Here is a 59,632-nt window from a genome sequence, read left to right on the forward strand (position 1 = left end):
GAAGGCGACCCTTAAGGCCAGCCTTACGGACGGCAACTGGGTCGACAAGCTGCCCTGGGTGATGCTGGGGTTGCGTGCATCGCCCAAGGAGGATCTGCAGTGCTCTGGCGGAGATGGTTTACGGTCAGCCGCTGAGGGTTCCAGGGATTTCCTCCGCGGCGGCTCCTGGTCGGCGAGGGCCCAGCGGGCTTTCTTGCTGACGCGGCGGAGGCTTTCGCCCGGTACCTACTACTCAGCACGGTACTCGGGGTTCAGGTGCCCACGGATCTACGCCGGCTGGGCACGTTTTATCCGCCACGACGCACACAGAGGTCCCCTGCAGCCTCCTTATGATGGACCTTTCAGGGTCTTGGAGCACGGGGATAAGCACCTGGTGGTCGACCTGGGTGGCAAGGCGGAGCACATCTCGGTCGATCGGGTGAAGGCTGCTCATTTGGACTTGGGCCAACCGGTGGTGCTCGCTAGGCCGAGAAGGGGCCGCCCCCCAGCTTTGACTCCTGTCACGGGTGCTAGACCTGTTGTTCCGGTCCCTCCTCTTACGGGGACCGCACAGGCAGGAGTCGCTTTACCAACTCCAGTTATTAGGAGTCGTTGTGGTCGGCGTGTTGTTCCTCCCCGCCACGCAGATTTTGTTTATGTGTGAATTCTGGGGGGGCTTGTGTGGTGACACGTAATGTAACATAATTCACCTTTAGGAATAGTGTTGCCACACGGACTGATTAAGTGGTAACACAGGGGTTGATGCATGGCATACCTGCTAACTCGCTATGCTAGGCAGTTGTGTTGTTAAGGTTCTCTTCCTGGATGGATATTAAAGATTGGAATTCGATCCTGAATACTCCGCCTCCGACTCCGTATCTCCGGTACTACAGTATATTTTTTCTGATAACCTTAATCTGCTAAGTAACTAACTAATTATTTCAAATCAATGTGGAGCAGTTAACATACGTGGCTATAAGCTACATGCATCAGTAAAGCTTCATAAATAACGTTATTAAGCCGAAACGAGCACTTTTATTACGTGATTAAAAGGAAACACCGGGACGCTCCGTTCATAGTTTGCTGTTCTTTCACTGCCTGTATGTAACATAATATCCACAGTATTTATACGACGATGTTGACTGACGTACACTAGAGGGCGCTATATCATGTATTTGAATAGACAGTCAAGTTAACGTGTAGCTACTTCCGGCCACACAAAAAAAGATAAAGTTACACATGGATAAACAAACTGAAGAAAAACAACGAACTGTACAGCTGTCAAGTGAACAAGAGAAAAGACAATTTAAGTAGTTTATTGTAATTCATTTGAATGACTTAGTGTTTCGCGTAACGTCCATCCAACGAAGAGCTCCGTAAAAGACGTCATTTCCGGCTGCGACTGCTTGCTGTCGGCCTTGTTTTGGAAGTGAACCGGATATTTATGAATCGTTGCTGACAGCTGAGAGACTACTGTCGTGCTTTGCTTTGTTTAACAGACATTTACATATCTGGAGATTAATATTTATGCCTCACGTCATAGTAAGAGGCAAACACCGTTATCCACTCTATTTGTAATCCCATATAGTTATCCCTTATTTTATAGAAGCTGTAAAAAAATGTCTTTGAATCACAAGATTACAACATGAAACTGTCTATTAAACAAATAAAATAAGTGTATGAGTACATACAAATTATGTATATGGTAAGGATAAATGGATGTTCAAAAACATGTTGCCTGTGATTAAAAAGACATTACGACAATTGCAAGATAAATGTCTATTCTTTGATTTGTGTTGCTTGGAAAACAAGGAATGATACTGACTGGATAAAGAAAAACAAACCATTTGTGTTACCGTTTTAACACAGATTTCCATAGTAAAAGACATTTCTAAATACTTAGCGCTATAACATGTTGCTCAATAAAGGCTGACCGACGCATCTGGTTTCAAGAAACCCCGAGTAAACATTGAAATGTCCACTTTCCAAGTAAAAGTCCGTTTCAACTTAGTAATTATAAACTTTTACCACTTTAAGTTAAAGTAGAATTAAGTTATGTCGTGTGTGATGTCTTGAGAGGACGGGATCGTGAGGTGAGGCGTGGGTACACAAATCAAGACAGGCGAAGGTTTCTTTAACTCAGTTTTTGTAATTAGATTCTTAACAAAAAGGTAAACTTAACGCCAACAAAAGTCATTGTACAAAACAAGCATAAGTGCTTCAGTCTTCTCCTGGTTCATTGTCTTTGACATATCAGAACTCTCCTGAGCTCCTCTCCTGTCTTCACCCTCACACCAGCTCCTCGCAGGCTCATCAGCCTCATCCCTTTCAGCTGTGCAGCAGCCTTGGCCCGCCTGCACTGCTGAGTGGGAATTGTAGTCTTTTACACTGGATGTCATGCTGGTTGTAGTCCCTGCTGCAACCACCGGGAAGGAATGTACCTCCCATTAATCACCATTCCTCTTATGACATCACAAGTGGTATGTGCAATTAATTTCCTTAGTTTATTCAGTTAAGAAAATGTAGCTCGGGAGGAATCCGGACAATCACTTGGTTGAACAGAGGGAAAAATAAAAGAAAATAGGAACAGAGAAATCTTAGTCTCTTGTAGGATTTCGGAAGTGTAGTCGTTGATAAGCAGATTACAAGGGAGTTACGATTTGCAAGATTGAGTTGTCCCAACAATTTAACTAGGGCTCTTAGTTTGAAAAGTGTAAACACTAGACTCATTTAAACAGACACCACAGTCCAGCTCAAAATGTTTATTGAGATTAGGAACACATAAGAAACAGTCAGTCACATAAGATATAAAGGTGATGAGGGCAAAGTCATGACCTATAAATGCTTAAATGACATTCAAAACAAAAACTCCACCACAACTCGTTTCCACTCCAGACTCGACCCTGTGACTTTGCACATTTAGCTCTTGCTCATGGTGTGCTTGTCGAACAGGTACTCCGCCATCTTATCCTCGCTGGCGTCCATGCGGGCTAGGTTGGTGATGTAGTCGCCGAGCTTCTTAATGGCCTCCACCTGCTCATTTAGGTAGTGGGTCTCCAGGAAGTCACACATCTGAGAAATCAGGGGAGAGAATTACTACACGCAAAGACATCTCATACATCGTGGTTCAGCCTGGACCCTCTCAGGCAGCCTCTCAGCGCCAACGCAGACTTACATGTGGGTCTCCATTTTGAGAAGCCAGTTTGTGGAGGTCCAGCAGGGACTGGTTGACATTCTTCTCCAGCTGCAGGGCGCACTGCAGGGCCTCCAGCCCGCTTCCCCACTCATCACGGTCTGGTTTCTACAGAGGGGAACAAAGTAAATTATAGCAGACTGAACGGTCACCACATTAAACACAACATTAAGCACAGCGTGCGGCAGTCTCCAGTCTGTACCAACCTTGATGTCCTGGAGGACGATGCGTCCTCCGCGGCTGTTCTGGAAGGCCAGCAGCTTCTCGGCGTGCCCCCTCTCCTCGTCGCTGTTCTCCTTGAAGAAATGTGCGAAGCCTTCGAGGGCCACATCGTCACGGGAGAAGTAAAAGGCCTGTAAGGAGGGGAGAAAACCGGTGATCAGCAGAAGTAACATTTGAAAAAAAGAAAAGAGGTTGTTGTGACAGATAGTAGTTATGCAGCCACATGAGTTATGATTTCAGAAGGTCTAGTCGGTTAGAACACAAGCATTGAGTTGAGAAGCGGGCAAAACACATTTAAAAAGAGCCAAAGCATGATTGAACAAATTGTACTCTATGTGGAGGGTGGGGGATAAGACTCCCCATCTGGCAACCATCAGATAAACTAACAGCATGCTCACACACAAAAATAAAAATGTTTTTTAAGTACACTACCTGTGAGTGTGTATATATTTATTTTACTGAATAAAATAAAAAGTAAACAATAAATACAGATTGTTAGACATCGATACGTACTACTAGATTAAAGTAAGAGCAGGTGTCGTCTCTCACCATGGACGTGTAGGTGTAGGAGGCAAACATCTCCATGTTGATCATCCGGTTGACGGCGGCCTCGGAGTCGCGGTGGTAGTTCTGACGGACCTGAGACTCCATTTTACTGGCGTTTGTTGAGGGGTTTCGGTTCTTTTTTCTTAGTAAATTGGTACAAAAATAAAGCTTCACGGCGACTTTCGGTAGTGTTGAAGTAGACAAGGTTGTGCTGGTTTCCGGAATGGAGGGTGAAGAGGGACGAGAAAAGAAGTTCCGTTCAAACACTGTTGAAGCAAGAACTACTTGTCTGAAATGGAAGACGCTCCTCTCCCTGATATTTATACCGTGTGCAGAGCACATGACCAACGTCACTCTCCGCGTTTCCGCCAATCACTGAGCTCGGATAGCACGCGACAGCTGCTCCCCCCGCCCCCTTCCTCATTCGTGTAAATCCCAGTTTCATATTCCATTAATTAGTCACACTTGCAATTAAAAGTCACTTTTACTATCTCAAAAGACAAAAGAGTGTTTTATAATTTGAATTGAAAATCATATAAAGAATTGGTTGAGTGTGCAATCAAATAGTTTTCCACAAATCACTGCCGCGTGTGTGTGTGTGTGTGAAATACTACAGGCAAATACTGCTGAACTATTGGACATTGAAGTGTGTATTTGTTCCTTGAATGAACAAATGGTAAATATAGCTAAAGTGGTGAAGTTGTATTTCGGAATGTTTTTTTATATTATAAATAAAAGACAAAATCTTGTAATTGTAATATATGATTATGGATCACAAGAGTTCTCAAAGTCAAAGTACACACATGCACACACACATACACACACCCACGCCCCATAAAGTCTGCAGATATTAATCATGTGAGGACCCCTCCCCTCCAATGAGGTGGCACGAACACACACACACACACACACACACACACACACACACACACACACACACACACACACACACACACACACACACACACACACACACACAGACATACATACACGTGCACGCACACACAGACGCACAAGCATCCACACACACAAGCCACCACTAGGAGGTGCTATACACCACCAGCATCCACACCGTCTTGTATTTATACTTCTGCAAATGCATTTTTGAACGCATCCACGATTAAAAAGGAATAAAAATGCATTCAAAAAGACAACGCACTTGAACACGTTTTTAATTTCTTTATGTAAGAAATTAATTTCATTTTTGTTTCTCTTTTATCTTTTGGACCTTGGCGATTCGAGAATCGCCTTCCCACCAGTGGCGGGCCGTCAGGGCCAGCAAGGCCTTCTCTGCTGGCCTAAACATCATCAGAATATATATTTTTTTCTAAATATATTTGCCCACAAATATGTATTCACTTATTTCCCAGAGTAAGAGTTTTTCTCTTAATTTCATAGCGTTCCTCTTGGTTGCGCTGCTGCCAGCGCCAGGTTGAGATTTGGAGGGCTGGTCTTTATCTTAGATCTTTTATCCAATCATATTCAGCCATCGTGTGTTGCCAGGGGGCTAACATCTGTCCTGAGGCCTTCAGAATCAACATTGCGGGCGCTGGTAGCTTCAAGTGAATTGGAATGACGATGTTGTGTCAACCAATCAGCTTTAGAGTTGGCTCCTCTAGGCCTTCGAGAAGGCCCCGGAACCGGCACAGGAGCCAGCTAGCAGGCGGAGTGCTGCACGTCTTTTGATTGGATTACCAATATTGAGAGGCGGGGTCTATGGGCAGGTAGATGCAGAACCTCAGAACTAGGAAACTGAATTTGATAAACGAAATAATTCGCGTACTACTAAGCTGTTTGTTCAACCCACAATGGCGGAAGGAGGAGAAGATATCGATTTGGTCGAGGATATAATTATAAGGCCATTCTCAACGAACTTTAAGACCGACGCCGACGCTACAAAGCCCGTCACAGGCGGGACAGGGGTTCGTCGCCACTTTCAAAGTTCCAACTCTGGCGCTACCGATGGCTCAGGCTCCGTGAAGCTCTGCACACCGGACTGCTGGGGATGCCTGTTGCAAGTGATCGATTTGGTGTTGGGAGCCACACTGGCTTTGCAAACTTGAGTTGTCTAACCGAGGCAGCAACGAGACACCAGAGTACGACTCGGCACCTACAAGCATCGGTGCTTTGACAACTTTTGGGGACACGGAGCGGATCTACAGATCAACGAACAAGCGGCAACGGAGCTGCACAATGAACAGGTGAAGAACAAGAGGGACATATTGAAAAGACTCATTAATTGTGTCATGTGTTTTGGGTAAACAGGAACTTTCATCTTCATCATATTTATATCGATGTATGTGTGTGTATAAATACACACACATACATCGATAGAAATATACATATACATGTACGATACGATTCTCTGAATTCTCAGTGTAACTGAGGGTTTTACGTTACTTAATAACACAAGAAACACGACAACTTTATCTTTTTCCGTCTGCTCCTTCACAATAAAAGCCCACTGGTGAACTAATATCTTACATTAGGTTGTTCAGCTGTAGTAAGACGGCATTGAAGGCCTAGATAGAAAATGCACGGCCCGCCACTGCTTCCCACCCACCCTTTCTGTGAATCTCACAGAGCCCCACACCATGGACGGATTTTTTTTTTACATCGCTAACAAAACAGTCCGTATGGAACAACGATACCGGAGCTGAGCAGACAACATAACGCGAATTATATGACCATGACATGAATGACTTAAGCCTAGCATATACCGGCTATGGCGCATCGTGTCATATCATCATATCAATACAAAGTTAATAACAGCTACTTCACGCAGAGGCTCTGGATTAGGGGCCCCCTGAGCTCATGGGGCCCTGGTGCCGGTAGGCTCGTTCGGTAATCCATCCCTCAGTAGGACTATTGGGGCCCTGTTACTGACATGAATGACTTAAGCCTAGCATATACCGACATACGGCGCATCGTGTCATATCATCATATTCATATCAATACAATGTTAATAACAGCGACGTCACGCAAGGAGGCTCAGGCCCAGGGGCCCCCTGAGCTCATGGGCCCCTGGGCTCACGGGCCCCTGAGCTCATGGGCCCCCTGAGCTCACGGGCCCCCTGAGCTCACGGGCCCCCTGAACTCACGGGCCCCTGAGCTCACGGGCCCCCTGAACTCACGGGCCCCTGAGCTCACGGGCCCCCTGAGCTCACGGGCCCCTGAGCTCACGGGCCCCTGAGCTCACGGGCCCCCTGAGCTCACGGGCCCCTGAGCTCATGGGCCCCCTGAGCTCACGGGCCCCCTGAAATCACGGGCCCCTGGTGCCGGTAGGCTCGTTTGGTAATCCATCCCTCAGTAGGACTATTGGGGCCTTGTTACTGACATGAATGACTTAAGCCCAGCATATACCGGCTACGGCGCATCGTGTCATATCATCATATTCATATCAATACAATGTTAATCACAGCGACGTCACGCGCGGAGGCCCAGGCCCAGGGGCCCCCTGAGCTCATGGGCCCCTGGGCCTGGGCCCGGTAGGCCCGTTGGTTAATCCATCCCTGCCCCACACCACATTACCTCTCTTACCACACGTCGTGATGGGGGTTTCTGCCAATTCACAGAACAAATTCCTGCTGGAAGTCACTGCTATATATAAACTCTGGTTCAGTGCTCCGTGACGTCACTAGCGAGTAGCGACGTCACAGAACCAGAGAGCATTGATGTCATGTGACAATGTTTCCATGGTGACCTCGTCGGTCCGTGTAGGTTTTGTTCGTCTGTTTTTTCGTTTCATTCAAAATACGGAATACGGAAATAACGTGCTTTCTTCGTTTACCGTTTGAAACCAAAAACGGAAAAACACTTGGCGGTCTGGCGTAGCAAAATACAAAAACAAACGGACTTGACTCGCCTGGCGCCTCTGCGTAGAAGAAGCAGCAACAAGTACCCGTTGGCTCACTAGCGCCCCCTGCAGGGCGGCAGAGTATTATCACCTCACCCTGCGCCTTTTCACTGCGGTTTAGTTTCCCATCACCAAAACTAAATATGTCACTTACAAACATTAAACTGTAATGGTTTAAGACCTTAGCCAGACTGTGGATTATCAGGGCAAATAAACATATCTGCAAACATTATATTGGCGACATGCAGAGATACGGCAACCCGCACCAGCCACTTGCAACCCAGCTTGTGATGGATTGCGCAATCAGAGGTGAGGCTCGACTCGTCGCCTCAACTCTCGTTTCATCCTGTGTTTGAACAGGAAATAGGCAAATTCAGCGATTTTGACTATAAAATGTTCGAAATTAGTCATAGATAAAGATCGGTGGACAAATACTAATATCAACTTGATGTTATCATTATTTATTTTTTTAACTTTTTAAAAAGCTCTGCCTCACCTGCCTCCCCTGACCGCACATCCCTGCTATATATATATATATATGTGTGTGTGTGTGTGTGTGTGTACACAGCAAGAATCAACTTGTCACTTAATCGTTGCATTGTTTAATGCAACACAGTTCCTACTATAGATTAATCAAAGTAATGTGTCTGTGCAGAGTTGTTGCTGTTATTACATACTGTATGTTCACCTCATTCTGCTGTTTCTTGAGCGAACACGGCAGAAGCTGCTGACCCACTGTCTCCCAGGTGGTTGCTTACTGCTGCCTTGTGATAATCCATAAATAATCCATAAATGTGTTACCTTCACATTTAGGATGCATGGTTTGTAGTTACAGTTTTTCTCGATTGCTTAAACACATTTTTTGAAAGCATGCCTCGTTTTCTCAAAACTCTAAACACAAATCCCAAAACCACTCACACAAAATGCAAAACGCTTTATATCTCCTGCAAAATGCAACTTTGTTTTCAAATGACAAACACAGCCCATTATATGAGTAGACATTTTAAGCATCGATTGAACACTGATGTGCTCAATGGAAAACACGACTATGAAATGGGAAAACACCAGTATGAAGGCCTTATCAGAAGCATGCCTTTTCAAGTCCAGTGGTACTCTACGCTTTCTCCTGTTGTAAAATATTGTAAATGTATAATGTTTTAACTCAAAATATAAAACAATCCAACAAAAATGTTTCTTTCTTTTTTCTAATTTTTTCACAGAACAAACAATAGCAAATAGACCAGTAGTCAACAAAAAAAGAAAGAAAAGTGTAAATAAAAAAGGACAACAAAAATACTCCTCTGCCTCTCTGGTCTCCTCTACCTTCCATGTTTTCATCCATTCTTCTTCAAATCAGGAGGTCACCTGTGGCCCTTGTATTGCTAAAGCCTTGATTCCAAATTGCACAACAGCCATGGAAATGGAAGTTTTGCCAATTGAATAGCAGTGTGTTCTGTCTGAACACAAGGAGGTTTTGGCATTGATGAAGTGTGCAAAGTAGAGAGGATGGTGTTTAGTGTTTTGAAGAAAGTGTGGCTAACAATTGAAATCTGTGTCTAAAGCAGATAATTGTGCTTATAGTTTCGCGGAAATGGTTTAGGGAGTTGGCACATGAGTTACAGGTTGTGGCAATTGTGTTAGAAGTTCCAGTTTTTGTGTGTAAGCAATCGAGAAAAACTGTATCAGGTCGCCTTAAATGTAATTATTTCTTTTTCATAATTTCTCCTGCTCTTAGTCTGCAGTAGACGGTAAACTGGTTGTTGTACATCCAATATGAAAGGTGATTTCCATTTGTGTCTTTTGGGAAACAACCCAGAATAATGATCAGGTGGACAAATAAAACCTTTTTTTTTCTCTCAACCAAGAACTCAAGTCACCTGCCTTTTTAAGTTTCTCAACTTCCTGTGTATTCTCATATTCCTGGGCAACATATAAAGTTATTCACACATTCATCATGTTTTAAAGATCCGTCAGTTTTTTTTCTAAGAGTGATGCTGGTTCGTCATGAAAGATAATTTTTCCTTTGATTCAACGAATATGGATAATAACCGTAGAAAGTGAACCCACATCATCTCAGGACCTAGAAATATAAATGGGGTTTTGCGTTAATTGTAGGACTGGTGGTTCAATCATTCGAGCAAATGAAACAGATAATAAAACTCATGTATTAGAAGATGTATTACATTTGTTTGTGTACTTCTGGAGGCACAATAACACCCACATAAGGAAAATAAACACAAAAAGCAGTTCATTTCTTGAAGCTCCCACCGTGACCTGGATATTGCTAATTATTAGTCATCACCGTCACATTGTTCAAATGTAATGCATAGTTGGCTGTAGCATCCCTCTCACACACACTCACAGTCAGATTCATAAATGTATAGATGCTGCTGCTGCTGCAGCGCTACCTCGTGGCTAAACAACATGGTTACTCAGACATCATATCTAATGTGGTCGCAAAAGCACAAAGTAAATAGGCTGTAATCCTTGAGCCCAGCATTTGAGAAAAAAACTCAGAGGGACAGCTAAAGCAAAACTGAATGAAGCATCTCAAATCAAAAAGTCCAGGATGTTCTGGACCAAATGTGGGGACGATTGCTCCAACTCTGTAGAAAAAGCAGCAACAAAACAACACTTATGACAAACAATTAAAAGTAGAATTAAAACGACCTATGGGTGTGGCTTATGAGTCGATTCATCTGGTCCAAGAATGATATATTTATTGTTTCCAAGACTTCCGGTTCAAAAGTGAAAGCGGAAAAAAAGAGGAACAAAAGTAATGTAATTGTGTCAAAACACTTCATTTGCAATTTTTTAACAAAGACCACATATTGGGGATGATTAATGATTATAATATAGATTCAGGGTGCTGGTGTTCTCTCCATTGCATGCTGTGGTTCTTTGTGCCTGAAATGAGAGAGAGAGAGAGAGAGAGAGAGAGAGAGAGGATCCATGAACACGTGATCATTGTAATCATGCAGGCGTGCTGATATAATCCATCTCTCTTAAACGTCGTGCCTTTTAAAATAAATATTGGGGAGCTCCCAGTATGCGGATGGAGTCATCCCCCACTGAGCCCTGGTTCGGAAACACCTTCACCCGACCGTACCTGTGGTCCAGGAACTTAATGCGACCATCGGATGTGAGGTGGACCAGGTCCAGCCCGGCAGTGTGGGCCCACGACACCCAGCCCAGGCCACTTCTTAAGTTGCATGGGAGGAGCACAGAGGAGCCGAGCGGAGGGCCGGCGTCACAAGAGTTCTCAAAGTCTGGCTCTTCTTCACGGGACGAGACGAACACAAGAACAAGATCACATTGTTAAGTCGGTTATATTAAACAATACAAACTCTACCTTCCTATTACTGTAGATATTCAAAAGTGTGATTTTCTAGACATCTTCCAATTAATTAATGGTGTAAATGTATCTGGACAATAATTATAACGACAAATTAAACATGAAAGCTAAAGAATGTAAAAAGTATTACTTCTTAAAGACACAGAATTTTATAAAAAATCCTGAAATCTACGATTTGCCCACAGTTTCTTGCAAACTGGGGCGGGGTGGGATATAGTTTATATATCGTGAACAATATTTCAATATACTACATACATTATACTCCACTTTTGTATAAATAAGTTGATTACCAAGCTTTTAAAAGGAAATTCTAAGCACAAGATTTCTAAAATCAAATAATGTTAATTGAGTGAACAAATGGTAAATATAGCTAAAGTGCTGAAGTTATATTTTCGGAATGTTTTTTTATATTATTAATAAAAGACAACATCTTGTAATTGTAATATATGATTATGGATCACAAGTGTTCTCAAAGTCAAAGTACACACATGCACATACACCCGCACACACACATACAATTCAATTCAATTCAGTTTATTTGTATAGCCCAATTTCACAAATTACAAATTTGTCTCGGAGTGCTTTACGATCTGTACACATAGACATCCCTGCCCCAAAACCTCACATCGGACCAGGAAAAACTCCCAAATAACCCTTCAGGGGGAAAAAAAAGGGAAGAAACCTGCAGGAGAGCAACAGAGGAGAATCCCTCTCCAGAATGGACAGGTGCAATAGATGTAATGTGTACAGAAGGACAGATTTAGAGTTAAAATACATTCAATGAATATGACAGAGTGTATGAATAGTTCATAGTAGGCATATTCCACGATGGAGACCTCCACGATCCATTAACTCGCGCACTCCAAAGTCCACATGAGGAAGTCTCTCTCCAGAGCAACCCTATATCACAAAAATTACGTTCCCCCAGACCTAAAATGCAATTTGCAGTTACATTTGACTGAAACGTATTTCTCTCCAAATTACGTTTGACTGAAACGTATTTCTCTCCAGATTACGTTTGTATTTGACGTATAATAATTACAAATTCGTCTCTGATCAACGTATCTTTGCCGTTTGTTATCCCTCTTTTCTACAATGCTGTTATGAATTGTAAAAAGCGTCCTCTAGTCTTATTTATTATTATGTTATATGTTGTTTCGCCTGCGTATTATGACAGCAATAAGCGTTGTAACGGATCATATGAATTGGCGTGAAGACTTACTGCTGGTGACTCTCCTTTATTTTCTTTCTTTAGGTGACAATACATTAATTAAAACTCGTAAACTATCACCACCTTAACAGAGTTAGTCCCATACGGGTCAAATCAACTATTAAACTTGTTATAAAATGCGCATCTGTCCGTAATCTATACCATAAAGTTCGCATTTTAACCTAAAAAAAGTGCGCTTCCTTTTAACCTTTCAAAATAAAAGTCCGATTTGTCTGTTAAGCGGAAGTAGTATAAAACGTCTATATTTATTCAAACAATACAATATAAAAGGCATACATCAAAATCAATAAGGAAAATGCTAAACAGTCAAACAACTCAAAACTATAAACCCTTCATGGGATTATTTACAGGCGTGTTTACTTCTCATCAAACAAAAAGAGCAGGTACCCGGAAAAATCGGGGAAATAATTTGGGAATTGTTAATAAAACATGATTTACCCTTCAACTTCCACTGATATGCATGCAAACTAATACATCGTTTCACACACACACACACACACACACACACACACACACACACACACACACACACACACACACACACACACACACACATACTGACAGAAACACATAGACACTCACATACGTACACACACACAGGCAGAGACACACACATACTCACACACAGACACACACTTTCATACGCACACACTCTTACACACACACACACACACACACACTCAACACACACACACACAGAATGACACAGACACACACACACACAGACACACACTCTCACACACAGACACACACTCAGACACACATACAGACACTCACATACATACAAACACAGGCAGAATCACACACACACGCACACACACACCCACACACACACAAATACACATGCACACACATGCATACTCTGCAGACTGACCCTTGACCTCCCAATTGTCTCTCAGATATAACCCTGCTGCTTTATATTTAATATATTATATTTACCTAAATATAAGACTTTGAGGTCGTGGGGGGAATCCCCTCCAAAACTTTCACAAGAGAAAATTGTCACCGTGCCAATAACCCATATAGATCCTTAAAACCAGTCTTTTAGTAAATTTTTCATACTTTCAATCAATTTAAAGATCTGGATTCTTTTCAGATTCAAAGAAGGGCATCTGATCAGATACATTTGACATATTTAAAAAAAATGTTAAAAAAAATATAGATTAATATTAAATTAACTAACAAAACAATAGTGCAAAGATGAAAATAGGCTCCTATGACAAAAAGGAATACGGTTGTTGTTGTTGTCACGGATGTGAGGTAGTCATCCGGAAATCCGGAGCTTTTCCGGAGAAATATTCTGACCTCAAATGACTTATATAATAAAAATGCAACGCTTATCTTGCTCGCTGCGGGATGCCAAAGTTACCGATTTCTGAATGGCGGCTTCAGACGTCAATAATAGGTCCGTCGACCAATCACCGGCGCTGTGCGCGAGGCTGTGGGTGTCACCAAACGGCCTGTGGGCGCGAGGTGGGTGTCGAAGTTTCTCGGTTGCTGATTGGCGCGCCGACGTCACAGGGTTGTGTTTGATAACATTGAGGATCCAGAACAGAAACAGCAGGACGAGACGAGGGCGCGGCGATCTTCAAACAGTTATTTGCCAGGGCTTTTTAGAGAACTAGCAGAGGACTGAAGCGTGCTAAGGTTACTAACACAGCAAAGGTACGGGGTTTAGTCAACAAACCACCGGAAGGTAAACGGGATTGTCCCGGTAATGTTGTGTGAACTTCTAGCTAATGCTCGTCAGCTAGCTAGTCAGCTAAAGCTAACTATCGTCGCGGTAGTTAGCTAGCTAGTTCGCTTTAGTCCTGTCGCTAGTTAACCTAGCGAACGTAAGTCAACGTTAACGCTGCCGAAACAAAAAGCTCACAACTTTAAACGTTTGTCCAATAACTATTTGTTATTAATGATGATTGTAAGTATTCTTATTGAAACCACGTTTGTTTATATGTATCTGTATGGTGTTGTCTTGTTAGCTCAAGCAGCTTCATGGCTGAAGAGTTGCATCATTCATGTCACGTCAAAGTTAATCTTGAAATGCATCCTGAGGTTATCACGCAACTAAAACTTGTTGTGAGTGTTGTTGCATGCAAAAGTTGTGCGCTGATTGTTTACATTGTTATATACTTTTTTTAAATTTCCGACCGATTGTATTTAAATGTAATGTTTACATCAGCAGTGTTTGTAATACATTAATTATGCACCTTTTAAGTCAAGGTTTTGTATCATATTAGCCGGTTGTTTAGAGATTAGAGAAACTAAAGTTTTTGCCTCATGTTTTCTAGTTTGAAGAATAGTTGGAAATAGCTGACACACTTTTAGACGTTCTGGTATTGTGTGGCCCATTTGACGTTTTTTTTGTAATGTTCATTAGAATTCTGCATATTTTCTAAATAACTGTCTCCCCCCCCCCCTCCCCTCCCCATTGTCTTCGGACAGCAAATCCCTCTACCTCTGCATCCAGGGCTTCTCCAGTGTTTGTGATATCGAGGTGATGTCAGCAGCCTGTCTCGGGCGCCTGGCAAGGTCCAGTGGTCCCCTTGTGGGATGTAGTGGTCTTTTAAAGATGGCTGTAGTCCCACTCCCATTCCAGCAGGTCAGCCACCCCCAGTTCCCAATCTTCCAGAGACAACTTTACAGCCCTTCAGGAAAACTGCACAGCAACACACGCTTTGATTCAGACAGCAGTGGACGGCCCACTACTTGGGATTCATTTGGCATCTGGGATGATCGTATTGATGAGCCTATTCACCTGCCTTCCAGTATTCGCTACGGCACGCCCATTCCCAAAGTCAACTTAAGCCGGGTAGGCTGTTCCTCGCTCATCGGTCAACGTAAGGAGAATGAAGACCGCTTCCAGGTCTCCCAAATGACTGAAAGCATCCTTTATTTTGCTGTGTTTGATGGGCACGGCGGGCCAGAAGCAGCTGACTTTTGTGAAAAATACATGGAGAAATTCATCAAGTAAGGAGTTTGTTATCAGATATCTATACCATGGAAACATTTACTGATTAATAACTTGAATGTGTGAAATTGCTTGATGGCAACAAAACAACTCACTCGTTATTGTTTCTGATATTCGGATGTTGTAACAATTTAGTATTTTGGTCGTTGTTTCAGGGACCTTGTGGCGAAGGAGTCCAATCTGGAAGTAGTTTTAACGAAGACCTTCCTTGAAATAGACAAAGCTCTTGCAAGGGACTTGCACTTCTTTCCGAAAGGTAGGTTGGTGTCCTTTCATGTTACATGCACATATATATATGTGTGTGTGTGTGTATAAATATATACATGCACACATACGTACGTACGTACGTACATACATACATATACACACACACACAACAAGTATGCATGCACTGTAATGACACTTTTTCTTTTCTTTTCAAAACCGTACTTACTTATCCGACTTGAGCTTTGAAACCTTGGATTTTACAACTGTCATGTTGTCACCCGAGCACTTTGGTTAGAGGTCTGTCATTTAACCCAAAGTTACTCAATAACTGATGGAACAATGGAAGAAGCTGCACATGCTTAATTGCTTCACTACATATTTACCCAAACTGAAAGGCAACAAATAAAAGGAAAAACCTGAGAACATGTGCCGATCATATACTACAAAGTGAAGCCAACATACCTGGATATGGGAACTGCCACCTTGCACTGTTGAAGTCATTTAGAACAAGAGGTCTCGCTTGTCAGCACGAGCACCTTGTAGTTGCTGTGTCAGAACAAATTAACATGAACATTGGTGTGATAAGAACTACCTTAAATGACAGCAACCATATATGGGTGTGTCTTTATTTAGAATTCTAATTATTTTTTGGTTCATGTCCCATCTACTAACATAGAGGGGGTGGATTTATGATCTTTACTGCATCACCAGGGGATGATCCAGATGTTTTAGCTGTCATGTCGTCAGTCTGTGGTGTGGATACACATAATGTGGACCTTTCCATAAGAGAGCATGTGCGGTCACTGATTTTCTTTTTGCTTGATGAGTATAAAAACTGATCTCAACCATATGTTATAGTCTTCAGTCACCGGATCTCAACACAGTTTAACACCAGTGTGAGATTGTCGATTAGTAGTGAACTTCACCAACACCAGAAACACCACATGAGAGAATATATTTCGATAACATTTACATACAGATCTTTCAGAAGAGGTCCTGGGACTTTTTATTCTATACAAACGAATGCTGAAACTATTCTAAATGTCTTGTTGTGGTCCCGACACTTTATATAGTCACCATAAGTTGTTTTTCCTTTTATTTGCCACTCATCTGTTGATATTTTGTCAATCTGCAAAGTTTGTGTTTATTGGCATTAATGGTGATATAAGGAATACTTTAGGCGCCACTGATCAAGAAATGAATACAAAACATTTCTCTCAATATGCCACGCGGCCTACATGTTTGCCCTGTCCGATTAGGTTGACTTTTCTCCAACAGAATTATGTCTGATTATGGTTATCTGTTAATGGACAAGCTAGTATACCTTATTAATGTGGCCATACATCGGCCACGCTGTGTGAAATGTCCCAATATGCCTGTGTGTGTGTGCATGTTATCTACGGCAGCTGCTGACCCAGCTAAGAGCTGGAGGCCCTTGGCACCAATGTGGATGACGAGAGGCTAGATATTGAAGGAGAGTCCAGCGGGTCCTAAATCCTGGACTACTGGAAGGTTCCCTATCTTTCTCTCACTCTCCTCTTTCTGTCTCTCTTCCCATTCTTCTCTCACCAAGTGTATGCATAGCTTCTTGTGAGAGAGTGCTTCAGTTTGACAAGTTGTATGAGTTGTATGTTGCCACTGACCGATCTAGACCATGAGATGCAGCATGTTTAAAGTGCAGATTAGACTAAAACACACGTCTTAAAACCATTTATTTCTCTGGAGAAAGAAAAGGCCCAATGCAGACTTTTGTCTATAAATGCCAGTGGATAAATCCACGTAATGACATTTGATGCCGTTTTATCAAATGTGTCCACCCTTAAGAAACTAAAGTTTAGCGTTTGTGTAGTTAAGTATTGTACATACACAAAGTTGACTGGAAGTTGCAGAGTTAGATGTTAAATCGACATCTAACTGTCGGCCTGCAATAATAAGAATAGTTAAAAATTGTCATTTTTCCCGTGTTATTTTTTATATCACTTGCCTTTTGACAGATAAGTGGGGATTTTTCACATTCGTAGCTACATAAATGCATGCACAAAACAGTAAAACAAACTACCCCTCGGGAAGTAAAAAGAAAGTAGATTTCTTTTTTAGTTGTGTGTGTGTGTGTGGTTTTTGAAGCTCAGTGTTTTGTCAGTTAACACTGATTGTGTTGGGTTTTAGACTTAAATCTAATACTGCTGCAAAATTAGCTGTGGACCTCAACTGTGTGCTGAAACAGTCCAACCTGCATGACTTCCTCTATTGTTTACTGCTGTGATCTCTAGTTTCCTGTAAATCCACTATATGACCTCCACCCCTGTGTTCGTGTTTTACTGTGTGGATGCGAGAGTGAGAGAAACACTTTGTGGTTGTTGTGAACAGTGACTTTTAGTGTGGACTTTTTATTGCTCGATCCAGCTCTGATGTTTCCTTTTATGTCTCCAGTACCCGGGATGAATCCAGGAACCACCGCCACTGTGGCGCTGCTGAGGGACGGCATCGAGCTGGTGGTGGGCAGTGTGGGCGATAGCCGCGCCATGCTGTGCCGCAAGGGCAAGGCCCTAAAACTCACTGTCGACCACACCCCCGATAGGAAGGACGAGAAAGAGAGGTACAAAGATGTTGTGGGTGATGCCACGTTTTGTCAGTTCAGCCACAGAACATCAGCGTGAGATAGAGATATCAGACCAACAGTAAAGTATTAGAGCTTTATTTTGTTCGTATTATCTATTAATTGTTTGAATCAAAAGCGCAGTGCTGATGAAGTTGTATCTTCAGTAATGAGAAGGATGTGTTTACTTTTATTGTAAAAACTGTCAACTGAAGCAATTATTGATGTACCTTTCTCCCTCTGCACTGCCTCAAGGGTCAAGAAAAGTGGCGGTTTCATCACCTGGAACAGTCTGGGGCAGCCAAACGTCAACGGCAGGTTGGCAATGACGCGCAGCATTGGAGACTTTGACCTGAAGAGCACAGGGGTCATTGCTGAGCCCGAAACCAAGAGAGTGTCGGTAGGTTTTATAAAAGTGGATTTCGTCTGCATTTTGTGTGAGCACTTTAGAGATGGTCCAGTGGCAAATTCAGCTTCTCGACACATTATTGCTAATATTGGAGGTACAATAACATAATTACAACAATTATTTGTTATTGTTACGATCTGCATCTCTTCACATGAGCACATTTGACCTCCATCTTAAATGTGACGACATACATATTACAATGAATATTGCACATCTGGATACACTTGTACCCTTCAATCCCGTCAATCTAAATAACCACCAATATACAATTTCACATCTGTCTCAATGTATAAACATGTCTCTAAAGACATGGCCTAATTGGGTATAATTTTTAGGATATTATCTGTCCTCTGGTTCACCCCTACGTTTGAGTTTTTTTTTCCTTTACAAACTGCAGCAATAATTTTGTAGCACTGAGGAGTCGTTTCCAAGAGGTGGAAAGGTTTCTAAATATTGCCTGGCCTTTCCTCAGTTGCACCACGCCCACGACTCGTTCCTGGCGCTGACCACCGACGGCGTTAACTTCATCATGAACAGTCAGGAGATCTGCAATGTCATCAACCAGTGCCACGACCCCAAGGAGGCCGCTCAGAGAATATCTGACCAGGTAGGACGTTCATACTTTGCTTTTAATATGAAACCTCCGCAATTTATTTAAAGTCGGAGCTCCTTGTGATTCCTTATGCCGAGTACAAAAGGAGTTGCTTATTATTTACCACCAGGTGTCGCACTTTGACTCCATTCTCAAATGAGAATAGCTGGTGGGCTTAGGCCGGAGTTCAACCCTCCTAGCTGGTTACTTTCCCCCACTTCCTTATGGAAAGCCCTGCTTACTGTTCACAGCCTGCCCGTACTAGTTGGAGATATCTTTAGATTAAAACAATGCACTTTATTGCTTAAAGTCATAACAAACTAGCAATACCAGTCACAACAACAAACATCTCTTACTGCACCACCATTCAAAGCAGGCTAAAACCGGGTCTGCTGAAATTCGATTTCCTTCATGTTGTTTTATTTTCTCATTTAGTCTCTTCAGTACGGCTCAGAGGACAACAGCACAATTATCGTGGTGCCCTTTGGCGCTTGGGGGAAGCACAAGAGCTCGGACACGAGTTTCTCCTTCAGCAGAAGTGTCGTGTCCAGCGGCCGCTGGGCGTAGTCATCAGGACGGTGGACGTAAAGGTCGTGGTCTGTGACCTCATTACTTTGTGCAATCCAATCGAAAAACAGTGCCCTTGTGAAAGCATGAAAGAGTGGTTTGCCCAAACAATAATACCTAAGTGTTACAATATGTTGTTATTAGAATGATATGTGTTAGTGGATTCATGATGTGCACTAAATTACAAAATATCCTCTTAGCCAATCACCTTATAGGTGCTAAAAAGACAGGTAGGGCTGGTCCGAACAGTTCGAAGCTTCATTCATAATATTAAAATTCTAAAACATCAATTGCATGCGGCACAGCTTTTTGTTTGTTTTAATAGAAGTTATCACAGGTAGAGGTGTGCCAGTGACAAAACAGTTTTTTCATTTAAATTATTAATAACATGCATGAATATTGCGTGCTGTATTCTATACTCAACCTTCTCTTCCTCTCTATGTGGCTCTCTCTCTCTCTAGTGCACACACACATGCTGCGAGGCTGTGGCACATTTTCCATTGTCATGTATTTATGTTGAAGAAACTGACAAGTTACCTTCATAAACAAAAGAATAACATGTAAAGAATAACTTGATAAATCTGTGTTCAAATTTAGGATTTTATTTTATTTTTAAACGTTTGGTTATGTCATAATATGACAACATTTGAAGCTTCATACAAAAAAAGATATTCGGTACAGCCCGTCAGTCTGCCATTCAGATCATTTATTTTCTATTTGACTACTGCCCAAATTTTCATGGTAAATTAACTTTGATAAGTTGCAATTTCAAAAAGAGTGCGTCGAGATTTTACCGTCGTTTAAAGCCTTCAGTCTTTAGGGCGACACACAGACGAGTGGGGAAATCCAATAATTAAACCGCGTTGTAAAGGAATGTATGTTGCGTTTAAGGGCATCTATTGGCAGAAATTAATTGATTATTATTGATATTAATAAGCGCGTTTTCTTTATACAGCGTGTATAATCCTTTAAAGCCAAGTGTCGTTGTGAAACCAAATCAAACACTGGCTCCAACTCGGTCACCGTAGGCCGACACGGTTGGCAAACCGGAGAAGTTTCAGTTGACCGCTAGAAGTCGCCACTGCACCTTTTTTAAAGGTACATGGAAACGTCACGAATTCTGAAGGAACTAAGCACCGTAACAAAAATAAGTCAGGTCACGGGTTGACGGACTCTGTGTCAATTCAGTTTCCTTATCGGTCATTTGGGTCAAAGCACCGAAGTATTCTCTTCTAAACACATCTCCACGTCTAAAGACTTTCACGTAAACAATGCACTTATTGGTTTCTAGGTACTTCCACGCTATTTAAGCACCAAAAGCGACGTTAATGTCTAATTGCACAGTCTTGAAGGTTTGGGAGAGATCAACCCTGAATGTTCTATGATTTAGTGAATTAGCTTTTTAAATGAACAGCGTTTGTGTGGCCGCTCCAATATGTTCATGTTTCTTGCTGTACACGGTCGTATGAGTGTTACTATCTGTGCTGATTTGAAACGGGTTCTGTAAGAGCACTAAGAAGTGTTCAGAGTAAAGAAATGTACAGTGTATGTTTTGTAAATAAATCTATTTATGTATCTGGAAAACTGCTGGTTCTCGTTGCGGAACAACTCCTCTTCAGAAAGTCTCATGTCACGAACACAGGACTTTACTTTACAGGTGTTTATTTTGTGTAAACCTACATCGTGTTGATTGTAACTTGTTTACCATCAGTAATGACTTCTTTACATCATTAATGTGTCACTCGGAGAGATCGGAGCAAACGTAATGCAACGCTAAAAAAGTGTTCATCTCAGAGCCATGTGTGACGATGTGGGAGTTTGCTTCATTGCCTCCATGACTAAGAAATATCAATCGGACCCTGCAGGGTAGAGAAGTAACTGCACCGTGTCAGTAGTCTTGGTGGACCTTGTGTGCGTAGATACAGTGGCAGACTTAAACCGTCAGATCGACTCGACTGCTTCTGTTGATTTTTTGTTTCGTGGTTGTTCAAACTAGAGAAATGCAACACTTCATATTCATCATTATTGTTCAATCTGTGAGGTTTTCCAATGTTGTGTATCAGTTCTATCCTCAGACAACATTTCTAGATGTTTTGTAAATACAGGTTTTTTCTTTTTCCCCCCGCATATTCACATATTGAATGAAACCGTGAGATTTGCTCACTGCCTTTTTTAAATACAATCATTGTAACTGGACCTGCATGGGACCTAAATGTGACCCAACAACACTCGGTTATTACTGTATTTCTGGTCTGAATGGCTGTTGTCCCTTCAATAAAATACATAACCTCAAGAATTATTTGACTTCTTGTCCATTTCATCCATGAAGATTCAAGAAATGTTTCATTGTCACTTTTATAGCCACATGGAGCCTAACTGACACATCACGTGTTGGACGAAGTTTTCAAAAACATGTACCTACGTAGAAATACTCCACTCCAAGTGAAGGGCACACATTTTATCCAGGACGCAATGTGCTGCTCTGAAAATTCTAATTAAAAATCTAATTCTAGCTTTTAATATTTTTTATTTAATAAATTGTGCATCTATATTTGGCTTTCTAAAGAAACCAATATTTTTTCTTCTATTTTTTAAACTTTATATACTAGTTCAGTGTGGCTCATAGAGCTGCCACACTGACCGTTTTCCTGCAGGCTTATTATTATTCTTGCGCCAGAAATTTTGGTCGAGCGCACAGGTCGCAGCGTTGTCCGCATATGCATCAAACATACATCAAAATGTGCAGCTTGATCGGGAATCGTGTGCATTTAAGTCTGAAAGAGATTCACTCGGCCAATTATCGTAAAAACGCGAGAAATAGCTAAAAATTCGCAACGCCTATAGGAAAAATACCTTTCACAGAGAGAGGAAGGAAGGCAAGGAAGCTAGGCAAGGAGGAAGCAAGGAAAGGAGGCACGGAAGGTAGGAAAGGAAGGTAGAGGAAGGAAAGGAGGAATAAAACGTAGGAAGGAAAAGAGGAAAGGAAGGGAGGAAAGGAAGGACAAGAAGGTAAGAAGCCACACCATCAAAATTTCTTGTGAAATGTTCTAGTTTCTTTTTACATTTGTGTATATCTTGTTACATATGGATTTGTGAGCTTTATACATTATACAACTTTTATTTCCATCTTTTCAAGGCAAGCCAACTTTCCTCAGAAAATAGCAACGTCTTTTTTCTTATGCTGCGTTTCCACTGACCTTTATTAACTGTCAAGGATTTCACTGTTTTGAATTAAATCGAGATCCATCTGCTAGACATACAAATAATCAGCCTGATCAATGCACTCCGGTGTATAGCCTATTGTGTTTTATTAAATCAAATACCAGGTCTGGCAATGCCATCGAGACTAACAATCATTCTAGCATTTGTTGCAGAGTTGTTTAGGGCCAAGTAGAACCACTTCAGGTTTGTCTTTGAGGTTCATCAGGAAGTTCAGGTCCCTCTCCATTGTTATTCAAATCATCCTGGACATGAGGGGATGTGCAAGTCAGGTGTAAGAAAGTTCAATTCCAGCGTATCCTATTGGCTCACAGTGCTGTCAATCTTGTCTTTCTTTGTACTAATCAATTCCATTGGCGCTAACGATTCCAAAGAGGTGACTTTTTTAAATCGGCCCTTCCCCCTCTGAGATCTCTCCATATTCCTCAGCAGCAAGTGAGAAGGAGCCTATCATTACGCACAAGGACGCATGAGCACAGCACCACTTTGTTTTATCTTTCTTTTACCTTTGGTTCACTGGTGTAAATCCAAAGACTGCTGAATTTGGATGTATTGAACACCATAAGTAATATACAAGTGAAATATATGGTTTGGTACGTGAGTGAACTCAAATGGCACAGATGGTGCTCAAATGTGGCCAAATGTCCATTTTAAAGACCTCGCCTAAATTCTCTTGACTAAAACTCTAACTTTTTTCTGCTTCACTTTTTCAAAGTCAAACTTTGCATGGAGACTGTTCACATATTGTGCATCTGGGTTAGTTTAGACTTTGCTCTTCATCCTTCCAAGAGATAATCATCCTGAAACTTCTATTTTTGCTGTGTTTCATTTACATTATTTACTTTTAACCAGTAACATATCTACTAATATTTACACATCTGAACAAAAGCTCACATGTGTTGCATTTATTATAACACCAACATTATTCAAATAGCCTTTGTGGTTGCAGAGATAGATCCTTTTTAGTTTACGTTATTTCGAGCCGAAACCTAAAAAATAGGTTGGGTAAAAATGTTTTCCTCAAAACATGATTGGAGTTAAATATATGATTCATCAACACTTGGGTATCATCTGCATAACAATTAAGGTGTTTGGAGTGTGTTCTAGTAATATTGTTACATAAATGAAGCGTAACTAAGGTGAAAATGAAGTCGAGTAAAGGACCTTGTGGAACTCGTGACTAAATTTAGTATATATGGAGGATTCATAGTTAACATGTAAGAACTGGGATTGATGCATGGAGCCCAATGTTGTCAAATGCAGCACTAACATCAAACAACGCGAATACAAGCTTCAGTCCCCATTGTCTTCGCTGTGGTAAACAAAGGGTTAAACTGCTGTTAAGCTCAGTGAGGTCTCAGCTGAGTGGGCTGGATGGTGAGACACCTGCTGTCCTGAGCTGACTCGTGAACCTGCACAGTCTCTCCACACCAGCAGACTCCTCAGTCTCACAGCTCGGTAAGTTACTGCAACTGAACTTTTCCTTTCTTTGCAACAGCATCAGGATGACGAGTTATGGTTTTACATTTTCATTCTGTAAGAATTAGTTGCTCGGTCTAATTGAAGATGGAGAAAGAGGGAATAGTTACTCATAAAAAATGGCTGTTATAAAGTAGAGTTCCAACAAATCAATTAAGTAATGGACATAAACGTAATCAACTATGTTGATCATCGATTGATTATTGAATTAAGTTTTTACTGCAGAAATGTCAGTTTTTAGCTTCTCAAATAGAGATTTACTGCATTTAAGTGTTTGATATTCTATTAAACTGACATGCAATTTTTTGACTTGAGTAACTGATTCTACATTTCTTCACTATTTTGTGACATTTCATAGGCCAAACAATCAATTGGTTAGTTTAGAAAATAATATTTAATTATCAGATTATAAATTAGTTTCTGCTCTGGTTATAAGAGCTTTTAATGCTTTAAATCCACAATGACTTCTATGAAAGTGAAGTAGTGTGAGAATCATTCAATATTGATATTGTGTCGTGTGTATTTTTTTGTTTGTTATTATTTTTAGAAAATAAAGAACACAAGGCTTACAGTTGCAGTATTATTTGCCTGAAGCAGTAGTAATCATTAAGGAGTGGAAAAAAATGCCAGTAGGGGTTTTGGGGGAACCAAGCAGGCCGGAAGCGAGGTGGCCTCAGCTCTCAAGGACTGACCGATCCAAGACGTTTACGAAAGGTGAGCAGAATGCAAAATGTTTTGCATTGGTGGTTTCGGTCTGTGAGAGTTGAAGTCTGTGACGAAGGTATTCTCAGGATGCCCTGTAACCGTAGAATAAAGACGGCACTCGTAAATCATTTATTAAACCCCATTAGTATAAATTGTAATATGCTTTTAATTCTGATTTGACTGTGGCAGAATTGTTGATCAAACAAATGAATACATTAGTTGTTTGATAGCACTTAAAGAATACAGAAGGAATTGGAAAGAGGTTAGGTCGTGTTCACGAAGCGTGAATCCGGAAGCATGTGTATATGCATGTATACGTGCTATATTTTTGTGTATGCGTGGAATTCCTCAAAAGGAGGTGGTGTGATAGAAAATCCTACAGGTGAGGAAAGCATATTTGAAAACACACTGTTCCAAGGGTTTACACTCTACGAACGTCACTTACGGCGACTACTAGTCAATGGCAGAATATGCTGTTTTTCAAGGCGGTTAGACCTGATTATAAATGCAAGCTTGATTATAGAAAGTTAGATAAAAAATCATCAAGATTGCAGGGCTTTTTTAGAACGACCCTGATTAGGGGACATACAATGGTCTTCTACTTCAATAAAGCCCACTCCATCTCCATTCCAGCATGGAAGCCATGAACCATCAAATATAACTGAGGAAGGACTGAAACCGGTGCAACCAACGACCCAAAATGAGAACGGAACAACTCTGACGCAGGGTCACGGAATAACCGTGGGATAGCGTGCAATCGTTATCTCGGAAAGAATGACATCATCACCTGAACGTTGCGCATTTGTGATTACAAAATGAGGTGCGGTGGGCAAGGCGTGAAAACCATAGCCGGTGTGCAATGTCAAAGCATGACCCATGGAAATCGTTGAAGTCTTCTCGTAAGCATATGCAGCGGCTGCCAATCCCTTGTAACATGGAGGCATGGAATCGAGTTGCGTGCTAAAATAAGTGATTGTTTGCTTGTGCTCACCTCTCTGCTGCGTCAGGACTGCATTACCTAACTCGTGTTTTTCGGCAACATACAGTTGACAAGGTTTCGTGTCGTCCTGGATTTGTCAAAGCAGGCGCACCGATAAGATCAGCTTTTAATAATAATAATAATACATTTTATTTATAAGGCGCCGTTCAAGGCACTCAAGGTCGCCGTACAATACATTAAAACAGTTACAGTTAAGACAACCGGAGAGCAGCTAAACGTGCCAGCGTTCACTCCCGGAAGTGACGTAAAGGATGAAAGATTACAGCACAACATGAGGATAGAGAGAAGAGGAGAAACAACCGACAGACTACGCTCCTCGGAGTACAGTATGGGAGCAGGAAAACACACACCTCAGCAAATAAGCACATACATTTAAACATTACTTGTGTGGTATATTGGATCGAGCACTCGGTGCTCGATTGTGTTTGACTGTCACTACTACGAAGTTCTGTGATAGTTTGTTCATGCCTGGCAGTTGAAAGATTAGCCCGCCAGTAAAGGATCTAACTTGTGCTCCATCCTCGTATCCGTGCATTTGTATAAGTATATAACTATAACAGTAACTATACATACAGCATAAAGCCACAACAACTTGCAATGGGAAACAGGCGAAGGCGTGGAATGGGGGGTGAGGGTAGTAAAAAGGGTGGAGACAGCCTTGAAAAGGTCCCGGACATAGTCAACAGTCCACAGGTGTCTGTGGAGAGGGGGAAGGGAATGAAAGAGATTCTCTCTTCAGCGAACTTCAGGGGAGTTATTGTTCCAGCGATGACCTTGGCTAAGGTCGTCCTGGTCGAGGGAGCCGAAAGCAGATACGATTGGGATTGTTTGGTCTTGTAGTAGCTGCATTCAATTTCCGCAACCACTATCCATCCATTTTCCTCCCATTTTCCAATAGGTTTTCAAATCGATCCAATTTCATTTGCAGAGCCATGAGCTTCTCCACGATGTTATCATTGGCGGTTTAAAGCCACAGTCTGAGTGCCAAAAACTCTACCCATCACATCAATCATGTCGGGCAGCCTTAGGGGGCTTTTAACAGCTGTCACCGTTTCATTAACTCTCCGATAAGCCAGGGCAGCGCCAAATCCAAACAGCAGAAATTCTGTAATCATAGTTTCGAATAGGTAGATGTCTTCAACGTCCTCCACGGAAAGGGCCGCTAGGCACACGACACGCCCCTGCTCCCACGCGTCCATCGTGTAACCAGCTGCGAATGTCAGGCAGGTTCCCCCAAACCCAAGCTTCTCGAAGATGGTGTCAATTGCGTTGAGAGACCAGTTGATCAAATCCATGGTTTTTAGTTCGAAGAGCAATGCAGAGAGAGTCTCTCAAGTATAGGACAAGACAAGACATTACGATCGGAGCCAAGCAGGGAAGGTCAGGGGGAGGAGAGGGAGAGAAAATGTGACCGCCTTCGGAGAAAGCCAAACGAGAAGTCTGGTTTTAAGTGCACCAATGCCTCTTCTGCAATGTCTGACCATTGCAAGAAGGCAGATTTAATCCGATTTTGAAGAGGTTGAGGCTTGAGAGCATGATCTGAAATCCACAGACGGCTGTAAACCCGCCATTCGCAAAAATGACAACATTTGTTTAATCGTGATGGGACGCGGAGCTTTGGAAATTACCGCCAGATGTTCTGCTGCAATGGATCGTGTTGGACCTTGTGATTCTCGTTTAAGATATTTAACCTTTGTTTGACAGAGCTGGAGTTTACTCCTGCTGGCTTTTTGTGTCCCCTTGGCCATATGTCCAAGAACTGCCATGGAGTCTGCTTCACACTGCTCTTTTGATTATGAGCCAATAAGTCTCTCATCGACATACTGAATGACCGTGAATGGAACATCGAGTGACAATAAGTCAGACGCCAATAGGCAGTTAAACATTGATGGCGATACGCAATAGCCTTGTGGCAAATGCGTGTCCTGTGTGACGACCCCTCCCTTCCATTAGGGCTCTGGGTCCTGTTTGTTTTGTGTTTGATCTTTTAGCTGATGAGCCTGGAGGCTGCTATAGGCAACACCTGAAGACAGAGGCCGTTCCCTTGATTGCCTGGTAGTTACACCCAGACCTTCTGGGTAGTTATGTGTTCACTGTCTGTTTCTGTTGTGTTGTCTGTCACTCACCTTGTCTCTCGTCTCCTCCCTCCTCGTGTACCGCCCTCCTGTGTGATTGCAAGCCCCGCCCTAATTGTTTCCACCTGTGCCTCGTTCACCTGTGCATTTAGTCTGTCAACCCCTTGTTCTGTGCCAGTTTGTCTCTAAATGTTTGCCAATTAAAGACTTTGGTTTTTAATCTGACTACCACTTCGTAAGGTCCTTTGGTGTGAACTTGCTCCTCTTCTTCTTGCTTCTTCTGAGCTGCATGATATCGGTTGGGATAATGCACGATATGACTCTGGCGCTCCGGCCATGACTTTTCTGCGAATCCTACAACGTCTAGGATTTCCTCTTGAATTTTCTTTGGCATTGGTAGAATGAGTTTGTCCATGAAGAACGTTATGGACATAGAAGAGTTGTCCCAATCAGTGAGGGTGGGTTTCTTCCACTTTGCCTGAAGCTCTTGTATGAAGTCGATGATAGGAGTTTCCAGGGACCATTCATACAGGTTAATTTTGTTTGGTTCTGCTGCGGTGGGATTCAGGTCTTTGATGGCTTGTCACAAAACTGGGCGATATTTGTTGAGGGTTGTGAACATTGTCTGTCAAAGCCATTCTCATATTGGCTGTAAATATCAGCTACAACAGCTTCGTTCAGTTGATAACAGAGAATTACTTTGACATCTCCCACCGCGATAGTAAATCCTTCAGTGTGTTCTTCAAACGTGGTGACCCAGGCTTGACCCCTTCCCCCCCCCCCCCCCCCCTTAACATTCTAGGTAGAGCTTTGGCAATGGTGGTCATGTCAGTATAGGACCAGAGGGAATAGGAGGTTGTTTGGAGTTAAAACATTTTTCCTAAAAACATGCTTGGAGTTTAATATATAATTCATCAATTGATTATGGTGATGTCTTATATATGCATGCATCTTCTCAATGTCTCCACTCTTTAGATACTGTCTACCATGGAGCATTGAGGTTCATAACTAATCTTAAGGCTCTGACTCACCATTGCTCCCTGTATGCGAGGGTTGGTTGGACTCCTCTGTCCATCCGTAGACAAAATCATTGGCATGTCCTTATTTATAAGGCTATTCTACATGTACTTCCATCGTATCTTTGTACTCTAATTCAGCTGAAAAACCCTGGAAGCTACCATCTTCGCTCTGTGACCTCTGCTCAAGGCCTCCTCTTGCTCTCCGTCCCTCACGTCCGTTTGGAATTGGGAAAAAGAGGTTTTAAGTTTGCTGCTCCTGCGGCTTGGAATTTGCTGCAGACAGACCTGGGTCTCCGGGAACCGGTCTCCTTAGGTGTTTTTAAAAATAGATTGAAAAGATTGGAGGGAAATTCATCTAGCTGTAGATGTTTTATATGACGGAGGTATGTGCTCCTGTGTAAGCTGGGTTGTGTTGACTTGAGTCTTAGTTTTGGTTTTATTCATGCTGTGATTTTGTTTTTCGTGTTTAAAAAAAAATATTGTCTGTCACTGTTTTATGTTGTATTGTATGGAACTTTGTGTGACGTGCTGCTGCTGCAGTCTTGGCCAGGACACTCTTGTAAAGGACATTTTTAATCTCAATGAGGCATTTCCTGGTTAAATAAATGTAAAATAAAATAAAAAAAATCAACACTTGGGTATCATCTGCATAACATTTAAGGTGTTTGGAGTGTGTTCTAGAAATAGTGTTACATAAATGAAGCATAGGGTGAAAATTAAGTTGAGTAAATTACCTTGTGGAACTCTGTGACAAACCTTGGTATATATAAAGGATTCATAGTTAACATGTGGGAACTGGAATTGATGCGTAAACCCCTGGACGCTGTGGTAAACAAAGGGTTAAACTGCTGTTAAAGGGTACCTGTAGCCCAAAACAACAACGTGCTACATCCATTAGGCGCATCAAATAAATCATATTTTCCCCGCCGCTATTGTCAACAAGTCACGCATAGCCCGAGGCTTTAAATTTCTTTGTCAACATTCCGAGTCCGTGAACGCTTCAGTGCGCAGACATATTGCCAGTTATTTACTCATGTCAAAGGTCACTATGACGTAGAGTCGTTGAAAGGAATTCAGCCGATCCGGAGCCACTTCTACACGCGTTGCCTCCATGGTGCGCGGCCTACTGAGACCGCTATATAAAGTATGGGCTTCTTAGTCTATGCTAAAGGATCATCATAATCATGGGCGATAGTATGCAGGCAAATGTTAGGCCTCTAAACATGGAGAATAAAAGTGAATATATTCAGAATATTAGTAATATAATCACCAACTCTGGTGATCGCAAATTAGCCCACATGAAACAACTGGCAAACTTACCGATTTGACAGTTTCTCCTCGGCAGGCCCCGAACATGTCGGGCCGATCATTGCATCAATGAAAGACATCTCCAGCGCTGGCTTATGCGCGATGTAGCTATCAAGCTCACGCTTTGTGTGAAGCAGATGAGGTCTAATGACACTATATCATCGGACATAAGTTTGTGTTCTTTACAACAAATGCACTCTATCTGTTTTTTGTGGCACATTTCCCACAACTGCACCAAACGTCCGCCGACTTGCGTGCACGGTCCGCACGGTGAAGCATCTGTACCGCGGTCCTTCGCATCAACTTCATCAGAATCATCGCTATCGCTGTCACAATTAACTAAATGGGGATAGTCTGCTTTTAATGGTTCATACAAGTATCCAGTTGCTGAATCTGACAATCTTTCATCGTCCATATTTCGCCCGTTTTCTTTATTATTATCAAGTTCTCAGCATTTGTTTGCGAGCGCTCGACGTTGTTTACATTGGTTTCTGAACACATCCGCTGTGGTTGGCTGTCGATCTATCAACGATGTGACGTCACACCACCGGCGCCATATTCAAGCACCAGTGCAATGAAGCTTGTCGGAGTTGAGGGACTTTGAACAGCCTAAACTACGTATTGTTATTGAATACTGGACCATCAGTGCATGAATAACCTTTAGAAACACATTATCTTTTGATCCGGCTACATATTCGCGATCTCAACAGGTACCCTTTAAGCTCGGTGAGGTCTCAGCTGAGTGGGCTGGATGGTGAGACACCTGCTGTCCTGAGCTGACTCGTGAACCTGCACAGTCTCTCCACACCAGCAGACTCCTCAGTCTCACAGCTCGGTAAGTTACTGCAACTGAACTTTTCCTTTCTTTGCAACAGCATCAGGATGACGAGTTATGGTTTTACATTTTGATTCTGTATGAATTAGTTGCTCGGTCTAATTGAAGATGGAGAAAGAGGGAATAGCTACTTAAAAACAATGACTGTTATAAAGTAGAGTTCTAACAAATCAATTAGTTAATGGACATAAACGTAATCAACTATTTTGATCATCAATTGATTTTTGAATGAAGTTTTCATCCAGAAATGGCAGTTTTTAGCTTCTCAAATAGAGATTTACTGCATGGAAGTGTTTGATATTAAACTGACATGCAATCTTTTGACTTGAGTAACTGGATTCTACATTTCTTCACTATTGTGTGACATTTCATAGGCCAATCTATAAATTGGTTAGTTTAGAAAATAATATTTTGTTATCGGGTAATAAATTACTTTCTGTTATAAGAACTTTTAGTGCTTTAAATCCACTGATATTAAAGTTATAAGAAAGTCAAGTAGTGTAAGAATCTTTAAGTATTGATATTGTGTCCTGTGTATCTTTTGATGGTTATTGATAATATGTATTTCGAAAATAACGAACACAAGGCTTGCAGTTGCAATATTACTTGCCTGAAGCAGTAGCAGTCATCAAGGAGTGAAAAACAATGTGCCTGAAACAAAAAAATGATGGGGTGCTTATGATATATAATGTTCTCAATTTTTTTTTTTAAATACGACTACAGTGGCAATTTAAATAAAAAAATATATAAACATAAGACATCCTTAAAACAATTCCATTAAAGGAACATTGTACAGGCATACATATGAGTGGCTCAACATCACTGCTTCAATCTGTGTTATTCATTTGATGATGCATTTGTTTGAAATTATTGTTACAACCATAATGTGCACTGATTGATCTGATTTTTTTTTCTAGAATAACTTTCCCTTTAAAGTGATACCAACGGTAACACTTTAAGTAGATGTGTGTGAGCATGTGCACATTTTAAACTCACACAATACCCTTTGGAAAAAAAAGAACTAAAAAAACTAGTTTGGTGCTAAAACATTTGTAACTAGAACGGGCACTCGGTAGAGCGCATACCTTCGCATATCAAAAGATTGGGCATTGAATTATGAACATTTTGGCATTAGTTGCATGCCAATTGGATACAAATTTACCGCGCTATGGTAAAAAGAAGACGTTGACCTTTTCATGACCTTGACCTTTGACCCGATCGATCCCAAAATCTAATCAAATGGTCCCCGGATAATAACCAATCATCCCACCAAATTGCATGCGATTCGGTTTAATACTTTTTTAGTTTTGCGAGTAACACGCATACAAATACATAAATAAACTAGAATGGGCACTCGGTAGAGCGCATACCTTCGCATATCACAAGATTGGGCATTGAATTATGAACATTTTGGCATTAGTTGCATGCCAATTGGATAACAATTGACCGTGCTATGGTAAAAAGAAGATTTTGACCTATCCATGACCTTGACCTTTGACCCGATTGATCCCAAAATCTAATCAAATGGTCCCCGGATAATAACCAATCATCCCACCAAATTTCATGCGATTCAAGAAGATGTTGACCTTTTCATGACCTTGACCTTTGACCCGATCGATCCCAAAATCTAATCAAATGGTCCCCGGATAATAACCAATCATCCCACCAAATTGCATGCGATTCAAGAAGATGTTGACCTTTTCATGACCTTGACCTTTGACCCGATCGATCCCAAAATCTAATCAAATGGTCCCCGGATAATAACCAATCATCCCACCAAATTTCATGCGATTCGGTTTAAAACTTTTTTTGTTATGCGAATAACACGCATACAAATAAATAAATATATAAATAAATAAATACACGGCAATCAAAACATAACCTTCCGCATTTTCAATGCGAAGGTAATAAATACACGGCGATCAAAACATAACCTTCCGCATTTTCAATGCAAAGGTAATAAATCATGGAAGCTGGGTGTGGAGTTTTAGCATTATTTACCGATTGAAAACGTGCCATAACCAGCAGTGTGTGTGTGCACATGGAATTGCCCCGGGAATTTATTTGAGCTTCAGTGTTACTGTAAGCCCCCAAGATCCTTACACATCACATTTTTTGGTCAATTTAACAGCATTCATATATACATGTGAGATTTGGTGCGTGCGGTGCATTCCTTACTCGCTCTATTGTTTCATAAGACATTTGCTGTACAGGATGATGGAGAAGGGTTGTCACATCAACATTGCCATGACAGAAGATGTCGACGCCAACGGGATGGCCCGGTCAAAGGACGTCCCAGACGTGGACCCGAAGACGCTGACGTGTGGCTCCACCGTGAGCTTCCACAACATCCAGTACAAAGTTCTGCTGAGGAGCGGCTTCTTCTGCAAAAGGAAAACAAGTCACAGGGAAATACTGTTCGACCTCAAGTCAGTTTGTACAAATTCTAAACTCTCTTTCTTTACCTTTTATTCTTTTTTTCTTTTCCATCTGTCTCTTTATGTCCTCTTCTTTATTTTTTCTTCCCATTCACACACTAACATGGTGCAAAACAAGACCCAAATGGTCATAGAGATCCAAAGGTTTTTTCTCTGTGGTGCATTGAACAGTTGTTGCTTTCTCTAATAATTAGGACATTATTAGACCAAGCAATTTCTTTGGAAACAGGACAAAAAGATTAATTATCGCAGACATTTTTAATTTAGGAGGCAAAAAACGAGAAGTTTTTTTATTGCAAGTCAACATGACTATTGTGTCTTAATCCAAAGTAGAATAATAGTGAATAGACTCATTGGTTCCTTTCTGATGGTATTAAATACAACTGACATTTCTCATGGAAGAATGACTCATTTCACACAAGTTGTTCGGCCTTTTCCCGCCTCTGGGTTAATTAAATGAAATTAAGCATGGTTTCTTGCATATAATCTCTCTGGTGCACTAAAGAGCCGTCTGCCAGGGAAACGAATTAAACACTTTCACGTGATCCACTGTCTGGATTTTATTCAAGTCTTATCATTCCATTTTATATCGCTAACTCTTTCTAAAGTCAAAGAATTTGCTTTTTACATGACCAAATACATTTTTAGTTTTGTTAATATGCAGCTTTTAAGACATGTTTTTTGACATCTGTCAAAACAGCAACATATTTTCCTGGATATTATTTTATTTGGGATCAGGGAGGACAGTTTATTTAGAAATAGCGCAATGATGAAAGTGATTAAAGGGTTTTATCACATGTCCAAGAATCCCTTTCTTTCTTTTTTTAACTCCTCTCAGTCCTTTATTATACAAATTAAAGAATTAAGTGAATATCTTGGGTTATGAATGCAAACAATTTTAATATGCCGTGATCTTTGCATTTCAATTGATGCATCCATGTTGAATTGCTTACAGAGAGTTGTGTGTCATTGTCTTGCAGTGGAATTTTAAGACCTGGCCTCAACGCTATTCTTGGACCTACTGGAAGTGGAAAATCTTCGTGAGTATCACATTGATCTCCAATAAAAAACACATTGAAAATAGTCACGTGTATTTGTTGTATTTTTAAATATTGCTTTGGGTTGTTTTTGTTGAAAGATTCTTGGATATTCTGGCTGCGAGAAAGGATCCTTCAGGTCTCACAGGAGAAGTACTCATTGACAACGCACCACAGCCTCCAAACTTCAAGTCCCTCGCTGGCTATGTGGTTCAGGTGCATCTCAATTGTTTTAATTACTTAAACCTGCATGAACAGATTTATTTGTGTGGCCGGCTGACGTGCACTCTCTGGTTTGGTCCTCACTAACTCCTGAGTCGAATATCTTCAGCTGCTAAATGGTCCGTTATGTTTGACAGCTTGTTGTTAACTTGTCTGGTGTTGATGCTGAGCAGGAAGAGGACAGTATGTGTATTAGAGCTTTTTCACTCAAAACGGCAGCCTTGAATCTAAACAGTAAAGGGCTGTAAAATCAAAACAAAGAGCTGAAAGACACAAAAAGCTGCATGAAGCTGAGGGGAACTGCAGAGTTGGGTGATCGAGCCTTTGTTGATATACAAATAATGATGATAGCAGCTTTAAACACAGAGGTCGCTAGTTTCTAAACACTGTTAGATCATCAAGTCTCTGCATTACTCTGTGGAAATGTCGTAATACTATCGGCCCTGTCTCTGACCTTTGACCTCAAGCTCTTGTCACCTCTTAACAGGAAGATGTAGTCATGGGCATCCTGACTGTGAGGGAGAATCTGCGTTTTTCTGCAGCACTGCGGCTGCCGAGCTCCGTGCTTCAGAGTGAAAAGGAGGCGCGAGTCAATCACCTCATTGAAGAACTGGGTCTCACCAAGGTCGCGGACTCCAAGGTGAAGATTCACACAGTCACCTATCTTCTTATCTAAGACATCTGGTGAGAGCTATGACAGATGTATGCGGCTGTTTGTCTTCAGGTGGGCACACCGTTGACGCGGGGGATCTCAGGAGGAGAGAAGAAGAGGACGAACATCGCCATGGAGCTGATTACTGATCCCTCCGTTCTGTTTCTGGATGAACCGACTACAGGACTGGATGCCAGCACCGCTAACTCTGTGCTGCTGTTGCTGAAAAGGTCGTAAAGAAGCTTCTCTGCCATTCTTCTGATTGTACTGTGGTTTATATTCAGAGTCTCCAGCTTTGTCTGTTCCCCTAAATTAAACCTGTATCCAATACAGTGTAATTTAAAACTGAAAACACTTTAAAACACTTTCTGAAAATAAAACTAAATGATATGTACATGTGTGCCACATAAACTGAATTTCTGGTTTCAATGCATTTTTTGTATATACATTTTCAAGGTCAATAAGGCCAATATTATGTTTTTATCAAGTTTGCATTTAGTGCCTACTGTTCTAAAAAGTTTTTTTAATTTGACATAATTTTTTTTAATGAAATAATGAGCGCCGACTTTGGACAAATTAACAACTAGGTGACAATGTTAGGAAGACTATGCAACTATGACCCATCAAATTATTTTAAAAAACATCTCTAATTATTAAATCAATTCACTGTTTGCTTATTTAATCTACGATAAATTGTTTATTATTGAAAGAGGTAACGCCTGCACACCGACTATATCAAACATACTTCTAATTATAAACATTGTACATCGTCCTATAGAATCAACGTCACATACTTAAAAAAATATTCTGTGAAATTAGAGGAAGAAAAGAGAATAAATCTTTTTAAAAAACCTTTAAAAAAAAACATTGCTCGATCAAATCCCAATAAGAAAAATGTCAATAAAAAGCAAATTTCTTGTATTCATCAAAGTTATTTCACAGAGCAACGGTATATTATGTGGCACGTGTTAGTGACTTTTACAGTCTTAAATTATAATGAATTAATTGATACAGTAAAAATGAGGCAATAGTTTTTTGTTGTTTTGTTTTTGCAATGAGAAGGAATCTTTATTGTATTTATTATTAATATATGTTTTACTATGTGGCTTTTCAGAATGGCCAGTCGTGGAAGAACCATCATTATGTCCATCCACCAACCCCGGTACTCCATCTACATACTGTTTGACACTGTGACTCTGCTGGTCACTGGTAAAATTGTTTATCATGGACCAGGGCCCAACGCGTTGGACTACTTTGCCAACATCGGTGAGGATGTGGAAACGGTTATCACCACATAAGATACCGTCGTACATCTTCATGCTGTCCCTGCTGTTTTTAATGTCACCTGGAAATAAATATAGATGGTTGTGCTGCACAAATTAATTTTAGATCGTAATCATTGTGATCTCTCTTCCAGGCTACCACTGTGAGCCCCACAACAACCCGGCTGACTTCTTTCTCGATATATGTAATGGAGACTTCAACAGCACAGCCATTAACAAAGGCCATGGCACTAGAGGTAGTGTCCTTTTAAAAATAATATTGTCTAGAAGATGTCCGAAGCAAAAACTGTCTGTCTGCATCGTAGGATGGATTTTTAAATAATAAAAAAAAATTGTCCAAATAAAAGATAGAATAGGAATTTGACATAATTGTCCTTACTTTAAGCCTGTGTTTTACTTCTTTTAAAAAGCCTTTATTTACTATTTAGAAAGCATTCTTATGCCATTTTTTGATATCTGATGAGTGTTTTTATTTGAGTTATATATTTAGCACCTTTCACCAAGTTCTTTGTGAGTGTTTATGAAAGGCATTAAGGCCAGATATAAAATAAACACAAGAAATACAAATACACATATATTAGATATCGAAATATCAAAATTAGAAGATAGAAATAAACTAAAATTGAATAAAACAGACGAAACAGAGCATGACAAATTACAGATCACAGCGGAACACCATTTGTAAATGCTAAAACGCTGGTGATAATAAAAACCTCTCTGTTTTATTTTTGTATTATTTGCAAGAGGAAGAGCAACGTGTTTTACTCACACATCATTAAACTCTTTTATAGTCTAAATATTCATCCAGTTCACAATGAAGGTCTACACCATGCTTATTATTTTTTTATCCAATGCTAACTACAGACCGATCTCTAACCTCCCCTTCCTCTCCAAGATCCTTGAGAAAGTGGTCGCAAATCAGTTGTGCGACTTTCTACATCATAATAGTTTATTTGAGAAATTTCAATCAGGATTTAGAAAACCCACAGCACGAGACGGCACTGTGAAAAAATTACAAATGACTCTTAATGGCAGCAGATAAAGGACTCCTCTGTCCTGGTCTTGTTAGACCTTAGTGCTGCATTCGACACATTGACCATGACATCCTGTTGCAGTCGATTGGCATTTCAGGCACGGCACTAATTTGGTTTAAATCCTTTATCAGATCGATCTCAGTTTGTATTTGTAAACGATGACGCCGATAACACCCAACGTTAATCACGAGTTTCCACAAGTTCTTGTGCTTGGAAATTTTATTTATTTATACATGCTTCCTTTGGGCAATATTATCAGAAACAAACATATAAACTTTCATTGTTATGCAGATTGACACTCAATATATTTATCGAGAAACCAGAGGAGAGCAAAAACAACTCTGTAAAATTCATAACTTAAAAAAAAAACATCAACTTCTTGATGTTAAACCCAGACAAACCAAGTAGTTTTTTGGCCCTGAGCACCTCAGAGATGTGGATTCTGTAGACGGCATTGCCCTGGCATCAACACCACTGTAAGATCTCTGGGCGTTATCTTTTGATCGACTTGTCCTTAACTCCACCGCAAAAAAAATCAAGACTGGATCTTCATCTCATCGTAATATTTCAAAATCTCAAAAGATGCAGAAAAAATTTGTTCACTGTTTTTTACTGACTGACTGGATTACAACAACTCCTTAGGCTGCTGCTCTAATAAGTCTCTCCCTCCCCTGAGTTGAGAAAGAATGCTGCAGCTCAGCAAAACTAAGAAAAGAGAAAGAATCACTCCCTGCACACACTGCTGCTAGCACTCTCCCAGTAAAAAAAAAATCAAATCAAAATTCTTCTTTTCTTCTGATACCTTGATTGGTGATGATATTCCATTCTTTCTTAGCTTGTCATTGTCTTGTGTCACTAAGAGCAGACCTACTTGACTAAATGCGGCTTGACTTTGTTCCTAGAGTCTTAAAAAGTAGAATGGGAGCCAGAGCTTTTATATTATCAGCTCTTTTTATGGAACCAGCTTCAATTTCAGTCCGCAGACACAGCACAGTCACCTCGTTTAAGAGTAGACTTAAGACCTTCCTCTTGAGTTAGGTTTATAGTTGTTGCTGAATCAGGTTTGCTGGTCCAGCCCCCCTTTGATGGCTTGCTATAGGCTTATACGGGCCGGGCGGAGTACCTATTTCTTTTCTTTTTTTTCTCCTTTCTCTTCCTTTTCTCCTTCATACGCAATTGCTCTGCTTTCTCCCGCTAGTCCCCTTTTTTTTTCTCTCATGGGGGTCATGGGACCCTATCATACGACATCGATCTATCTGATGGATGGATCTGGGGATCATATGCCTGTCCTGCCGATGACTACATCCACTGTCCTGTTGAGACTCGCCATCTGCCTGATGGATCGTGGAGGTTCCATCGGAATATGCCTACTATGAACTATTCATACACTCTGTCATATTCATTGAATGTATTTTAACTCTAAATCTGTCCTTCTGTACACATTACATCTATTGCATCTGTCCATCCTGGAGAGGGATCCTCCTCTGTTGCTCTCCTCCAGGTTTCTTCCTTTTTTCCCCTGAAGGGTTATTTGGATGTCTATGTGTACAGATTGTAAAGCACTCCGAGACAAATTTGTAATTTGTGAAATTGGGCTATACAAATAAACTGAATTGAATTGAATTCATGGGATCTTTAGTGTCTAGAAGAGTCTTTCTAGTTCTTACATCTGTCACGTTCCTCCTGTGCATGGCCAGATTTGGACTTTCAGGAGCTCATCGACTCCAGGCAGATGATCGAAGAGAACCTGGTGAAGGAGTACAGGAACAGCAGCTACTCCAGCAACACGAGAGCTGAGCTGGAGCGCATCGTCAAGGAGAAGAAGTGTATCTCAGATTCAACATCCGACACCGTCACCTACAACACCTCCTTCTTCCACCAGCTACGTTGGGTTTTCACGAGAACCTTCCAAAGCCTCATACTGAACCCACAGGTGTCTTTGTCCCAGGTATACATCCCTATTACTCACCTCATCATCAATATAGGAATATGATGAACTTGAAGCCATCTGTTGTTTTATTATTATTGCAATGGACATATTGTCATATAAATTATAAAATAAATAACAGAGCACATCTTTAATAAATTATTCTTCACTTCTCAAACTTGCTGACTTTTGCCCAGAATCTTGTAGGAAGATTCTTTGTTAACCTTTTGACAGATTTAAGGTCGCGGTTTCCCCGTTTACCGCCAAGCACACTGGCTGCTAGCTGTAGTTTCATATTTACACATTTATTCTCCTCTGAATTTCTTCTGGTGGCAGCAGCTGCATCTGCAAGTGTTTAAACAATGACATCTCCATGACAAGTGTGATAATATATGCTCCAAATGGAGAAAAAAAACTATGCAGAATACTTAATTCTCTTATTTGTATTGATCTGAGATTTAAAACTCCGTGGATTTTTTACATCACGTCTCAAGTGAGTTAAATAAGCTTTGACGGATGCATTTTTAATAAACATCTCAGTTTTCAGATTTAAGGTTAAAGGTTTAAACATGAGGTTGTGCCACTATCACTGTTACTTTGTTCTTACACCCCAAAGAGTTAAAATATCCGAAAAATAATCTGTCAGTGCTGTTATCATCTTCAACAGGATGCATAGACAGCACTTTGGAGGGGTTGAGACTTAATGCTCTCATTAGTCACCCCATGGCGGCAAAATGCCGTCAGAAGTCTCCTCACTTTAAGAATTGTTAACAGCTACTTGGCCCTAAATAAATCAAAATAATCCTACAAGAGAGGCTCTAGGTGGCGTGGGTGCGATAATCGGCTTTGGTGACTGTTGCGACCCGACTCTTGCCTCTTTGGGCTAGGATCTGAACTGATATCATATCTGGACAAAGCCCCTTGGCCCTGGTCGGGGACTCATCACATGATGCCTTCATGAGCTATCACTCCACTGCCCCGCTTTCACATGAGGGGCTGCGGGGAATGAGGTGAAAAAGCTTCAACCTTATTAGTTTATCCCTTCACCCTGGGAACCACTTAGTCCCATCATAATCTGTAAATTTGTTAGGCTTAAAACTTGTGTCGCTTTAACTTTTCTCACTCTTCAACATTGTCCTCCCCCACCACCAGTTCTGGTTCCAGCGCCGTGGAGGATGATTTCATGATTAGCTTGTTCTTTGCAAAGTGTTGTACGGTGACCTGAATGACGGCCACAAGCCAAAACCGTTTTTCACACAGTAAATTTGTTCTTCCCAGCATTGATAGGGTTTTGACCCCGGTTGCTAATTTAAAAAAGCAGATCTTTCAAGTTTGTCACTAATGCTTCCATTCAAATTATGTGGATTTCTTTGTGCAGATTATGGTCAGCATTTTCCTCGCCCTCTTTGTTGGACTCCTTTTCTCCAATGCCAAAAATGATGCGAGTGGTCTGCAGAACAGGTGAGAAACCTGCGGAAATACTGCACGTGTCCTCTCAAATCCTCTGTTTTCATCCATCCAAATATATTTACTGCACAGAAGTCCATGGCTACCAATGAGGATGGTGAGGTCATGGCCTCCGTATCTTTTCTGGTGATTGGTAATCTGGTAATTACACTATGAAAAACTATCACAACGCGTCATTCAATATATTTTTGGGACGCGGCTTTTTTGAGGCATTTAAAACATTTGAAGAGACTTTTTTTGTTTTTTTAGAAAGGGGGACTTGGAAACCATGACTTTAGTCATTTTATAATAATGGAATAATACGTTATAATAGCTAACCATAAAAAAACACGCCCAAAAATCACTCACTCAACTGTCAGGTAGCAAAATCAATGGGTTAACCAAGACTGTTGAAGGTTGACGAAAGACACATTAGAGAAACTTTCCACAAGCACAAGGTCTCACAATCATTGGCATAGACCTCTTCCATGAACATGATATCATTTAAAAACTGTATTTATACACTGCAACTGGTCTGAGTTGTTTTGAAGTCAGTCATTTACTGTTAATAAAGAAGTGTTAAAAGTAGAGTTCCTGCATGGCTAATCCTCTTACCGTGTTTTATTGGGCACAACCTGGTACTCAAAAACTCAGTGAAGCACATTGTAGATCTCAATAGTCTCCCTCTTTTTTTCTGTGTATGGTTCAGTGAAATATAAGGACCTAATGTCATTGGTTCAGTGAAATATAAGGACCTAATGTCATTATATTTCATGGTCAATGCTTAAGCAGTATAGCTGACACCAGTGTACACGGCTTAAATGTCTCAAGTTATTCAGACCTCCCTCCTTTTGTGCAGGGACAAAGTGGAGTCAGTCCCCCTTTAACAATATTAATTCTAATAATTTAAATATAAAGGTAACAGGAGGGTGAAACATTGAATCGGCATCAAATGACCTTAAGTCCCTGCATGTACATGTGGAGTCAATTCTTGTCGGTGTAATAGGAAACTATTTCATTTACAAAGCATGTTTCATTAGAGTTAAACTTAAAATAAACTATTTAGATGTTATGGTACCTACTTATTCAAGTAGTCCATTTTCTGGACCCCAGTAAATAGTTCAGCCCATAACCTGCTGTAGAACCAACATGTGTTACTTTTATATGTACACTTTGAAGACATAGATAGATATAGCAAGACATGAAATATTGATTAAACCAAGCGAACAGGCTGCTGGCTGTAGTTTCATATTTACCTTTCAGATATTAGAATGTCCTACAGTTTTAAGGATGCGTTGATTGATCAGCCACCAGTTGTTATTGACATAAAAAAATAATTTGATCGATGGTCTCTATAGAGGCCAATCCGATTTTTTATGAAAACGTTTTCAATACAAATGTTCCTGCTTTCTTGCCTGCTCTTTCATTCCCTCTGGACACACACACACACACACACACACACACACACACACACACACACACACACACACACACACACACACACACGCAGACCAGCCTAAAAGGGCAGGTAAAGGTGAAGGACTAAGGCTTGCAGTAATAACAAGACAAAGACGTGGACGCTATGACAGGAGGGCACACCACACGATCTGGATGGTCACTTATTCTCGAGAATCCATGAAGGGGATTGTGAACAAGGTGTGTGTGGCGATCAGGGGGCGGAAACAGACTGTGGACAGCTGCTGGACAGGGAGGGAATGGCAGGTTCTGAAATGACATAAAGTTAAGTATATTAGACTTGTGAGTCACGAATAAACATAACTTGATATCATTTCATCTGACACTCACACACTGGCTACTGGGTAGTAAATGAGCTCCAGCTTTCATTTTGTTTGTCTGGAAAATACCAGTTGTTATTTACCAAACTTCAATCCCTTTCTTTGTTTTCCTTTGTCATTCGCTTTGTATTCGATAATACATATCATCGGTGTGCTCTTTCTCACTGTGAACATCTGGAACCAGCACCTGTGGTATTTGTGGAATATGATATGGAATGTTGCAATAATGCCGAAGAGAGACTCAATGATCAGGTTTTGTTTCTCTGTTCTAACAGGGTGGGCGTCTTCTTCTTCATCACAATCAACCAGTGCTTCAACACCTTGGCTTCAGCTGAGCTCTTCATCACCGAGAGGAAGCTGTTTGTGTATGTAATAGAGGTTGAGGGTGGGGGGGGGGGGGGGGGGTACTCAGTGTGTTCCTGTCTTAAATACAAGGCAGACTTTAGATTTTTAATTAGATATTTATTATTTTTGATAGTCTTTCCAGAAAGCAGTTTACCACTCTATGAATAATACTTCAAAGTATTCCCAAGTACTCCCCACAAAAGTTATCTCTCTAATATGTAACACAACCCTGTGAGCTACGGGGGGGGGGGAACTCTTCCAAATAATCCAGCCACGTAACTATCCATTCATAAAATTAAATTGCACACTTTGGGATCCTCCTTCCCTCAGGAAAACATGCCAACATTAATGGTTTGTACGAGAGGCATTTTAAAATACAACAGAAGTAATCCCGGCCCGTCACAAACCACAGAGCAGAACACCTGCAATGGTAATTAAATATAACATATTCCAACGGTCTAATCCACGGCCGGGGTATCGGACAGATTAATCATCTGTCAATTTAATCGTGCTCCAATCTATAGTTATAATATCAGCCTTTCAAAATCCACTACTGGTCGCCCTCTAGTTTGTAATCAAGTCAAGAAGTCGTGCAGGACACTGACATCATGATGTCATCTATGTGGATAATTAAAAAAAATACATTTGGAATAAGTGTGTCGTGCTAGAATTGTATTCCTTTGTGTGTGTGTGTGTGTGTGTGTGTGTGTGTGTGTTCTTGTGACAGGCATGAGTACATCAGCGGCTACTACAGAGTGTCGGTCTACTTCATCTCTCTGATCCTGGCTGACTTCGCTCTGCACACCATCACCTCGGTTGTCCTCTGCGTTATTGTCTACTTTATTATTGGTAAGATTGACAGATGCATGAACTAATTAATGTGTGGAAGTGTATAGCACTGGATTGAATACTGAATTTGAATGCTCAGTGTTTCAGTCTAGACAGTAGAGGAGTGCTCTCAGTGGAGAGCAGAGCTCCAGGTGCTTCTCCCTCTTCACTCCCAAAGGAAGAAGAGTGGAATTTCACTCAGTTTTCACTCCTTTACAGCCAAACTGGCAACAAAGGCAACAAAAACAAGGATTTATTCATCTTGTATCATGCCTCACTTTTGATTGGAACATATAAGGTGGGAAATTAAGCTGCAGATGCTCCAGTTCAAAATAAAACCAAACTTGAATATGGATGTCAGTTTTTGAACCACGCCAATAGCTCAAATGTGGCCTCAGGCTTGTCTTTTTGCACAGTTTATTGCCGGAAATGCCTTTTGCCACTAAGACAGTTGTTCATCATTTGCAGCCGCTAGCGACTCGTAAAAAAGTTAGTAATGGTAGAAAATATATAATATAATATATAAAAAGTGTGAGGTCCTTGAGCATCGTCGTAAATGAGCACAGGAAATATCATGCTGATTAGTCCAGGAGTAGCAGACACGACAGAATGCATGATCTCCCCACAGTTTACACTTGGCGAAGATAATAATGTGTGTGTGCGTGCGTGCACCCTCAGGGCTCAAATCCACAGCTGCAGCCTTTTTCATCTTCACGCTGACCGTGACTCTGGTGTGCTACACGGCCACAGCCCTGACGATGGCCATCTCAGCCGACCAGAGCTTCGTGGCTCTCGCCAACGTCTAAATAACCATCACCATTATCTTTATGATGGTGAGAGACACAGCTGCATAGGGACAACTCAGATATGCACACACATTGGTTTCAAGAACAATGACTGGCTTGAGCTTTTCCGTTAGTGATGTCAAAATGTTGAGTTTGTGTTGTGTTTTCAGATCTTCACCGGTCTGCTGGTGAATTTACCCAGCTTGCCGGTCTGGCTGTCTTGGTTGCGATACTTAAGCATTCCTCGCTACTGCTTTGAAGTAAGTCACGATTAAATGTTTTGACAAGAAGACCTGCAATAAAATAATTGTGAGAACTAAATGTTTATAGTTCAAGAGAAATAAATTATTACAACCAAAAAAATACATGTGTTTAATACAGATTTGATCTTCACCAGGTATGAAGGTTTATACTGTGTCTCCTGGTGAAACAGGATTTGGTCCCAAATTGAGCTAATAATTATGTGAGCACACACAATATACAATGTTTAAAAATAACAAGTTCTACATTTAATAAATATGAATGCAAGCTAGATATTAATTGTCTAAGCCAACACCAAAATCATTAGTGACTAAAAGCTGAAAAAGATTTGTTGCCCGCCATTATTTTTTAAATTTATTTATGTATTTATTATTTTCAGCAACAACAATTATTTGGACAATAACATATAACAATCAGCAACAATCAACACAGTGCAATAATTGAAACATATTAAATGTACAGAGGAATACAAAATATAAAACAGAATGCCCAGACTAAAAGGTAACAGTAAGTTTAAAAATTGTAATGTAAGTTTAAGTAACTCAAAGTCCACTTACTGGCTTCTTACCGAGCTCTCAGTCCGAGTCACTGGTTCCTTCTTTGCTGATAAAGATGTGAGATGCAGTAGCTCTCTGTCTTGTTACTTATTGGTCAATATTAAATGCTGATACTGATACACCTGCATTAAACTGATATCAGCCTATAGATTGGCCCTGATTTATCAGGCTTTAATAATGTGATCCCTTCTTTCTCCCTGTTCACAAAGCCTACCTGATGATGATGTAATATTGTAATACTGATAACAATTATGATCTGTGCATATGCTACACTATAGCCTCGTTATATTTATAGATACATTTTATTGCCAAGTAGGCTTTGATGTACACGCGTTGGAGTTTTGGTGCACAACAAACATAGAAAGAGTTAAACAAAAACTAAAAACGATTTTGCCCAAGACACATTTTTTTGGACAATGATAATTAGTAACGCTATGACCTCATTCCTCCATTGATCAACACAGACCAGCATGCCGTCTCAGTCTAGTGTCTAATCTACTGTATTGACTAAGACCTGCTAAGCATTTTATTGATTACGTTGTCTATGTTTAGGCCTTGGAGATTAATGAGTTTGTGGGTTTGAAATTCTGTGACGAGGCTGTGATCCAAAGCAGCAACATGTCCCATGTAGTGACCAACAGCAGTATGACGTCCGGCGGCCAGATGTGAGTAGACCTGCATGCTTTATGATCTGCTTGTATCTTACTGGTTTACACCAAAGGGGAAAAATTAAGACTCCTCCAGTCGAGCTAGTTCACCGTGTTTCGTGTTAAAAGTGAACATTGTTCCAGTCATAGGCATCATGCCAGTGGACACACATTTCTTAAATCTGCTTGAATATTGATATATACCGTGCAAGTGACCACTTGGGATTGTTCTTTCAGCTGTACAGGAGAGCAGTATCTGGAGCACATGGGAATAGAGTACAGCACCTGGGGATTGTGGCAGAATCATGTGGCGCTGATCACTCTGATGTTCATATTCCTCATCATCGCTTATCTGAAACTCCGCTACATCAAGAAATTTACTTAAATGTGTGATTATGCATCTTTTATTTTTGGCTTCAATGAACCAGGCCAATAGCTGTTCACTGAGCACTTCACCTGTAAAATAATAGTATACCATTATTTGCTTTTGTGCAGTTAGATCTAGATAACTGAAACCACTGTCATATCTAGATACCAGAGTATTGATCTTCTCATCGAACTCAAAGTGAATAAGCAATTTTTTCCCAAAACATCTCTTTTTTGTGTGTGTTTATGTTTAACATTTATATAGTGTCATATCCCATACGGCTAAAAGAAAAACCTGCAAACTGGTGAAGGGCCAAGCTGGCTGCTGGGTCTCAGGTGGGAACACTCTCCTGTGAAAATGTCATTCATGACTTCAGCTGGTTGGCACATGCAGGGATGTGATGAGGCCAAACAGTTGCACTCATATTGACTCTCATCAGGGGTATTCTCACATCCACTGTGGACACTGACAATGGCCGGTCCGTGACTCTTTGTTGAGGAGATCAAAGTCAGCTTAAAAGGTGTTGAGTTATCTGTGTGGCCTCCCACACGGGGTGCGGCTACTGCTTTTGTAACCTGCCACATTCTGGATCGCCTGTCACATATATTTAGTGTTGCTGGTCCTGAGGTCTCTCTTGACGCCTCCGCTTTGCCTCTTTGGTGCCAGTTTTAAATCTTGCTCCAGGGCGATGCTTTCTGCTTTATTCTTCACGCTTCATTGTCACCTGATGAAAAAGCAGCTTTTTGGGGATAGAGCCCTCTTCTCTCCTCTCCAGCCATTCAGGCTTTCTTGTTGGGGACTGATTTGAGTGTCTTTGTGATCACCACATCATTAACACACTTGCTGATATATGATGTCACTGTGGATGTATAGTCCTGAACATTGATGTTGTTCTCCTGGCTGATCCCTGAGATGTCTGTACAGTCTTAATGGCTTAATCTGTCAACAATGAAACTGGTTTTTTTTCCTGATGGTTTGGTTGGTTTAATCCGCTGGGAGAAGGTGGGCAGCAGAAGCAAGAACACATGGTCTGGTGATCCAAGTCGGAGCAGGGGAGTGCTTTTTAGCTGCCGGGAATATTTGTACCAGCACAGTCCAGGAGGATGTTTCCTCTTTTGGAGACGTGAAAATGCTGGTGGAATTTAGGTCAAACAGATCGGAGCTTTGTTTGGTTAGAATCAACTGCTATAATAAAATATACCACCCATTTATATTACAATACAGCTTTTTGAAAACATGCATACAAATGTTCATGTAACTTTGTTCTATCTGTGTTTTTTTCTCAGTGCAGTGTGTTTTAAGGTTGACCTACAGTTTTTCTGTTGAGTGTTTGTGATTGTTGGTTGAGTTTTGGGTCATGATCATAAGAAGAATACTTTTACAGAGCAGTGATTTCCTAATAATTTCCAAAAAGGTTCCAGAAAATAACTATATAATTTGGCAGTATTATTCAATTTTTGTGTACAGTTCAAATCAGTTGATTCCGATTAACTGCAAGTTTAACCTTACGTATTTAAGTCTGTGCACGCCAGGTCAGCAGAACATACACAACATACTGGAACCAGCTGAGTGAACTGGCCACTAAGAGTTCTAAAGCTGTGCTGAATACTTTAAAGCTGTGCATAGAGCCACGGCTTTATAACTCCTTCAAAAGCTTTAGTGAGTGTTTATGCAATACTGGAACCTATCTGAGTGACCTGGCCTCTGAGAGTACTGCCAATGCCCTGTTCGGACCGGGGCATATAGGTGGAGGCTAGGTGGAGATGAGGTGTGTGCATGGGGATGTTTACCAGTATCCCATAGTGTTAGTGGAAATTAGACACAGTGGGGGAAAAAGCATAATGTGAATGTTGCGGTTAGCTCCCGCCTTACGCACCTCGTAATATTGGGAACAGATTGGCTGGGATTTGATAAGTTAATGGCTGCGGGGGTGCGTTCAGGGCCGACGGGGTCATGTGGTATGTGTGCTGTGCTCAGCGGTGATGCGAGGTTGTCCGACACTGCAGACGGGGAGGGGGAACCGGCGGAGACTCCCGTGGAGACGCCACCGGCTCTTCCATTCCACGGAAGATTTTCCACCCGAGCAGTCTCTGGATGATGACAGCTTTAGAACTCCGACAAGAGCTTTAGTGTGTGTTGCTGCAATACTGGAACCTATCTGAGGGAGCTGGCCACTGAGAGTTATAAAGAAACATTTGTTTTCTTTTCTTTCCCAATTAGTTTCAGATTGATAGAGAATTATCCATTTAAGTGTTACTGAATACTTTAAACTTTTAGTCCAGTATATTTGCACATCACCAGGTCACATTTTGAATAGATAGCTCCGGTGTGCATTTGCAGTCATATTTTAATTGTTGCATTACTTAGTTCTCGGTATCTTCAGGCATAAATTAGTTTATACAAGAAAGGAAATGTGATCATAATTCAAGAATAAGTACATTACCATTTAATAAACATTCAATGTAGTCTAAAGAAAATCAACAAACAATATTGATTTGGCATTGCTTCCTGATCCTTAATATATAAAGCATGTGGTATAAATTATGTTAAAAGTTTTGAAAAGTAAGATAATGTTTTATAAAATGTGGTTAATGAATCACAATTGTGGTTGTTTTCTTGTCACTTAAGAGGAATCATAAATGCAAGAAATAAAAGAAACATATATTTTAATAACACTTTATTTGGCGTAACAGATTTAAAAAAGAAATAGATTGTAAAAAATGTAAGGCACAGACAAAAAATAGTAAATGCATGGGTTTCCCATGAACACTAAATGCACTCCAAATCGAAGTTTGTTTTAAGTTACAATATGTATCATAAAATGATAAGCTATTTAATTTGAAGCTTAAGTGATGTACAGAGGATAAGTAAATATGACAGAATGTGGCATACTTGAACCTACTGTGTATTAAGATTATAAAAAAAATAATCAGCAAAATTAACAGAAATGCATTTTTGGTATTTGTGTAAATGTGTCGATGAAGTAATCAAATGTGTGGATACAGTAATCAAAAGCAGGTGAGCATATTTCTCATTGAATACTAAAAGCATACGCTGTGTATTCACACAAGTACGGTTGCATGCTGGTGTATTATATCCACTACTGTATCTAATACTGTGATGTCACACTGTACTGTGAATCCGTTGTTATTCTTCAACCTCTTTCAACATTGAAATGTTTCCTCTCATCATCCTGTTAAAGTTATACTTGATAATAGCTTTAGTGAATACATTTTGATGCATCACAGAAGAACCTCTCTCACTTTCAGTGCAATTAAGTATTTGAGGTGAAGTGCATTTGATTTTGTCACCTCCTTTGTAATACCTCATGACATATTATCTTGGTTACTTGTACTGCTGCAGGGATTTTTCCAGTGCAGAGGTTTTTTTTTGCCAGAGTGGAGTATTCTTCCCCGGACCCCATCCTCACACATGGCTGCTCCCGTTCGTGCTCATGTCGAGGCCGTCGGTGGACAGGGAGGAGGGCGGGCGGGGCCGGGGGCCGACGGGAGTGGCAGACTGTGGGTGGCTGACCTGTGAGACCACATCGTCGGACTCGCAGCGCTCCAGCTCCTCCCTCACTAGCCTCTCCATCAGCTCACTGTGGACGTCTGTGTCCCGTCCCAGACGCTCATCCTGACGGACAACAGCAGATGAAGTTGTACGGCTTGTTTACAAGCACATAAGAAACCACGGTGCACTGTTGTAAACGTAGATTACTGTAGATCTGCATATCTAATGATGGAACACTGCTTATTTATGTTAATTGAATTTATTATGTCAAATGTATGAATATTCAGCTTTCTCCAAAAGTAATCTAGCTGATGAAATCAGGTTTTCCTTTTCGGGTCATTGCAGAAAGGTCTCTGTAACCCAGTTCCTTAAACCTGCAACGGATATATTTGGCCACAAGAGGGCAGCAGAAACAAGCTGTAAACAAACCCCTGACGTCACTTTTTAAGTTGATATTGCAAACTACTAATCAGTTGCCCATTAACAGATCCAGCAGATATGGAGCAACATAATTAATGTAATTAGAGTCTTATTACTGGCCGCCTTATGTTTTCAAATCCAAAACTCTATTTCACTCCCTCTCCCTCACTCTGTGTCTCCACAACGTCTCACCTCCATGACTCCGTCCAGCAATCTGCCCAGCACATCTCTCCTTCTGAGTACGGCTCTCTCCATAGTTTCCAACTTCACGATCACAGCATCTATTTTGGACACGATGCTGCCGATTGAGTGCTCCATTCTGTCCACACGTCTCACCAGCCTGGGAAACAGAGAGACGCAAGTCCCTTTTAAATACACATTAAATGTGTCGTACTACGATAGTCATATACATTTATTATTAATAGAAAATTAATCCATTATATAGTTTGACTACCATGGATGCATTTACAAGTTTATATTTGTAAAGTATAGGTTATTACATGTCTTGCTCAGTAGGAATCCTTCTTGAAATGTGTTTATGTTTAAAAAGGAAACAAAATATTATCGACTGATATATTATTATCAGACTTTTGAAATTCAAATATCAATATTGGTAAAAATCTAGTATTGGTAGGGCTTTGAAGATAACCCCATGTGTTTACAAACTGATGCCATTATTTCTATTATTCATCAGTACAAGTTCTGCATTCATTCATCATCAACATGCATGTAAGTTATATTAATATATAATAATAAAAGCTCCATACACTTGAAACTCTTCATAGGAGACGCCCCCTGAGCTGCTGCCGCGGTGACGAGAGCTGTGGCCGCTATCCTCATCATCGTCTTCCTCCGAGTCCTCCTGTGTACGGGGAAAGCTCCGCCCACTGCTGGGTCGAGTCAGCGAATTGCGTTCCAGATCCAAGTCCTCCTGGCAAGCGAGCAGAGACACACTGAACATCTGCAGTGTTGTTTTGGCGTAAAAAATACCACGTGCATGCAGGTGTGTTGCGTTTACTCCCCGCGTTGCTGTTGGCGTCATCACTCACTCGCTCTTTCTCCAGGTCGTCTCTCATCTGCTGGTGTTCATGCTCCGTCAGCTCCTGGTCGCCGTCGTGATCATACTTGGCAAAGATTGCCTGGATCTCTGCGTCCGTGTGGCCCTTTCTGAGGAAAGAAAGCAATCGAAACAATCTCAGGACATGTAGCATTGAAATAATATCAGAATAGTTCATAGCTTTTAAGTGTTATTTGAAGTTGTCTTTACCCTTTAAGATCCTGGCGGAGTTCATTAAAGTTTAGTTTCCCCCCGGCCTGACGCAAACTGTCGGAGATGTCGTCTACTGCCGTCTTCTTGAGTCTCAACTTCATTAAAGCTTTGTTACAGCCCTGAGAGAGAAGAATCCTTCATTAGCTTCTAGAGCAGTTACTTCATTGCCAAGGCTGCTCCGGTTGATTTAACGGACTTCATCTGACTCGCCAAAAAGAATGCTACATGTAGTTCAATACCTTCTTAAGGAGATCAGTCATTTCCATCTCAGACCTCTGCTGGGACATGTCGGCCTTCACCTCAGAGTATGTGTCATTGATGATGGCAAGGAACATGTTCTATACAGAAAGGATGAGAATGGGTGTTTTTGTGTTTGTGAGGGGGTTTATGTAAACAAAATTAACAAACTTTATCACAACAAGTATCGACACCCTACTCACCATGAGAATAAAGAAGATGAAGAAGACAAAGGTTGTATAGTAGATGGGTCCAAGCACTGGATTTGCTTCCTCTATTTCTGAGAACTCAAAGTCTCCCAGAATGATACGGAACTGGGTAAATCTACACAACCAGAAAGAACATTTTAAGAAAACAGTAGTTGTTTCAGATGGTTTTGTTCATGTGTGGAGTTGACGCTGAATTACATACATGCTGGCTTGGAAAGTGCTGAAATCGTTGACTTGGGTTCCAAACACCAGGTAGGCTAGTTGAGCATACGCCAGGAAGATGATGAAGAACATGATGGCAAAACCCACGAGGTCCTTGGCACAGCGAGACATAGTGCCGGACAGCTGGCTCATGGTCTTATTGAAGTTGATGAACTTAAAAAGCTGCAAGAATGTGAGAAATTATTATCCGGTGGGACAGTATGTGGGTTCTTCCGCTGTGGTGGTTTACGTCTGATTATGAACCAAAGGGAAAAGATTTGTACCTTGATCCAGGAAAAAAAGACAATGACTGCGGCCATGTTGTTGAACTGGATCTGCAGGTTGGCTAAAGGCTCAAAACTGGGGTGAGCAGTGTGGTTCTCCAACAGGCCTTTCAGACGGTTGCCAACCATGGCGGTTCTGGTTATGTTCATAATGATGGCAACGACACTCAACTGAAGAAAGAGCAGACAGAGAAGCCAACACACTCAGTCAGTCTGGTTACAAATGATTACAAATGATTTGAATAACGATGATACACACCATGACAATGAGAACATCCAGGCAGTTCCACAGGCTCTTGAAGTAATGCAAGCGGTGGATGCGGATCTCCAGCACTTCCTCCACCATGTAGTAGAGGATGAAGAGACAGAACGCCACCTCACACAGACCCACAAAGTAGTCCCAGCCGGACACATAGCGTATCAGACGCACTGTTTGGAACTGCCAAGAGGTCACCACCCCACCAGTAGCAGGAAACTCCACCAACAACCTGACAAATGCATACATTTAACAAATAAAGTACAGGTGTCAATCAAGATTGTCAACAAAATTAAATAGATTATAAAGGCTATTGAATAAATGTTTTGTCAACTGACAGCCATTCTGATAATTAATGAGTTATTTAAGTTGGTTATCAAGCAGAAATACCAAACATTCACTAAAGTTTGATACTTTTTCTGTTTCATATTCTCTTAAATTTGATATCTTTGGATTTAAAAATGTTTGTCAGACAGAAGAAACAATGTGAAGACAACAACGGATGTAGATGTAAATTAGATGAAAAATAAATGAAAATATAGCAACTGATTCATGTGTATCAAGGAGGGAGGAAGATAACCACGATGATTTTTTCAACTATTTAAAATGTTTCTCCTGTAAATGTTCAGCAGCAAGCACACTTCATTTTTCTCCTCACAACGTGGCCCTTTGTCCAAATGTTAGATGAAAGATGAGATGCCTTTTTGAAGAATGTTTAGCTTCTGATGAAACCATTTCAGAACTACCGGGTGTCATTGTTCTGTCATTATTGTACTGCAGGTTCTTTGTATTCCATATCAGATCAATACATCTGAAACCTAGAGACAACATTGTAAATAGATATGAGATTGAAGAGTCTTACCTGGCGATGCAGAAAAGGTTGATGTTCCCATTGTAGACAGAGAAGTCGAGGAACACCGCTCTGGTGCCTCTGTCCAACCACAGCTGGTCTTTGAGAAACTGCAGTTGGGTTGCTGACTCCTCTTTAGTTCGGGACAGGTCTTGGTAGTACCCTCCACCTCTATATTTAGATATCTGGCCCACATAACCACTCCCGTTCATGTCACTCTCTGCCGTATGCACCCACCTAAGAGACAATCGAAAGAAAAGATGTCGCATGCAGACACGTGTAAGTGTAATACATTCGATACAGATCTAGCCTCCTTTTAAAACTGATAAAATAATGTAATTGAACGGTATGAAATTAAATGCATAGACTTACGCGGTTCCATTCTTGGGGCCAAAGGAGGTCGTCTGCTCGTTGGTTGGGGTGTACATGTTGAAGCAGTCCAGCACCTCGTCTCTCAGATCTTCGTGGACGGAGCAGGATTCGTTTCGGACTTTGACCTGCCGGAGCCGTGGCACTCCGAGGAGGAGGTTCTCGTAGTAGATGAGACTCTGATTCTCTGGCAGACTCTTGTTGTTGTACCACACCTCCCAGTACATGCCATTGAGGAAAGGTCCCTCTGTGAACTGTAAGTGTAGAATAGACAGAATTACAACACAGGGGAGACGATAGATACCCTGATGGTCGATTATTGTGATTGTTTATCACCAGAAATGCCTGGTAGCATCAACCTTTCCACAGTACACACTGTGAAGTTTTTTCTTTTTTTTTTAAATCAAGAAACAAATGTGTTTTGTAGATAGCTCCGCTTCTGAGAGTTCACAGTTTTTTCATGTAAACACAATATGCAATAATTTTGCATACATGAAAAAACACCAACTGTGAACTGTCAGAAGTGGATCTAATACAAGACGCATTTGTTTCATGATAGCTATAATCTGACTACAGACAGACTTTACTAATGTGCATGAAGGTTATAAGTGCTGCACTTCTTTTCCGACACTGGAGCAATGTTTCTTTTACTTCTGATAGGATTTTTCTGTGAGATCGGCATGTTTGCTCACATTAAAAAGCACCAATGTGCTCTATTTGATGGCGTTATTTAACATTATGCTCTGAATGTCTAAGGAAAAAAAGTATTAAGACATTTTTGGAAATTCCCTAATTCATTTTCTTGCATAAACTGAAATAAGAGTGAACAGCTTGTCTGGTTCTGACTGAAAGTAACACAATCCCCCTACCAACAATCCCCCTACTGAAGCTCGCTAATTGACTGGTGCCGTTAAGTAGAACTGGGCCAGTTTTCCCGTTTACCGTCTTTCTGTTAAATTCAGCTTAGCAGCTGCTGCTTGTAGCCTTGTGTTTAAAAGACTGATAACAGAGTACTTTGCAAATTATCATCTAACTCACAGCAAGAAAGCAAATATGTGTATTTTCTAAAACGTCTAACTGCTCCTTTAAAATCTTGCATCTGACCTTCTGACTTACATGTGCAGAGACTTCTTTTCTCCAGATGTAACACAATGATACAAGATGATATCTAAAGTAAAAGATGTCTTAGTTTACAAAAAAGAAATGAATTTTCCATTTTACCTTCCAGAAGTCCTCCATGGTTGAGAGGCTTCTAAAAGAGGAAGGGTCCCCGGCAGACAGCGGTGTGTCCAAGAACAGCTGAGACATGACTTTGGTATAGTAGTACATATTGGCACTCACCATCCCATAGGTCACTGCAGAGTGAAGCACAATACAACATAACCATTATGGAAAGTGATATTCCTTTTAGCACCAGCTACATTACAAGCCCTTGTTATATTGGAGAATGACGAATGAACAGAGAGGGAATCTTTCTGTGTATATCAAGGTGCAGTTTACATCTGGTATGTAATTCAAAGACTAGAATGAGGTCAGACTTCATTTTGTTTCACCTATGCATTCCTATTCCTTGTAGTATTCAGTAGATGTACGGAGCAGCTCTGGAAACTATGTTTAATAAGCAAAGTCTGCTTGGCACAATGTGCCTGTATCCAGTCGGCCAATAAATCATTTCCTGATCCACCCAAAACCAAAGTTTGGCATTTTTCATCGCAGCAAATAAAGTAGAGAAATGTTACCACACGTTTGAAATTTGGGATTTCCATCAACTTTTTTACCATCCCAAAATACACCTATCAAATGTATGCTGTTGTTGAAATACAACCCTGGGACGAGTGTCAGAGTTCCATTTTTCCAGCTGCCAAAACCATCAAGCTGACACTGTGAGCTTGGAAAATAACTTTTCAGCTCCAAGAAAGGTGCCCACGGCGGCATATTTTAAAGTGCTTTCTCTGAGCCACTTGGATCAACTGTCAATTCACTTTTGAAATTCACTTCGTATTTTCCACAATGTTCCACATATTTTTTAGCATAATCTTGAAACAATGTCTCCCTCTGAAGCCAGTGTGTGTATGCTGTATAATATTAATTGTTACAGCATACTTTTTTTCAGTTACTATACAACCATACTGTCTTGAACAGGAAATGATGTAATGGACACAGAGACATACTGGTTACAATATTGTGTATTGTTACCTGAGATCTTCCTGGAGCTGTCGCATCACCATGACCAATTTATTATTAAAATGTTTTGCCACTTAAAAAAAGCAAGCTGATTGTTCTGAAGAACATGCCAACCAACATTGTTCATAAATCTCACATCCTTTTACGGGCTTTTCGGGTGTTTACTTACAGATACAAATGGTGATGAGGAACGTGATATATGTAATCATCTCCCTCAGCACGTTCCTGAGGTACCTCTCTCTACTGCTGTCACTGTCCTCCATCAGCTCTGTGCCCCACAGAACTGCCAAGGAAAAAACAGAGATTCAACAGGACTTTAGCATTAAGGGAGACACAATTACATAAATATTGACTTAAAACCTACAATATGTTCTTACTGAGAACTTCTCAGATATGGAGTTTGAGAGAGCAGAAGTCCATGCTTATGATTTATGAAGAGATTGCGAGAAGCAAAGAATTATATTCTTCAGGGACACTTTAATAGAAAGAGCTTATGTTTGTTGTTAAATGTTGTATTTATAATTCTTTTGTTATCTCACATTACTATAATTTAGTTTGACCTACGTTATTCTAGTCACGAGACTGTGTGTTTCACATAAGCTCTCCGTTTGGTTTGATGGCTGCATTTTAATTACTTCATTCATCAATTATAATATACACTATTCTGTGAAGTTTAAGAAGCATAAAGTATGAGTGACTCACTTCTGATCCTTTGGAGTATCTGCTTCATACAGCTGCGGTGGTCGTGGCTGTCCTGTTGCCGGGCGTCCACAGTCGGGGTCGGGTAGAGTCCTCCTCGGGGGACCTGGGTGCTGCTGCCCGCGCCGGTGTAGTTGCCCAGGCCGCTGCTGCAGCTGCTGCTGGAGGCCGTGGACACCGACCTCCTCCCGGGGCTCGCCGGAGGCCAGTCGGCTTCCATAATCTCCTCCTCGGCCTCAAAGCCCGGGTTGTCCCGGCTCCACGCTTGTCTCGACGGTGGGGACGGGGTGCCTGTGACTCCTCCGAGACCCAGGTCTTGGTGCTGGATGTTCTCCATCTCTATCCCCTCGCCCGAGTCGAGTGTGTGCGGCGACATGGCAGTCTGGCTCTGCGGCGGCGGCTGCGGTTTGACTCGGGAGGAACTCATGGTCCAGAAAAAAGTGAACCGTTATGCAAAAATACGAAAAACTTCAGATAAATGTTTCCGGCTGGAACATTTTCGGGCAGTCGCTTCAGATGTAATGAACGTTAAACGCCTAAAAACACACACACACACACACACACACACACACACGCAGGACAGATTGAGAAAGTTTAGACAAATAACTAACCGAGATAACGTCACACGGTTTTGTAAAAGTCACAACCTAGACATTTAAAAATGCTCCTAACAGCCAGAGAGAGTAAGATAATAGTGTTCACTCTCAACAACCCGTCAAGAAAACTTTCCGATCTTCAATTCCGTCTAAAAAACGATGTCATCCGTTAGGAAGCGATGCCTTTAAAGCGTTTAAAGTTGTTCCCTACTCAGCTATTACACGTTATGACCTAATGAGTTATTTACATGACGCCGATGGTCGCATTAGAATGCCGTTTTCATGTGGAAGAAGAAAGGTACTTTTCTTGCCCCGGGACAGCCATCTTGTTCTCGGACTGTATCTCTAAAAAACTCTTTCTCCTGGACTCGGATGAGAAGTTATGGCGTCGCAGTAAAGGATGGAAAAACACCTCTGTGGGAAACTGTTTTCTTTTCTGACATGACATGCTTTGGGCTCATTTATATTAGCTAAGTGCACTTAGATTAACGGGTTTGATTTTAAATCTTTAAGTTCTTTTTTGCTTGTTTGTTTTTATTAATTCATTACATTAATTAATTGTAACTTTTTTAAATGTCTTCTGATCACTTTTCAGTTACGACCAATAAGCCTTGCATTTATTTGTAATGTTTTTAAATGTTAAATACAGTAGTTAGATGAATAGAAGTTAGTGTTTCGCAAACTCTGTTTGGGTCAGCGGTTGCCATGACAACAACGCATGTGAGCGCCTGTCCAGCTAAAACAAAAATGGTATTATGCGATGCGATGAAGGTTTAGCATATTTAAAACATATATTGTAACAGTTGTTGTGAGGACAAAACCTCAACTTCATAGCTTGAAATTGTGTATATTCCTCACAACACAAGTTATAGAGTTGTTTCTAATTACAATAATCACACAACAAAGTGCGGGATTGTTAAGAGATTTATTTTTTAAGAAAGCATCAAAGCATAACTTTTTTGCAGCAAACACAGTTACTTACTTGTTGAGGTACACATACTCATTAGATCATGTTGCCCCCCTCGCCCATTTTTCCTTTGTTTAATCAAAACAGTAAAGCACATAAACTGTGTCTGTATGTTATATTTTATACATTTTAATTTAATTGGCTGTTGTGGGAATACTTTCGTTTTATAACTTTGTTTACAAAAAATGTGGCAAATTAATGGTCAATTTACTCTGTTTTAGTTTATAACATTGACAAAAGTGTAAGACACATGGTCCACTTGGTGACGCTCACTTTCCAGACTTGTACAAACTGAGACTACACTTGTGACAAGGAATATTGCCATTTTTGCATGTATGTACAATTGCACTGAAGCAGCTGTTTGCATAGCAGTAGCAGATGTAGCTCCATAGCTGACCCTAAACTGTGTCCAACTTATGGGAATGAGTGATGTTTCAGATTTGTTTAGTTTTAATTAATATATTGATATTTATATTATTTTACGGTTTAGGCTGTCTGTCTCATATCCAGCACTTACCACAATTGGAAAAATAACGTTAGTTAAATTCTTGGTCGCCATTTTAAAGAGCAGACAAAGTGAAAGGAGACAGA

General features: G+C 40.9%; 4 protein-coding genes across 6 annotated transcripts; 2 read left to right on the forward strand and 2 right to left on the reverse strand.

Moving 5' to 3' along the window:
- Positions 1–2,726: 2,726 nt before the first annotated feature.
- LOC130190777 (ferritin, liver middle subunit-like) lies at positions 2,727–4,211 on the reverse strand. The gene is made up of 4 exons (XM_056410384.1): positions 3,944–4,211; positions 3,379–3,525; positions 3,155–3,280; positions 2,727–3,051 (listed from the first exon to the last, which is right to left on the reverse strand). Exons 1-4 carry the CDS (start codon positions 4,043–4,045, stop codon positions 2,899–2,901), a joined length of 528 nt encoding a protein of 175 aa, XP_056266359.1. The 5' UTR covers positions 4,046–4,211; the 3' UTR covers positions 2,727–2,898.
- A 9,729-nt stretch (positions 4,212–13,940) lies between these two features.
- On the forward strand, positions 13,941–22,020 carry ppm1kb (protein phosphatase, Mg2+/Mn2+ dependent 1Kb). Of its 2 annotated transcripts, none has more exons than XM_056410376.1 (7): positions 13,941–14,047; positions 14,825–15,349; positions 15,506–15,606; positions 17,988–18,153; positions 18,409–18,553; positions 19,035–19,169; positions 19,590–22,020. In XM_056410376.1, the coding sequence occupies exons 2-7, from the start codon at positions 14,880–14,882 to the stop codon at positions 19,719–19,721; spliced, it is 1,149 nt and encodes a 382-aa protein (XP_056266351.1). In that variant the 5' UTR covers positions 13,941–14,047; positions 14,825–14,879; the 3' UTR covers positions 19,722–22,020. The 2 variants fall into 2 exon arrangements, with proteins under 2 accessions (XP_056266351.1, XP_056266352.1); XM_056410377.1 differs by having other exon boundaries at positions 13,943–14,078.
- An 11,555-nt stretch (positions 22,021–33,575) lies between these two features.
- On the forward strand, positions 33,576–47,957 carry LOC130190768 (broad substrate specificity ATP-binding cassette transporter ABCG2-like). Its single transcript, XM_056410362.1, is given in 15 exon segments — positions 33,576–33,790; positions 34,780–34,839; positions 34,938–35,052; positions 35,546–35,698; positions 35,783–35,940; positions 36,825–36,976; positions 37,128–37,229; positions 39,725–39,975; positions 41,333–41,415; positions 43,472–43,561; positions 44,269–44,390; positions 45,048–45,202; positions 45,325–45,414; positions 46,525–46,637; positions 46,857–47,957. Coding segments are annotated over 15 exon segments (2,007 nt in total). The 3' UTR covers positions 47,005–47,957.
- A 1,689-nt stretch (positions 47,958–49,646) lies between these two features.
- On the reverse strand, positions 49,647–58,422 carry pkd2 (polycystic kidney disease 2). Of its 2 annotated transcripts, none has more exons than XM_056410360.1 (16): positions 58,323–58,422; positions 57,482–58,014; positions 56,949–57,062; positions 55,817–55,950; positions 54,599–54,849; positions 54,239–54,463; positions 53,380–53,608; positions 53,121–53,291; positions 52,838–53,019; positions 52,630–52,750; positions 52,429–52,527; positions 52,187–52,308; positions 51,969–52,086; positions 51,687–51,850; positions 51,112–51,259; positions 49,647–50,622 (listed from the first exon to the last, which is right to left on the reverse strand). In XM_056410360.1, the coding sequence occupies exons 2-16, from the start codon at positions 57,903–57,905 to the stop codon at positions 50,413–50,415; spliced, it is 2,712 nt and encodes a 903-aa protein (XP_056266335.1). In that variant the 5' UTR covers positions 57,906–58,014; positions 58,323–58,422; the 3' UTR covers positions 49,647–50,412. The 2 variants fall into 2 exon arrangements, with proteins under 2 accessions (XP_056266335.1, XP_056266336.1); XM_056410361.1 differs by having other exon boundaries at positions 58,377–58,395.
- Between the last annotated feature and the right edge of the window lie 1,210 nt (positions 58,423–59,632).

This window comes from Pseudoliparis swirei, chromosome 24, assembly GCF_029220125.1.
Source record: "Pseudoliparis swirei isolate HS2019 ecotype Mariana Trench chromosome 24, NWPU_hadal_v1, whole genome shotgun sequence".
In the NCBI taxonomy this organism is placed as follows: domain Eukaryota; kingdom Metazoa; phylum Chordata; class Actinopteri; order Perciformes; family Liparidae; genus Pseudoliparis; species Pseudoliparis swirei.

Excerpts from the sequence above, each read along its gene's own strand:
- pkd2 (XM_056410360.1), bottom strand. The coding sequence starts at position 57,905 with ATGAGTTCCTCCCGAGTCAAACCGCAGCCGCCGCCGCAGAGCCAGACT. Across the intron at positions 53,609-54,238 it reads AACCTTTTCTGCATCGCCAG|GTTGTTGGTGGAGTTTCCTG; the intron begins GTAAGACTCTTC and ends TGCATTTGTCAG. Across the intron at positions 51,851-51,968 it reads ACGACCTGGAGAAAGAGCGA|GAGGACTTGGATCTGGAACG; the intron begins GTGAGTGATGAC and ends CTCGCTTGCCAG.
- ppm1kb (XM_056410376.1), top strand. The coding sequence starts at position 14,880 with ATGTCAGCAGCCTGTCTCGGGCGCCTGGCAAGGTCCAGTGGTCCCCTT. Across the intron at positions 18,554-19,034 it reads CCGAAACCAAGAGAGTGTCG|TTGCACCACGCCCACGACTC; the intron begins GTAGGTTTTATA and ends GCCTTTCCTCAG. Across the intron at positions 19,170-19,589 it reads CTCAGAGAATATCTGACCAG|TCTCTTCAGTACGGCTCAGA; the intron begins GTAGGACGTTCA and ends TTTCTCATTTAG.
- LOC130190777 (XM_056410384.1), bottom strand. The coding sequence starts at position 4,045 with ATGGAGTCTCAGGTCCGTCAGAACTACCACCGCGACTCCGAGGCCGCC. Across the intron at positions 3,526-3,943 it reads CCTACACCTACACGTCCATG|GCCTTTTACTTCTCCCGTGA; the intron begins GTGAGAGACGAC and ends CCCTCCTTACAG. Across the intron at positions 3,052-3,154 it reads CTCAAAATGGAGACCCACAT|ATGTGTGACTTCCTGGAGAC; the intron begins GTAAGTCTGCGT and ends CTGATTTCTCAG.